We start from the raw sequence: 52,922 nt of genomic DNA, 5'->3' as shown, positions 1-52,922 counted from the left end.
GCACGTGCTTCGACTCTCTCTTCTGATTTCCCTCGCGCTTGTAGCGGTATTTCTCGAGTCTCATGTACTAACTCTGGTACCAAAACATTTCAGACATCTTCGGAATCTACTATATGTGGGAACTGTTCAGAAGAAGACCCCTGGACCAACATAATTGGATTATTGTTTATTCGCTGAACTGCGCCAACGACGAACTATTTTAAAGAGAACGATTGTTAGTCTGTTCTATCTGACCCCTTTATTTTTGTATACCCACCTATCGTAATTATTTTTATTTCTTTGCCACACACTCCTGGTACACTAACTTATTGGGTAACCGGACCACTACAAGGGAAGAAGGCCTTCGCTGCGAAGTTGTTTATTAGAAAATGCCAACTGAATATTTGCAGACTTTTGGACAGGAAAGCAAAACTCTCATATGCATCTTGTTTACAAAAACCCAATATCCATCCTCTTTTTGAACGCGTCCTCCAGAACTTTTCTGGATATTCATCGACCGTTGCTCAAATTCAAGCAAATGCTACAAAGCGGCTCCACCAACTTCTTTAATATCTTTCACTTTTTAAGAGATGCAAAGCGGATTTACGAGAAAACATACCACTCGCATGCCTTTCCCATCAGTGGTATCATCGTTACACATCTTCCCCCTTTAAAGGTCCTTAACACGCCACCGATTTTCAATTCCCTCCTTCAGGTTGGCTTCGGCAGCGGGTCTTTTTGTGTATCATCCCACTTACGAGGCTGCGTCCCATTTACTCTTTTTGATCGCCGACTATCTTCAATTGTGTAGACGCTTCCCCGGCGGTTACTAACAACAAACGGCCCCTGCCATGAACTGCCTAGCTTCCGCGACCCCAGTCAACTCCTTCCAGAAGTCTGATGATCCTTACCCTTGACGACTAAGGAAACGTCGTCCACACTGGCAAAACATTTATCCCTGGTGCTTCGTCGGTCGCTTGACGAAGGCCGCCTTCCATCTGCTTGGAAGGAATCAACTGTCACGCCAATCTACAAAACTGGTGACCGACTATCGCCTGGCAACTACGGGATTATAAGCGTGCCGGGTAAGTTAACGGAACTCATTCTGAAGCGAGCTAGCCTAGAGCGCCTTACTTCCGCAACCCGATTATCTCAGCTCCACATGGATTTCTCCCAAACCGTGACAAATATGCTCGTGTTGATGGACAGCCTAACAGAAGCAAAGGACGAAGGACTCATCTCATATCGGATGCCACATTTCTCGACTTACCAAGAGCATTCGATCGAGTCCCAACGCACAGAAGTTCCACTAACTCAAGCCTTACGCGATTCAAGGGAACATTCTACACCAAACCGAGGCGTCCCTATCCGACAGATCATTCTGAGTGAGAATAGGCTCGACCCACTCTTCTCCAGCCCCAGTCTCAATTGGAGTTCCTCAAGGCTCCGTCCTGGGACCACTGTTGTTTCTGATCTACGTTAACGACCTTTCAGATGTTCTAGCAAGTCCATGTCCACCTTTTGCGGATGACTTGAAATCCAGGGGTTCCGATGTCAGTGCCCTCCAAATGGTTGCCGGCCTCAAATCCGTAGACAACGAAACGCTTCTTGCGGTGCTTGACCTCTCTAGCCGGGAGTATCCTTGCCCCCGATGGGACCTTATTCTTACTTATGCCTTGTTCGAAAAAAATTCGACCAACACGTTTTTCACCGTTGACCCCAAAAAGCACACGGTGGGGACATGGCAGGAAGATTTTCAGGCTCAGAACGCACACAGGCAATTTCTTCTCATTTCTGGTAGTGGCTGTGTGTAATGAACCTCCTCCGACGGTTGTCCACGCTCCTTCTAGAACCCAGTTCAAAGCAATATTAGACATTTATTTATGCAAATTTTCGCGCTGTCAAGCATACTGCTCTGTTCTGAGAACATAAAGAGCAGTGGTACACACTTGTCCACCTGTCTTTCACCGGAACACAGCCGCTGAACGACAAGATCAAGGCCGACCCGAAAAACTTGAGTTAAAAGAGCTGCTGGAAGATGACCTCCGGCCTAAGACCCTCTGGCTATGTAACAAATCTAGAGATCCTCAATATTTTTCTACTAGACTATGGTCACCTGCGAAAGGGCCTGAGTTTCCCGTGCGCCCAGTTTGAGCAGGGTTTAGCCGATGAACTGACTGTCTATTTGCACACACCTAAATTATTTTCGCCGCAACTATAGGGTTTTTCGAAGTTAGTAAGTTAACGGGGAGTTAGTCCAATCAATTTGCACCTTTCGGTAACATTTCACTTATGGCATTTTGTTAAAGTGAGTAAAATTTCAAGGCCACGAACCACCAGCGTTTCGCATTTTTAACCGGTTTACACGAAATAAGACACGAGATTGCACTGTAACGCATTTTGGCGTTTTTCGGTGTCCATAAAGAAAAAAACATCTAACGAATATTTAATGCAAATTCCACCCTGGAATATGGGTCCTAAATCTTTGTTTGCTTTTGCACTCCCCAGATTTAACAAATGAGATTATTTTTTCGGCCAACCTGTTGACCACACATTTTCTCATCGATCTCAGCTTCCATGAAATACAAAGGTGTTAGATAACAGCATGAACTGCGTAGTGGTGATGCGAGGGCCATGTGTGGATGATCTCTTTCCCAGATATGAATAACTAGCCTGTGGATAATACAGCGTAACGTGATAGCTGAAGGTATCATTATGAATACGAGGCTCTATAGGTGGTGACCGCCTTAAAGCTGTCGCCATGATAACGGTAGTCGTTGTCAGCCACCTCGACTACTTATCGTACCTGCTGGGTCCGTGTCTTCGAACGACGCTGGGACCTCACCTATGCGCGGTAGACCAGTCCAATGACAAGCGATGGCCCCTCATACTCGTATGTCTACTCGTTTTCACCCATCGCGAATAATTGTTGTAACTGCTAGGCCGTCGTCTATGTGAAACGCTGATTGTGAGAGCGCACCTATACACAGTAACAATCCAATGGCTGATGACGGTCTTTCCTACCATTAACTGTACGCGATGCCGCTTACCTTTGCTACCCATGGTGAACACCAGGCCAGTTTGCATGCGGGCCGGTAAAAATAAGGCCTCAAACATACGTGAGAGCCTAATCTGACGGGCTTTTATACTCATGGCTGTACTCGATATCGCTTTACTTGGCTATTTATCGTACCTGCTAGGTACGTGCCCGCGGGTGGTGTTGAGTAACTGGTAACCTAATCCATCCTCATACTCCTGACTGTACGCGACTTCGCCAGTCTAGGTTACTTTTTGGAACTTCTAGGCCAGTGCTTGTATGCGACGCTGATTATTAAGCCTCAACTAGGGGCGGTGTCCTAATCTAACTGCCAAAGATGTCCTGTCATACCGATAACTGTGTGCGCTCCCGCTTCTCTGCTACCTACAGTAAACACAATGTCAGCATCTATGCGAGCCGATAAAAATGAAGCCCCAGATATGCGTGATATCCTAATCTCATGGCCAACGACAGCCCGTCATATTCGTAACTGTAATTTATATCGCCTACCCTGGCGACTCATCGTAATTGCTAGGCCTGTGTCTATATGCAACGCTGAGCCAGTAAGATGGCCAAACGTGATGCGAACCAACCGTCAGAAATAATGATGATGATCTAGCCGAGACCGCAAGGACACATTCTTCAGTAGCATTCCCCGTTGCACAACCGAAAAATCGCTGTCTAAATGTTACCCTACGGATTTTTACTGACACCGACGAACGCAAGCTCTGGTTCTGAGACAACCGTTGTGAAACACATGGAAACGGCTAGCTTCCGCTTCTCAAACAGGCCAGGTCTCACAGCCATACAACGGAACAGCCCGTGCTGCTGCCTAATACACACGTTACCTGATATTCACGGATATGTCGCCTTTACGCCATAGGTGTTTGAAATTAGCAAACGTGAGCCGAGTATTGCAGGTTCGCGCATTGACCTCACCTGTCACACCACAATCAAAACTAATACAACTTGGAATGCATATAAAACGCCGCACCATATCACCTCCACAATGGGATCGGAAAAACACCTGCCATCTTATATAGCCTTTGTTCTACCTCTGAGGGTTTCCTCGACCAGCCAAAATAACCCCCTCCACACAGAACTGTATATCTCAGCCCAGTCACCTCAAAAATGAATTCCGTTGCGCAGCTGTCCAGAAACCGGAATATTTCAGTGCAACGATAGCATGGCACTGCTATACCCAGTTTAACAGCGCACCCGCAACTATGCCCTTCCTTCTCTTGACTGCACCATACCGCCCACCTGTTCCATTACATGCAACTACGGACAACCTTAAGCTACATTGACTGTAATCTTACGACCATGCATGAGGGTACGCCACTCACCTGTTGGAATGAATATCGTTATGATACCACCACACTTTGTGGGTACAAAGTGCACACCAAAGGACAACATCGTTATGATCATCATTGACAAAAGAACAAAATATGCCAAGAGACTCACCAAACGCACGTGATATGACGCTGCAGACGCAATTAGTTTCAAAAAGCTCCGCACTGTTTTAGGCTGCAACAGCTCCATTCTGAGATCAACTCATTGTACAAGCAAGCAACAACACCAGATATCCCTGATCTAATATCTCTGCAAGCTCTGAGCTACCTTAGTTCCGGACGCTCTAGCTAATCCAGGTCCCTCATAATCACATATGCCAACTCCAGTCCGCATCGACCGCATAACTGAATACCGATTACCACTTTCGAACAAACGTGGTGTCGTATCAATAAAGCAGCCAGGAATTGTGACTTTTGATTGCTATTTCATGCGGCATTCTGGCTCACATCAAAGTGCTTTCTAGCAGACCTTTTGAACTTTTTCTTATCCTGAGTCCCCAATATAGACACGGCTGTCTTATTACCTCGCTTAAATGCCGGAAATTAATCAAGGTGAACTCTCGATGGACCCAAGAATATCCCAGATACAATGAAAACCTTAAATGGCCCATACAAGCTGTTCAGGTACGGGGTTGTCCACAGACCCAAGTACAGCGTAGCGATAACGGTACCGCGACTACCATACCCAGTTTGATGGCTTGTCTGTAGTTCACTATAGCCCTGAAACTTCCCAGACGAGCGTGTTACCTACAAGACCATTTAGTTTATACAAGGACTTAAAAGCGGTGGCCATCTTATTGTGCTGTCTGCTTGTCCCGCCCACAAACCCAACAGTTCACCCGATGACACGGTATATCGGGGGAGCTCAAAATTTCCCTTAGGCCAGATATCACGTATGCTGACCATTATAAAAAAACAAAAACCTACCACCTGTGACGAATTCCCTGGCTCCGGTGAGACGCTTGCAGCAGCCATAGAATTTTCCATACCCTGGTCGCGAATGCCCGCGACATAATAGGCGACTAAGTCGTTTTGAGATCATTTCCAAATCTGCTGTGTAAGAAAACATGCAAAGAACCGAGCATGTCTACGAAACCTCCCACCGTTTTTACACAGACAATGCTTCAAGCCACCGGAAGCCAATAAAATGTGAATTTCGTGCGCACGGTGGATTCCCAGTTTGTTTAAACAACTTGTAATAAACCTGCGCCCTCGTGGGGAGATCTTAAGGGCCAGAATAATTACCGTCAAACGCTAAAACATTTTGTTAGTTTGTCCTTTTTCGCGCCACCGTTTCAGAGAAATTTTGGGTGTGTGTCTAGGACGCGGCACTGACTGACGCAAGGAGGAAACAGCCTTTGGATCTTAGAGTAAACATCTTTGAACAACATTTTTTTCATCGCCGGTAAAATGAGCGCGGAGTAACTTTCCCTCTTTTGCTATCCACGCTATATCCCGGACCCAATGAAAACTTTTTTGGACGGATTCTAAGTCCTCACGCTGGCAACCGTGCTGCGACAATGAGAAGTTAAGCAGCAGTGCTACACTATATGTTTGTTTTTACCCCTGAGCGACAAGAACAAACTCGATCCGCGAAGCGCGGGCAACCCTAGAAACTGTGTACCAATAGGTGGGTTCGTTCGTTGCCTTCATCCCAGACATTGTACCTTGGGTGATGGAGCTCAACGGTTCTACCTTAACCTAGCTAAACGCATTTGAGCAGACCCGACACTACTACCATTACTGTAACGGTGATACTGCTGATGGGAAGGCATGCGTGTATTATGGTTCCTTCTTCACTTTGCGTCCCTTGGAAAAGGGATATCTATTGCGGAATTTGTGGAGCCGCTCCGTAGCATTGCTTGGATTTGAGCAACAGTCAATGAATAACCAGGAAAAATCAGGAAGAAGAGTTCAAGAGAAGACGGATGTGCATATATTGTAAAAAGGATTTAATGAACCAGGTGCTTCCCTGTCCAATAGTCTGTAACTGGTCACGGATTCACGGATTCACGGATTGATACGCAGGATCTAGGCTTTTGCCCATGTTTTTCGGGTCGGCTTTGTTCTTGTCGGTCAGTGGCTGTCGTTCACCTGAAGGGCATAAGTAAAATGAGGATGTAGCACTGCTCTTTATGTTCTCAGCGCGTGGCAGTATGCTTGCCAGCGCGAGGATTCACATAAACACATGTCTAATAGTGCTTTAAACTGGGTTCCAGAAGGAGCGTGGGCAACCGTCGGAGGAAGGTCATTCCACGCAGCTACTACCCGAAATGAGAATATGTGCGCTCTGAGCTTGAAAATTTTCTTACTATGTCCCCGCCATGTGTTTGTTGGGTCAACGGTAAAAAACCTGTTTGTCAAGCTTTGTTCAAACAGGGAATAAGTAAGAATTAGGTCCCCTCGGAGACAACGGTACTCTAGGGGAAAGAGATCAAGCATCGCGAGACGCGTTTCGTAGTCCACGGATTTGAGGCCGGCAACCAGGCTCGTTGCGGCTCGCTGGACACGCTGGTCAGCTGGCAGTTTTTTAAATAAATAGCTCCTCAGCGAAGGCCTTCTTCGTTCTATTTGGCGCCATGACCTGGATAAAGATGAATATCCCGTGGCCACAACCCTTCGGAGATGGAGATGTTCGGACCTTCCTGGAGGACTTTGAAGAGGTTGCGGAGGCTGCCGGACTGGAGACCGACCGGGGTAAGTTTGCGGCGCTGAGGCTGGAGGACTCCCAGGCGGAGTGAGGCTGACTATGGCACCAGCGATTGGGATTCCAGGATCCAAAAATACGCCACCCTCATCGTCGTCTTCCTCATCACCAGCGCTGCGGTAGCCACCGGTTTGGCTTCCTGCCAATGTCACAGCACAAGGTCCACACTGCGCCTACTGGTGGAGAGCCTTTGAAGATGCCATTGAGATGTAAGCGAACCGAGATCCTCCTCAGCAGATGCGGCACGGTCATCTACTAACTCTACTTGGTCGGTGCCACAACCACCAAACTTTGGTTTCTCTCTTCGTACCCACTGACGTAATTAACCAATCACTTTGCTCCATTCCTTATGTCGGTTCGCTTGGTCGGTGCCACAACCACCAAACTTTGGTTTCTCTCTTCGTACCCACTGAACGTAATTAACCAATCACTTTGCTCCATTCCTTATATATGTCGGTTCGGGATCCATTGGTGTCTCTGCGTCAGTACCATAACGTTGCTCGGATGGTGCGACCAGGTTTACCGATTTTGTTGGTGTTACTGTTGACAGTTGGGGTGCTCTCGGGAGACCCATCTTGCGGCCTTCACTGTACAGAATCTTGTTGTGAAATATCCAAAGGAGATTTCCAGTGCTGTCCTTTCGTTAATGTAAGTTATAGTTAGGTTTCGACGAAGGATGTACACAGGGTGTTTGTTGTACAGATGGAAGATCTTGCTGCCCTCAAGGGAGCACGTGTGATCCTGATGGCTTATCATGTTCCTTCCAAACTGGTGCACGTGTATCAAGGAAGAATTTAATGAGGAAGGTATGCTTTACTATTTTTGTTTACTCCTTGCCCGTTCGACTACGCAACATTTCTGTCGCATCTAGCAGGCTCCATTCTTAATTGTTGCACTAGTTTATCATGACTTCTACGATGTCTGATAAGATTGCCCAGTTCTTACACGCGATTCCGCAGCTTTGGAAATCAAAACCTGGACCCATGTAGACGAGGTTGTTTATTGGGTTTGAGTGGCGGGGCTAAAGCAGCGTACGATGATGATCTTTCAGCTGCAACACTTACGGTGCACCCACAGGGAGCACGAGGGCTTTTGTACTGCAAGGTTGCCCAAACCTAGACAGGGGAAGTCGAGAGGCGGAGGTCGGGTTCGAACAACGGACCTTCCGGTCAGTAAATTCGCGCTCTAACCACTGAGCCAAGTCAACTGAGTCGCATGTAAACGAAAGTAATACATAAAAACGAAGCACCTTATAAGGATGTTAAAATAACGATTGGATAAACGCACATAACGCAAGGATTTAGCAGTCAACTTTGATGAAAAGGACAATACACAAGGCTCCGTTCATCAAAGATTGAAGTAACTGCACCACCTTTGTCACATGGGCGGCAACAAAAATATCCACATTCTCTTACCTTTATATTTCCAAACATACTGTAGCTAGTTGCACTCATTCACTTCAGGAGAGGACGAAGAAAAAGTTCATCCTGCTAATAAAATGAGGTGTTAATCAAAACTGCCGCATTGAACAACCTCACAAAAGGTCTGAACTCGAACTGAGTTCAGGAGATTGAGTAGCTCCGAGCACACTTTAGAGTTGGTGGTTGCGTCTTAGCCAGCGAGGTTAGCCACTTGGTCGAAATATGTGCACCTGCGAAATGCAAAGCCGTTTCAGAACGTGCATCCTTTGAGCATACCCACTGAAACTCAAGGGAGCACTGGAGGTTGTGGAGAATCCTACGGCTCGCAGTAGTTGTGTTAGCTCTAACGGAAGTTCGTCTGATGTAGTCAGTGCACGAATCGCAGAGGACAATCATGTGCGCTGATTTGCCGTGTGGTACCCTTTGGACACGGTGGATTGTGAAGATGTGATCCACATAGGCCCTTCCAGGCGGGAATTTCACTTGCTGTTTCCGGCCTGTCTTTACACGCCCTCTTAAGAGGACGTAACTTAAGCAACGAAATAGTCGCTTATATCAAGCTAATTCCTTTGTGACTCATGCTCACTTCGCACACCCTTTTTGAAAATGGATACAACTGTCGATTCACTCCACTTGTCGGGACAGTCTCTTTGGTGGCAACTAAGTTAGGAAATCGTCAGTTGTGTAAATTGCTTTCATCTTTGCACAGAACAGTGAGAGTTCGTCCCGGAGCAGCAGCTCGGTGACGCTTGAGGGACAAAAGGTATTCGCTTATCTCCAAAGCCGTCAGGGGTACCAGGCTCACTGTCCAGGGCTGTATTGTGCTTGGGAATCCAGCCGGGTTAATTCATATGGCCAGTTGAATTGTTCCTGGGGATGCTCAACCCGACGACTCACGTGCTCTTCATTTTTGGGGATAAGCAATCCATTTTTATCGATCATTGTATTGCTCGCCAGAGCCCTCTGTGGGCCTGTGGCACGTTTCACCTGAAACAGTTTACGTGCAATTCCAGAGCTTTCTACCTCCTTTATCTCTCCAACTTTCTGGACCTGCCGAGCCTGTCGGTCCGCGCAGATGCTATTTCTCGCCCGAATTCTGACAGTTGTTTAGGTGGCCGAAGTGGTTAGAGCGCGAGTTTACCGATCGGGAAGTCCGTGGTTCGAACTCGACTTCCCTTGTCCAGGCTTGGGCAACCTGGCAGTATCCCAGCCCCCGTGCAACCTTCGGGTGGCATGGCAGTCAGGCACCGAAAGAGTGCTACAGCTGAACGATTGTACTCAATCAGGAGGAATACTTGTCTGAGCTTCGGGAAGTTTTAGTATTGCCGCCTAACTATCTCCATCGTGGAGATAGTTGTTCGAGCTATTCCCCATATCCTCATAGCTCTCCTGACATCCTCTGGACATAGAGCCGCACGGAGGGAAACAACCTCTACCTTAGTTAAACATGACAGACATAAAGACCATTTTCATCCATGGAGTTTCTGAGCCAAAAACCAAACGACTGTCAGTTGTGTACATAATTGTACTTAATGGAATAATAATAATGTTGAAATAATCTTTCAGCTGCAACACCATTTCGGTGCCCAGCTGCCATGTCACTCGAATGAAGTATGAAGGCGGAGATACTATTAGGTTGCTCAAGCCTAGACAGGGCCAGGTAAGGTGCTAAGGTTAGGTTCCAACCACGGACCTTGCCGTCAATAAGCTCGTGTCTTAACCAGTGACCTATTTCAACCTCATTCCGAGCTCGAAAACCTACGGTTACACCTTTGCGTGATGCGTGGACCCACGGAAACCAGTGACATCTTTCACAGCATTCAGAAAGGAGCTCGAGATGGTTCAATGGTTATAGCGCGACCTTACCGGAAGATTCGCGTTTCGAACTCAACCTCTGCATCTCGACTGCTTCTGTCTAGATTGGGCAACCTGGCAGTAGCAGCATTTGTGCTTCTTTTTAGAAGTATGGTAGCTAGGCGCTAGAAGGGTGTTGCAGCTGACCAATTATTTTATTGTTTTTATTCAGGAAAGCCCCTGCTAGGTATCTGCTGTGCATTTCGTCACTTGGGTGTTCGAGCCAACACCTTCCGGTCCACATCCTCGAGGTCAGCTAATCCTAAATGGTAATTCCAGTGCAGTGGATTCACGGGATGGGGCTGACGCAGGAAGCTCGCCTTTGCCCTCACCAACCTCGACGCGTTCGTGAATATAATCTGCGCCCTCTGTTCCCTTACTTCTGGCCTTGTAAGAGTTTACAAGGAACTGTTCAGAAGTCTTCGTAGTAGTGGGCTTCTGCAGGGCTGCGCTCTCCATTTCTGTTCATTTTTTCGTCGATATCATCATGGAATGTGCAATTCAAGGAACCAAGGGCACTGATAATGCATCGTCATCATCATCATCGTCATCATCATCGTCATCATCGACAGCATGACATCAGTGTTCAACACCGATGCTTTACTGATAATGAACTTCCATCTAAGGAAAGACCAGCAGGTTTGCCTCACGTGGACGGTATTGTTTTGTCACCTGGTGACCATCAGCCTGCACATTCTCTTCTAAATGAAATTTCGGATATGATCTCTTACATTGTGCAAGAATTTTGAGCCCCCTGTGTCCTTAAACTATCATCATCATCATCATCATCATCATCATCATCATCGTCATCATCATCGTCATCATCGACAGCATGACATCAGTGTTCAACACCGATGCTTTACTGATAATGAACTTCCATCTAAGGAAAGACCAGCAGGTTTGCCTCATGTGGACGGTATTGTTTTGTCACCTGGTGACCATCAGCCTGCACATTCTCTTCTAAATGAAATTTCGGATATGATCTCTTACATTGTGCAAGAATTTTGAGCCCCCTGTGTCCTTAAACTTCAGAAAAAGAAAACTGTTTTATGACTGGTTCGCTTATCTGCACGGCTGCATAAGCTAGAGTTTCGTGACAGGAATCGGTGCACGCATTACTAAGACATTTTTGAGCTTGACTCGGTTTTGACGTCAGTCAAGCTTAAGGGTTGTGCGTACATGGCAACCGTAATAAAGGCCTTAATTGATAGTTGTGAAACTTGGCCCTTCTGATCCAAAAACCTAAAACACTCTACTGTTGCAGCTGGAGTCAGCTAGCCCCAACTTCTCGATGAAATGGTATGTAAGTGAGTTCGGGGTCATGAATCAGAATCACCAGAGCAGTAAGTTAAAGTAGTCGTGACGCGTGCCACATGTTCTACTGCCGTCTAATAAAAAGGATCAGCCACCAAAACAGTTCCTTATTATGTACTTCGAACTTCTGTTGGTGAAAGGCTCGCGGGAAAGATGTCATAACTTGGCAACGCGAAACGAGGGCGGTTACTTCGAAACCGAGTAGGATCTTCGGGCCTTCCTGCTTAGGGCGACGATCCCCACTTCCTATTAGGACCACCTAGCAAACTTTTATTTATCCTCGCAGGATGGGCTTATGTTGAGTGAGGTTCGCAAAGTACGTTGGTTGAATCTCACTTATGGTGCGATGTTCAAATGCGTGTATCTCCTTTCTGATCCCAGATGTAGGTGCTTTGTTCGCAATCGTTTGCCATAGGACCATACGTTTTCTTTCCCTCCCTTTCCGTTCATCATTAGAACATTCTTTTTATCAATTATTTGGCAGTTCAACACTGATTCACTAACTGTATCCGGCTGTGTATGTTGACGATGAACCTGGACGTCGAAAATGACCGGAAAGTCCGTGGTTCGAACCCGACCTCTGACTCTCGACTTCCGCTGTCTAGGCTTAGGCAACCTGGCAGTATCCCAGCCCTCGTGCAACCTTCTGGTGGCACGGCAGCTAGGCACCGAAAGGGTGCTACAGCTGAACAATTCGCGTAGATTCCTCTCGGCCGTTGTGACACGCGACAGTTTCTCTGAACAGAGCACATCAAGTTGACGCGTTATGATCCTAATGGCAGTTTTTTTTACTTGAAATGTGAAAAGTATTTGCTGTACAATCCTGTTTGCTTTTGAGATCTTACTGGTTCTTTTCGTTTGCTACTTAGGATGACGGTTTTGGTCAGTTAGACCTCAACAAGCCTGATGTAGGCACACCGACTTTGTGTCCCGATAAAAAGTATACTTGCCCAAATAATTCCACGTGTTGCTCTTTGGACAATGGATCTTGGGGATGCTGTGACCTTCCAAATGTAAGTTTCTGTCAGAGGTTTGCTTCATTCTTTGCCTGTATGTCTCGGATGTTGTTTTTTGGGATAAATGCAAACTTGAGCCCCATTTTCCAAGTTTTCAAGTCTTCCAAATCTTCATGTGTTTTACTATAGGACTGTGAAGTTAGAGCCCAGGACATGATTCTATGTAACAAACACTCAGAAAAAGTTCATCTCAAGGTACGGTTGGTACATCTTCATCAGACTGATTCAAACCCATCGTATTCGTCTGGCTTCCTGAGCAAAATCCCTTCCAGGGGACAAGTATTCAACCAACAGTCGCTGAAGTGATGCAATTTCCTGAAATATATATATATATATATGTATATACTCCAAAGGTGGCTTAAAACTATGCAGATTACTCACGGGCTGTCCTCAAGTCAACCGGAAGACCGAACCCAAAGGGTCACTTCGTTTGGAATTTTTTAGAAAGGAGGGTTTGCTTCTGTATATATTCATCCATTGAAGACTTACAATATATCAGCAAAGCAAGAGAGTTGTTTAATACGCGACAATATTTCTGTTTAGTAAGGCACCGCTTAGTACAAATGCTAAATGCGATCAAACGTAATAACAGTGACTCACGGCAAGACAAACGTGGGGGTAGGAAATTCTGTATGTTATTCGAGACAAAGGTAGTCTAACACTGATAGTTGTGGGAGTTATGGCTATTTTCAGACGAGAGACTAGCAGTGAATCAGTTCAGCTGGGTGACTTGGACAAATCTCTTCTGTCCAAAAAGTTCGGACATGTGGAGTCGAATGGCAGTTACCTGATTGCGCGATATGATTTTTTTAGCATCTGGCACACGATTCGATATCCGGTGTCCCGATCAAAGATTAGCCTCGTGTTGATTAAATGGACCGGAGCAGAGTCCGTATTTTGCATGTACCCATTTATTTCCAGCGTTTTCTAGTTCACAGAGACCCACATCACTGGCACCCCATGCACACGTGGATACATTAACAACCATCGATGATGTCAGCACTGACAGTTTGTTTCCATTTTGTGGACATAGAAGAGGTGAACTTGAGATGAAGCACCGAAATTTAGCCGGGTTGAACGTGGATCTTACCGCTTCGGAGTGACGTCCTTTATAGAGTTTCTAGTAGCATCCATTCGCGTTCCGTTGCGCCATCTGAACATATTTTTGGTACACTTGAAGCCAAACAGCGGACGAGGTTTCTTCTGAGCTCGAGATAGCTCAATGGTTGAGGCGCGAACCTACTGACAATACAAAAGATGTCTACCTATCTATGCTACGAATTTCATCCATCGTTCTCATGTTTATCCGTGCAGACGTCAGCCAGTAATGGTCCTGTTCTTTTGGGGATAATTCGTCATTTAAACTTATCTGTTGGTACGTCTAACGCTACGTTTGCAGCTACAATACGTGTGCATAGGTAGGTAGCAGTTTCCAGCGGAGCTACCTTTGTGAATAAGGAGACTGTTGTGAGCGAAAGGATGATTCTGTGGTTGAAATCACTCTGCCTTATAAGGTCCACAAATTCAAATGTGTCATACAGGTAGTAGTGAACTGTTTTTTTCTCGGATAGGCCGGTAAACTGCAGCGCTTTTGGGAGACATAGCAAATTCAACCGCAACTATGGAAATCCACCGGGAAAGAATATAACCAGACAATTGTCCACTTCTCTGCATCAATCATGGGTGTATTAGGTTGATACCATTTTTCACCGTGTTGTTTGCAGTTCGTCCTGCTGGTTTTTAACCACAAATGAATTCATCTTCATCCGTATCAGGGATCAATGTATTTTCCAGTGAATTGGTTGTCATCGCAAGCTGATGGATAATTGTACTCTCCAACTGTAGGCGCCACAAATGTCACACCAGCAGAGCAGCGGTGTGTCTTCAAACTATAATTTCTCCCCCAAATTAGAGGCCTCTGAAAGAGTATGAGAAAGGGGGAGTGCTATTGGATTGCTACAGAACACCCCCCTTCTGTTTCAGCTGATTAGCGCAACTGGCCAAAAAGGACGATTAACAGCGAAACAGTTTGCGGGAAAGATGAAATACCAATGCATCCCCGTGACCGAATATATCAAAGAAAGATTCCACCAAGTTTCCTCTACACAAGCCCTGCAGTTTGTGTATGTGCAGTTCACGGTTGTACGTGGGCTGCGATACTGCCAGGGCGCCCACACCTAGACAGGAGGACGATTAGGGTCATCAACCAAAGCCCTTGGCTCAAAAGCCTAACCGCAAGGCAGCGGTGTTCGCCTGGAAATGCAAGTACATTACCATTTTTTTACGGAACACGTCGCCATACATGTTCGGCAGTGAAGCATCAGTGGCAACACTGATGTTGTTGTCTTTGGTGATGATGACACAAGCTCTGAAAGAACCAGTGGACATGTATGGACCTCTAATTATGGATTCAGTATGCGGAATATCACACTTAGCTGACCTCAATCAAAGCGTTTATTCGTTGCACGAAGCACTGCACAAACTTGGTCGTTCGGAAGATTGTTTACGATTTCTATCACGTACGGAGTCACGTGCTGTTGGCACATGTTTGACTTTCCAGCTTCCGTTCTTCCACCGATCGAATCAGATCAGACTTAGATTCCGAGATTAAAATATCCCCGATTCCATTCTAATTTTTGAATTCAGCGAGTATTGTGGTTCACCCGGCTCTTCTACGGATGTAGTCGACTAGTTGTTTGGGGGGTTGGCACAGGTTCCACGTGGAAAGAAAGAAACAAGGGACTTGCCACTTGTAGCACTTTCCTGTATCCCATGATTTGTCTCGTAAGTGTTTATGTCATCTTTCACCCTCTGGTGCTCTTCACTCTTCCAGGCTGTGTGCTGCGGTGACGGACTCCATTGTTGTCCACACGGAACCGAGTGTAACGCACAAAAAGGAGAATGTGATCCGGTCGAACAAGTTCCTCTCACAAATGAAGTTGATCCGTCCTTGCCCCTTGTATTCATGAGCAGACTGGGAATTTCTCGTACTGAGTCTGATCGCGTGGACCAGCACACATCTGTGAATGACACGGCACAGCGCTCGTGGGACGCTGTGACTAGTTCGTGGGTTCAGTGTGCAGATGAATTGCATCAGTGTCCTGATGGAACGACTTGTTGTCTCGACCTATTCGACCAGTATGCCTGCTGTCCATTTCCGAGGGTAGGATGATCAGGCTCATCTACCATCACCATATATTCGTGTAATATTAATTCCACTTATTTTTTCAGGTCAGAGTGGCACTAATTTTTCTTAGCGGTATGGATTATCTACCTCACACATTTAGATCACTCAATGTGGTTTTTAAATCAACGGAGTCAGATCCAAAGAAAGCTGTTTCCTCTGTTTAGTTGGTGTCTGTCAACGGATGCCCTCTAAGGAAACAAGGAAGCTTCCTGTGGACACCAATTATGGAATCAAAGTTAATGTAGAATAGAAGACCCCCTTGCCTGAAATCAGTGGGTTTGGGAAACCCAGGCGAGAGGTTGCCGTAGATCCTCACGGATCCACGGGAGTCAGTGTACAGCGCCTTTGGAAAACCGTTTTTCACGGAGAGCCCCCTTGCTTGATAGACGTTGTTATTGTGTTTGACAACTAGCAGAGTCGAGGCGCACGTATGTGATGTCAGGTTGGTTCTCAGATTTTCGGAAACCAGGCTGATCAACCAGAACAACTGAAGTACCGAAGGAAAGGACTCACCAAGAATGCCTTTGCAATGATACCCGAAGCTCCAAACAGGTTGAAAATCTCCGCTGGAAGCGAGCAGATTTTCAAACGCCCAAAGTCTTTGCCACACAAGCCCGGTGATATCTTAACCTGATAGCAAATTATTACGGATAATATCTTTTTTTTTACCTACGACTGTCCGAACGGACGCTTCAACCATAAAACAAAGCTTGCTGAGTTGCTTCCCAAGTTATGTCACAGGTGAAGTTAACCTATTTGATCGCTATGTGTTGCCAAAACTATAGAAACTACTGGGAATGATATTATTAAGCCGGAAGCTGCATGCTGCCGGCATACTTTGTATACAATGAAGATAGGGTAGTTTTGATTGAAGCACCAATGGCTGTACAGTTGTTCGATTTACCGATAACACGTGATGGTCCCACATCAACGATTGGGTTTTCGCTACAATTTATGGTGTGCCAGCTGTGACTAACGAGTGACAAGTTCGAACGATTTTCAGATTGGAGTGCACTAATAAATCGTAAATCTGGTGCATTCTACCAATGTTTTTCATATGTGCAGCATCTTCGTCCATTTCCGCTTGATGGGTATATGGTGAACCCAGCTCAGATCGAAGGTTTCGTCACTGCCCAATGCAGTTGATCTAGATAAGACAAATTTCGTGTGTTTTGTTATACTACCTACTGGGAAGACCAATCGTCAGAGTCCTTTTTTACTGACTCTGCTTGGTTTGTATATTCGAGACTCTTCTCCATGTTTGTATGACCCACCAACGCCCATGACTGGTGAATGTGACCATGCGCACAACTCCAGGTCTAAGTCATCGTGAGACGTTTTCAGTCATGTACCTTACATAACTTTATTGATGTTGATTGTTGTTGCTATTGAACAAACCACGTCACACACTGCAGCGACAAGTGCCCGATGAGTTGTGCCACATTGAAGACTGTTCTGTGCAGCACACTCAAATGGCTGGCTCCTATGTTTTCCCTTTCCAATTCCTACTATTTCGACCATTGTCATCTCAATACATTTTCCCCTGTGCAGGCAGTCTGCTGTGCTGACAAAGAACACTGCTGTCCGGAAAGCTACACTTGCGAAACGGAAACAGGACTATGCCGGTCCAGTTCAGCGTCTCAGCGGCTGCAGCCGGTAACCGAACAGGCTAAACCCAATGATCTGACTCTGAATGATGAACAACTTTGTCCAGACGGACATTCCAGATGTCCTTACACTCACACATGCTGCCAACTGGCTGACAAAACCTGGGGATGTTGCCCGCTCTCTGAGGTAAATGGAGAAAATATGCTTTTAGTCCACCGTGTTTGACTTCTGAAACTCTTTTTGCTTTCTCGCTGTTTAGGGTGAAGCATAGCGCTATCCCTCTAGCGAAATGTATCACGTGCTGACCGATCTGTCCAACTGTTTCTGGGAGGGGGCGAGATGGCTCAGTGGTTAGAGCGCGGATTTATTGACCAGAAGGTGCGTGGTTCGAACCGGACCTCTGTCTCTCGAATTCCCCTGTCTAGGCTTAGACATCCTGGCAGTAGCGCAGCCCTCGTGCCTCTTTCGGGTGGCATGGCAGTTAGGCACCGGAAGGGTGCTACAGCTGATCTTTCACTGGATGATGTGTTGTGATAGCGCGTAATGACCTGAATGTTTGGAGCCGTACTCAAAGAATCAAGTGATCCACAGTTCCAACCTAATTGTGCAGCACTGATTAACCCAGCTGGGTAAAACTTCGTGAAAAATTCACTTCAAGGTACGGGGTACCTATTGTGTATGATGTTTGAATAGACGATGGTCTGAAAAACGTCCCCCGATGGACGATTTTACGCTATTTACTTTGAGCTGGCGTCTATTTTCGGGTTATCTAATTACAGTACGGTGCCATAATAATAATTGATAATCGTTCAGTTGTAGCACCCTTTCAGCGCCACCAGAAAGAATCACGAGAGGTGGGGCATTGCCAGGTTGCCCAAGCCCTTAGATAGAGGAAGCCGAGGGGCAGAGCGGGTCGGGTTCGAACCACGGACCTTCCGATCAGTTGATTCGCACTCTAACTCAGTAGATTCGCCACTCAGCCATTTCCCCCCTCTATCATATCTAATACAGTATCATGCAGTGTACTTATTGTGAAACCCAGTACTGGAAGCAGAGACAATTAGGCAAATCAGAGAGCACTCAACATTCCTATGGGTCTTTCTTGGTGGTTTTCCTCCCATCTGAATGCGAGTTGACCACATTGCTTATCAGCTGTTCGTGGTCGAACGCTCGAACTACTAGCCCGAAGGTCGCGAGTTCGAGACTCCCCGGAGTTTAGTGAGATTCGCACTGCTGACGCTTCTAAACAACTGTACAGTGCTTCTCGGCTTTTCAACATAAAATTGGCTTTTCTTACAGGACGAAGTCACTTAGACATTTCCAAATCTCATTCTGTCAACACTCTTATGAGGTTTGGTGGTCATCGTCACCTTTTTGCGTGGCTGTATTTCCCTGGAAGACGGCGAGCGCTGTCTCTTACCAACCACTGACATCCGTAAATAGGTAGGCTCGTATAGACACGTTCGTTTTATTTCAAAACTACTCGTCTGCATGTGAATTTTCACCTGGGTTTCAAACAATGCATGCATACAGAGCAATAGTATGAAGCATGAGAAACATGAGAGAACTACCTTGTTGTGCAGGATTGATGGTGGATATGTGACTGATTGTTAGTTGCCTTGATTTTACAAGAGTCCAGACCGACATCAACGGTGGGGGCGAGATGGTTCAGTGGTTAGAGTGCGAATTTACTGATCGAAAGGTCCGTGGTTGGGACCTGACCTCTGCCTCTCAACTTCCCCTGTCTAGGCGTGGGCAACCTGGCAGTGTCCCAGCCCTCGCGCTTCCTTGAGGTGGCTTGGCAGTTAGGCATCGAAAGCATGTTACAGCTGAACGGTTATCTTTTTCATTTTCTATCCAAACCTAAATCAGAATAGAGTACATGGTAACTTAAAGGACAAAATTGAGTGAATCGAATTCAGGTTTGTGAGGAGGAGACAGTATACACTGTTTAAAAAAACGGAATACAACGCTGATGCAAACGGAACTCTATTATTGTATGATTTCTTAATGCTTTTCAAACGTGGTAACAGTGTTAAAAGGGATCCTATATCGATTATATGCATTGCTTCTGGCATGACTGAGCGTAGGTCGAAAAAGTTTAGCATCAGATGAGGAATGCGGTAGTGGAATTCGGTCATGACCGGTGGAGTTTCGAGAGTGGTTACCCCAAAAGTCATACAACTATTTAGGTGTGTAGAGCTTTTGACTACCTCCAACGTGTTACACACTGTATTCTGCGGGTGGGGGGAAACGTGTCATGTCGATCTGTCCCCGTTGTCACGCTATCCAAAACGCACTTTATTGGGTGGTGGTGTTAGCAGACGAAAGGCTATCATGAATAAACTTGAAGTCGACAATCGTTCTGATAAACCGAACTTGGAGATTGTCATAAGCCTAACCTTCTCGTGCATTGCTGAGTGTCGTTGGTTACGGAATCAAGGAAAAAGGGATTGAGTAATAGTACTGCACGCCACTGGACGCGGTGAGGGAGCGACAAAGCTGACCACAGACCCTGACTTTTCCTATATGGCTATGGGGCTTGGCCTGTTTGAGCAGCGGGACTGAGACGTCTTCAGGTGTTCGACAATCGTTGTCTCAAACCCGTAGCTCGCGTGGGTTGGTGTCGGCGTGTCCGTAATGAGGCGATTAGAAAGCGCATTTTCGGTTGTGTAACGGGTACTTCCATTGAAGAATGTGTCCAGCACCAGAAGCTGCGTTGGTTGGGACATGTGTTACGTATGCCGAAGCATCGTTTGCCGAAGAGAGTGCTGTTTTCCATGCCCAACTCAGAGTTGCGTAAACAGAGAGATGGCCAACCCCTTACTTGGCAGAGGAGTATGAAGGAGATCACGAAACGGTTGGGTGCTGTCTGTGCTACTCGCCTTCCAGGATGGGGACCGCATGATCTACACTGCACCTTGTTGGAGACACTACAGGATAAGGCTACCAACCGATGTCAGTGGCGTTCTTGTTGCCAGTTTCTATCCAGATTGCCTGAGGGAGTGTCTGGAGGTATAGGCACCTCGGAATGATTGAGTCCCTTCCCTGTCCAGCTTTACTCTTTTCTTTACAATAAGGCTTTCAAATAAATCATGGTTGTACGGCAGTGAAGCATCGGTGTTGAACACTGATGTCATGCTGTCGATGGTGATTATGACTTTCTCTGAGGTTTGGTAGTAAATTTAGCTCAGTGTTCTCACCTCTTAGGAGGCAATTCAATTAAATGATGCGATTCGCGGAGTCGAATGCTGCACCAACATCTACAAACACTGTGATGATCAATCTATGATCTATGTTCTCGTTCAGCAAAAGGTTAGAATTTGGCTCTCACAGCTACGGCCTGGCGAAAGCTGTCTTGGAGCAAGTTCCATACGAGCTTGGCTAGAGCCAACCTTGTTACCTATCGTACATGAACTCTTTCCAAAGACGGGAGCATGCATTGGAACGCTGATCAGAGCCGGACTTTCGCAAAAGGCTATTTATTATCAGACTCCTCAGACACAATATCCCGGAAGTTCGATAACGGATTTCCTTACCCTTCGCGTTTGTTCGAAACCGCGGTGCGTGTGTCAGAGACTGCTAGTTATGCAAGGGTAGAGTAGGTCTTCTCAGGGTTTATGTAATAAATAGCTGGTTAGCACTTTGAACTGACTGACTCTGTGAGAAGTCTTAGCTTACACCACTGGTTGTGAGTGATCCTGGCTCAGCTAAGTCTCCTGAATGCTCTTCAAAGGTGACACGTCTGGCTAATAGGCGTGGATTCGACCCAGCGGAGGCTCCGGATAGTAAGTCGCTTGGATCCTCTCTTGGTTTAGGTGGGGTTACTTCTCCGCACTCAGATATTCCGAATAAACATCGACAGCAAGACTGTCACTGGCGACTTTTAAGGACCATATTTTGGGGGCGTTCCTAAACAAATGGGAAAAGGGTCATGCGGAAGAGGGCGTGCTGAAGAATGCACAAAAAGCAAACCACAAGTGTGCAGGCGAAAAAAAACGATGGCATTTGGAACCGGAGTGTTGATTATACGGCCTCTGAGGAGAATCCGGTAAGACGCATATCGATGGATTCCACTCCAACTGAAGTGTACCACATACATCGATAGTACATCGATAAAACTAGGTCGTATTCTTCAACGATGAACCGCTTTAGGTCCACCGATAACCCTTCAAACTTTTCGAAATCAGGTGATAGGACTACAGTGTGAAGGAACGTGTCCGACACAAAATACGAAAAGTTTATAACGTTCCGTAGTAGGTCACGCGTAAACTGATGCAGTACAGATTGGTTCAGGCAGAAATCATGGTCCAGTTCAAATGTCTCACTCCAGACAGGGTTTTTCTGTTTGGGCATAATCTACTCAATACCGAATTCATCACTGTCCTAACTACAGAGGAAATCATTTGTGATCCTTTGTCTGACTCATGGCATGTGGTTTAAGAGCTACCCAAACGGTTCACTTCCAACCATAGTCATTGGCCCCCAATGTACTTCCGTGTATCCCGTATCTTACAGGTCAGGTTGCTAGACCAACAGGTCCTGTTGGGGCCTAGCTCAAACGGGTTTTGTCGTTAAGACAAATCTAAGCTTACCCTAGTTTTGTAGTCAGATTAAAAATGGTCAATCTTGAAGACATATAATCAGTTAGGTGCACACAGCTGAAAATCCTTGAAGACGTAGCTTGCAGAGGTTTTGCCCCACAGAATAAGGTTTTAGAAGGCTTTGTATGTTTACTTCATCTTTTATTTTCCTGATCAGACTGGTGTTGTAGTAGTCCTAGAAGAGGGATGTGTTGTCTGGTGTAACATTCGTGTTCCAGCAAAAACAATCGTTCAGCTGTAGCACCCTTTCGGTGCCTAGCTGTCTTGCCACACGAAGGAGGCACGAGGGCTGGGATACTGCCAGGTTGTCCAAGCCTAAACAGGCCTAAACAGCCTAAACAGGCAGAGATCGGGTTCGAACCACGGACCTTCCGGTCAGTAAATTCAGGCTCTAACCACTTGGTCCATCTCGCCCCTTTTGTGTTCCAGTGGATTATAATGCGACTTCACACATTTCGTCGCTTGCCAGTCATTTTCCCATCATTCTTTCACATGCCACCTATTTTATCTAAGTGCCTCATCTTCGTTGCCCGAGAGTTCGTCGATTGGTGTGTTTGTTGTTTGTTTCTTCCCCAGGCTGTTTGCTGTCCGGACGGTCTCCATTGCTGTCCTTCAGGCTACAAATGCAATATGGAGAAAGAGACTTGCGTGAAAAACGTTGTAGATACTCCGTTACTTCAGCCATCATCTCTTCCCTCTCCTTCTGCCACGAGGATCGCGTGTGGCAACCCTGAATTCCAGTGCGACGATGGAACTACCTGTTGCCCCCTACCGAATGACGAGTGGGCCTGCTGTCCGTTTGCTAATGTAATGAGGTTCATTGTAACTTTGCCATTGTTCGATGTTCGTCCCTATCGTCTAGGGTTCTCATCCTCAAGTAGGGTTGATAACATTTTTCATGGAGCTGCTATTTAGTGATCCTCCCCCTCTGAAGTGACCGGCTTTCTTCGGTTTCGCCCAAGTTATTTAATGACCGTAAGAGTATTGGCTCCCATGTTTTTGATAGCCGCTATGTGTCCATAGGTTTTTTGATGTCTTTATATTGGGACGATAATTGTAGGTGCTATATGGATAAACGTAAAACTTTCTCTATAGCGACGAATCCAACCGAAGGTGGTTGTCTGGCAGAGGTTGGGAGAGGTGTTCTCCTCACTTTGCCGCCAAATGGATGAAAGCTGACTATCTAACTTAACTGGACGCTGCGGTTCAGTGAGAGAGCTTGTTTGACAGTTAATCTGACGCGTCGTAATAGTTATCGGGGTGTGATTACATGCTGTGTGGTAAGGTCATCCGCTAAGCGAAAAACAAACTCATTTACGGGTGGGATAACTCTGCTACTGCCTTTGACCATGAATTCAGTCACCTGTAGGTGATTCAGTTGTGTTCCTCGGGCGTCCGTGATGAAGTGGCGACACGCTCGCTCTGCATGCCTGCGGCTTAAATTTTCGTACTATTGATGGGCCTCAGTAGGGACGAAAAAAATGGACTCAAGTGTTTCTCTTCTTCTGAAACATCCCGATTAACTACGCCCGTATGGGAAGAGAGCTGTTCACAAAAGAAAGATACAAATGGTAACCCGGTTAGGCCAATAGGACTAGACGGGCTCAGAACGGTACTGGTCAACCTATCCGACGGTTTTAGTCATGACATTCAGTGATCAGTAGGCCTCACACTATCTTTTTCAATGGGTTTATTGATTAGCGGTAGGTCTGTCGCTCCCTTCGGGTGGCATGGCAGCTAGGCACCGGAAGGGTGCTACAGCTGAACGCTTTCTTTCTTTCTGTCGCGAACAGATGACATGGCCTGTCGAATTGATTTTCGTACCATTCCCGTCCGCGACTAACCGGACGGACAGTTATTGGTTCGACCCGATACACAGTGATTGGTCCCTGCATGGACGTTTATCTCTACGCCTAAATTGCAGGAAAAACTTCAGGTTATGAAATTTTCCGTGAAACCAACTCTTCCGAAGGAATCTGCCCCTTGACAGCTCCAATAGTTATATGTTTTTAAAGGGACCTATTTATTGTCTTTTCGTTTCCCGAGGATGTGGATCATGTTCTTCATTCTGGATCCGAAGTTCTTATCCTTTTAATTGCGTTCGAGGCCATTCAACCCATCCTCGAGATCGTGCCGTTGACACTGACTACCCTTTCGCCTTTTGGTAGCAATTCACCTGGTTTATAGGTGTAACTACTGTTCCGCTTGTTAGCACCAATAGCTCTATATTAGTACTATCTATATCTATGTATCTAATATCTATCCACCTAGCTATCCACCGTCTGTTCACACGTTTTCTCTGTTTCTCTTTCTGTCTCTGTGTCTATTCGGACAGGCTGTCTGTTGCTCGGATCAAGCACACTGCTGCCCTGAGAACACCACTTGTGATCTGGAGCACAGTCGTTGTGTTCCTAAACCAACCGAAAACCGCCCATCAGCTGCTGATAACTTGATGATCAGCATATCTCAGCCGATGGACCCTAAGGCTGATGAAACTTGTCAGATGGCCTGCCCGACTGGGACCTGTTGCAAGGACTCCTCTGGACTTACTGCCTGTTGTCCCTTCCCGAACGTGAGTTGCGATGACGAGTTCTCAGTGTGACTGCATGAATGACTTCCTGTGACGTGAATGTCATAGCATACCTGAATTCTGGTGGGCCCTCAGTGTAGACGCTAACTCCACGGATAAATGGCACGTGCGAATTCATAGCCTCAATTACAACTTCGGTTTGGCTGTTCTCGAGATAGTGCAGTCTTGGTTCGGGGGACGAGATGACTCAGTGGTTAGAGCGCGAATTTACTGTTCGGAAGGTCCGTGGTTCGAACCCGACCTCTGCCTCTCGACTTTCCCTGTCTAGGTTTGGGCGACCTGACAGTATCCCAACCCTTGTGCTTCCTTCGAGTGGTGCGGCAGATAAGCACCGAAAGGGTGTTACAACTGAACGGTTATCAGCAATCTTGGTTCTGACGCATTAAGGCACTGGTGAATGAACAATTACGTATTAAGTCCAAACATCCCCTAGACTTGATGTTGTCAAGGGTAGTCTTATCGGTGAATTGAGAAGCCGTCTAATGTGGTTTAGTCCGATTTTACGCTGTCGTTTCCCTGAAATTGGCACAGAACACGGGATTTGATGAAGATAGATTTTTGATCTCTCCGCCCCACGCATGATATTTTGTCCGTACCCTGGTATTATCATTGTCATTATTGTTGCTATTAGTTGAACAGGATGTGTTTACTTTGCAATTTCGCAATGAAAGGTTCGCCGCAGTGAACGGTCTTCCGGATATAGTTCAACATGCTACTTTTGCGAACAGCTGGTTGCCTTACATTGGATTTCATCCTCGAATGTAAATGAATCCCCAGCTCTTCAAAGGAAGAGGCATTATAATGACTGATTTATTCAATCACTGTGTTAAGCATGTTTGTAGAAAGTGGCCGCTTGACAGAGGGGATCCCATAGCCCTCTGCTGCTTCATGATGCGTTTCAAGATGAGCCGCATTTTAGACTCCCGTCGTTAGTTTGGGGTCCCAATTTTCCGGCCGCTTCAGTGGTCCCACTAGTGTCCAGCGGGCTCTACACAACATCCATAAAGACTCCTTGCTAATCAGGCATGTACAAATTCAGCACTCAGTATTCGAATATGGGTACACAACAGAGTTGGCTGTGTGAAAGGAGGCATTTATAGTCAATCCGTTTGAAGCACGTATCGATCGGTCAATGTGCAGATTTCACGTTTGGGGTGTGTGTCGATCAGAATGCTCGATGCAGGTGGATATGCACTAAGTAATCGGCATCTGAGAAGCTCAGCATGACAAGAATTTTTGTCTTCATTGGGCCTCGCCAGGTAGTTGTCGGCACTTGATCCTTCCGGTAACTCTTTCTTATGGATGACTTTTTGGCCACGGTTGATGAACTTAACTTGTCAGACCTGATTGAATTCAGCTCCTTGCATGCCAACTCGTTCGCATTTGGATTCTGCGTACGGATTTCACGTTACTGACATTTTCTAATGCCTGTCATCCCCGACACGCCACGGTTCGAACGTCGACAAACATAGTGATTTTGGCCCTTTATATCACCATCTGATACTATGCCGGTCATCTCTCAGCATGTCCAACGTGGGTGATGCAGAGGCTTGGTAATGTACGAAGTCTGACACGTTTTTCGTCAGTGCACCCGGACAACCGAACCAGTAAAAAAATAACCGCAGAATTCGATTATCCTCTACTCGAAAGGGAAGTGAATCAATAGGGGGCGAGATGGCTCAGTGGTTTGAGCGCGAATTCACTAACTGGAACGTCCGTGGTTTGAACCCGATATACCATACCTTCGTCAAAATGCCCCTTACCTTGTTGAGGAAATTCGCACCCGTTAGTGGAAGGGAGCCGCTTATATGAAGCATTCAAAGAAAACAAGGCCACTCACCACGAACTGTCACGTGACTGACGGTTGATACAGACGCATTTGTCCTCGTAGAAAGTTACTAGTCACCAGTACACAACCGTCGTAAAATTCCTCATCCGTTCGTCAAAATAATCATAATGTCGAGGTGCTATCTGGAGTTCATGTCTCACCTCAGAACACTTGTAACATTCTCTCACCATCCCGTTGTCCAATAACATCGTTCTCCTCCTAATCTAGTCTAGGCCGTAAGCGATAGTGGTATCATTCCTGGCACTATGACGGAAGGACTGAGTACTACGATTGGAAAGCCTTTTCGGTCCTTTTTCAACTACACTACCTGTTGTTGAAGTGTACTAGTGCTTTGTGACCGACGCTCTCAGTCATCGGTCACCGAAGTCTACGCAGAACCAATGACACATGTGTTCGAAGCACTTTGAGGTTCCTGATGTCCAGCAGGCAATAGAACAGCTTTTAGCACAACACTGCCAGTTGCCCGTGATCTGCTCCCATGCTATTCGTTCTTCTGCTCTCAGGGTGTTTGCTGCTCAGATGGTTTGCACTGTTGTCCATATGGTACACGATGTGATGGACACACCATGATGTGTTTGCCAGCAGGAACTACCAACAGGCTACCTGAATCCATCCCTTGGTTAGTGAAAACTCCAGCTCGCCAACAGGCATCTACCGTGGATAAGCCAACTGTGTCGAAGGCCAATGTAAGTTTTGCAAAAAAGAGTAAAGCAGCCCATCTAGTCCCTGTCAGTATGTTTCGTGGTCCGGTTGTCGTACATCTCTTCCACATTTGATTGGTCCCTGTCACCACAATAAAATTTACCCGTTTTTTTCGCTTGAGCACCCTCTTTTATATGATGTGTGTCTATTTTTGCCGGTTACTAGCCTTTAGGTGTTCGATTGCCGTGGTCAGACCTAGTTTGGAACTGGATGAAGCTTCTGCGGCAATGATAATCGCGTCAGGTTTGTTGGCGTTTTTGCTTATCTATTTCTTTGTTGTGAATTTCCTCGGATCCAGTGTGCCCGAAAACGATGGACGGTGCGTTTTTTTCATGCACCGATTGTTTTGTATGCAGAGAAGAACTATGGTAGCGCAGATTGATGGTGTCGGTCACATAGCATAGCTTGAAAAGGTCAATTATCGTTCGCGTTGATGATGATTTACACGTGGGGAAGAGGAGCAACCAATTGACTGTTAGAATTCTTAGAGGGACACTGAATACAAGCGACGTTTGTGTAGAGAGCGTTCTAGGGATTTTGTTTCCTTCCCTTCGTTTCTCACTTTATTGAACTCCAGTTGTTCAGGCGCTACTGACCGGAAGGCCTGTGGTTCGGACGCGACTCCTGAATCTCGCCTGCTCCTGTCTAGGCTGGATCAGCCTGGCCGTATGTCGGGTTTCCTGATTCTCGAGGTGGCATGGCAGCAAGACACTGAAAGGGTTCCACAGTTGACCCACTATTTATTATCATGGTTACATTATTTCCCACACCTGAAAGTGTATCCCACTCTGACTGGATCGCGTATTTTCGGTCCATGGAATTGTGACTTGCTGCAATAGTCAGTACTGTGAAGAGTTCATTCACGTCCTCGTGGACATCCCTTTTAGCGTTTTCGTCTACTTTCGGGAGTTCAGCGAAATTTAATCGATGGTCTTGCGAGACGCGTATTGTTATCGGTAATACTAACCTCCGCGTACAGTTTAGCATGGATATGGAGTCCCTTTCAGGTATACTGAGTAGTGGGGAACTAAAGTTTGCCATCAGTCAAGAACTAGCTTCTGCAGGTGCCGTATTAGACCACTTGTGAGTCCAACCTAAAACGGTATGTACCGCTGTTGTCATCAGAACTTGGTTGAATCAAAGCGTGGTGTACGGAAGAGATCGAAGGGACAGTAGCCCATTGTGATGTCAAAACCATATTTCAAGAGGTTGGACAGATGGTGATCCGATCAGGCGATAAGTACTAGTGGTATTGGTTTCAGTAGCAAGAGCGGGTTGAAAATGGGTGTACACGACAAGCATTCCACAAAAAACAGAGGTTGTTCGAACAGCTTTGAATACGTGTAACAGTGAATACGTGTGACAGATGCGTACAGTATTGGCGAAATTGAATGGTCATCTCGCGGTTGAAAAGGCCAAGAACTTCGTGTGTTAAACTAAATGCAGTGACTTGACTAGGGTCTACATAGGGCAGCTGATCAGTGAACTGTACACCAGGACTGTGAACAGAGAAGCACAAACGAACCACCGAGAAGTGTAGGTGTATATCAGGCGGTGGTCAAAACTCGGCAACCTGCGTTAAACACGGTGACGAATGGATGCGATCTTTTTAAGCAGGGGACAACCATTCGCACCTGATGGCAGAGGTGGCAGAAATCCTCAAGCGTCTCAGTGTGTCTAGAATCGAGGGCGTAGAATGGACGATCGCGTGAAGATCGCTTGACACGTGGTGGTGTGCAATCATCTGTCAAGCGAAATTCCTTAGTAGACTGATGAAGATTTAAGGTAGAAAGTCAAACACGAAAACTTCACATCACCTTTTTCCGTCAAGCTATTTAAGAAAAATCGTTCAGGTGCAACACCCTTTCGGTGCCTAGCTGCCATGCCACCCCATGGAATCACGAGGGCTGGGATATTGCCAGGTTGCCCAAGCCTAGACCACGGACCTTCCGGTCAGTAAATTCGCGCTCTAACCACTTAAGCCATGTCGCCCCAAGCTATTTACTCTAGCGCCAATTCACCCATACGTGCCACCGAAAATTTTAAGAGAAAGCCTGTACGTAACTGAAATGAATCGAAGAGTCATACTCCCAAACTTGACCCAAATTCGTGTGAGATATTCCTCCTAGCCTATTACTGCAGCCCCTATTCATCCACACCAAACCGACAAAACGGAAAACTTCTAGCCAAAATCTAACGTCCATTGACTCTGTCGTCATTAAGGTATTTTTCTTGTTGGTTCACCAGTCAACCAACCTTTTGGCCTAATCGTTTGACCTGAGGAGGCTTTTATGTAAGGTTGCTCAGTGTAAGTTTCCGGATTGTCCTCCAGATTTTTCTAAAAAGACTTTTTGAGATTTCATATGTTCACAGTTCATAATCTTTTCATGGCGATGACCTTTGTAGATGACTTTCGGGATTTGAGAGATGTGTGACGTTTTTTTGGAAAACGGCTCGGATACCAAGTTTTTGTACTATTGATGCCATCAGTGAACTCATAAGGGTGCACCAAATTTCGGTCTTGACAATGTAATCGTCGGATTTGTCGCTTATTGGCTGTCTTAGTTCCGTAACACAGTGTTTTCCATAGCTACCAAGCAATCGTATGCAAGTGGATTAAAATAGACTACTTTGATTTACCATTTTTGTGTAACCCTTTTGTGTTCTAGGTGGCATTACTCCCGCCCAACATCACTTGTCCGGATAGGAGGCACATCTGTAAATATAACCAAACTTGTTGCCTTCACAAAACAGGTGTCTATGCGTGCTGTCCCTTTGCCAACGTGAGTTTGTGGCCAACGCCTTTGGTGATGGTTATTTTTATGCTTTTCTGGCTATCTTGGTTCTCTGTAAACATTAACCCGTGACCCTTCCATGAACACCGCGTACATGTGTGTTGTACAGCTGCCACAGTTTCGTTGGTCAATGATCTGGGGGAGCTAGATGTAAATAGCCACGCAGTGAACGATGTGATCAACTCAAAGGCTAGTGGATGGCTCATTGAAGGGGATATGAGGAGGGGAGCTATGCGTTGAAGACAACAGCCCGGATGTGTGCGCGCCAATGAGGGTGCTAAGCAACAGCCCGGATGTGTGCGCGCCAATGAGAGCGCGAACTGGGCCATGTCTGTCAACATTTCTAACTATTGATGTGTGCCATCTTGGGGTCTCCATCCAGTGCGAAGCCCACCTGGGTTTGCTTGCAATCGCTTTAATACTTCGTCACCAAGTTACTACTTGATCTCCCCGGGCTTGTTTCCATCCTCCCTGGGGTTGTGGGGAAAGGAATGTCGGAAAATGTCGATCGACTGGCATACCGAACACATAGCCAAGCGAATCCAACCTATGGAATGCGGTTAGTTCATTTTATGTGAGTGAGTTATTTCTTCCAAAAACCATTCGACCTACTTTGGCGTTACTGAGCCAATGTTCCCACCAGACTCGGGCGATGCTCCGAATACTGAAAGATTTTTACGTCCTCAGCGCTCAGCGGTTAGGTTTCCGACCCATACAACACCATATAAGACCTGTACACGAGCTGTAGCCTTTTCGCCCTGGAACATACAGACGACATTGTCCTCATTTTGTAGACGAAGAAAAGCAAACTTCATTAGGGAGACTGACAAGGGACGTCCAATCCTTCAGCGTGTTCATCGAACCCTCAATGTGTTGATCCATGTCGTGGGATGCTCAGATTTTGAATATGCTTCTAGTCACGCAAGAAGCGACAGGAGTTGTGTGTGTGTGTGTGGGGGGGGGGGAAAGCCATTTCCGAAGCGAAATCAGCTCTGGTCTCAGTAAGACGAATGAGGCCAACTCGTAACTTTGGGATGCCGGATTTTTTCTACCAATTTGGCACACTAGTGAGTATTATCATTGGCTTCAAACGGTGCTTAGGTCGGATCGCGGTGTGTGCTGCCTTGCTGTGCGGCTGTGCAGCTCGGTCACTGTGTTCGGGAGATCCGAGACATTTTCAGGTATTTCGTCACTAGCGTTGTCTCAGAACAATAAAACTGTGGTCGGCTGGAATCAACGGATTCACGATTACGTACCAAAGAGGGACTGCACCCGCAAGTTCCACTTATTTCAGTTTGACGGAATGTTCGGTTTTTTGGGTCACCGCAGCTGACTGATGACTACTGATAGTGAAGAACCGTAAAAAAGCGACGGGTTAATAATCAAGCGCAACAGACCACATACAGCATCACCCGATCGGTGAGTACCTCCAAGCCATTCGTACCTGACCCTGGTACGTGATATACACCAGAGCAGCCTTTCTCCGTTGTAGCTGAAAGTGCCAAGGCTGACGGAACGTAGAACCGGATTTAGCATGCACTTCATCGACAATCCTACCGTCCGATGTGATGCAACTACCCAAATAGACAAATCCATGCATTATTTCTAGTGGTTCTGATGCCGTGATCAGCTTTGGTGTTTGTTTTGCGGTTTGAAGTACTACCAAACCATTTGGATTGCTTAGTGTATTTTGCATCTAGATGGAATGTGAATGTACTGGTGTTTGCATGCTCCACGGGATGAAGCTCCAGGTGACTCCAGACATGACAAATGTTTCTTTGATAGTTTATTCAAAGTTGAAGAAGAAAAGTGACAGCCCTGATAGATGCCACTTTTGGGGACAAACTGAGGACAGTCATCTCCGTCGAATTTCACGCGCGAACGGGCGTTTTCGTAGAAGCATTGAAGAATAGTGACGAAATTCTTCGGCGCACCTTTGGTAGAGACACGTTATCACAAGGCAGGGTGATCGATTGAGTGTAACACCACTTCTAGATGTAATAAGACAACAATTGTTGACCTTCTATGTGTGTGCAGTGTGCATTTTCGCAGTCACTTCTGGCGTTTCTGTTTCATTCCCGTTTGCTGGTAGTGAATAGAGAGAAGCTTCGGAAAGGTTATGTGAACAATCTAAACCGGTTCAAACAGTTCGTTCATCAGGTCCATTCGAAATGTGCAGACACCTGTGCTTATCTTATTTTCAACTCTTCCGAGGCTTGTTTCTTCCAGTTTCTACTTTTCATCCAAACTTTAGCCTCGCGCTTCTGGTTGGTTGACCTTTTTTTTTTGATAAAATCTCAAGTGCTCTGGTAAAATAGCAGCGAAAAATGAAATACACAGGTGAAATGCAAAACATGGAGACACGGACGATTGGTGGTCTGTGCCCCCGAAGCTTCGGAAAGGTTATGTGAACAATCTAAACCGGTTCAAACAGTTCGTTCATCAGGTCCATTCGAAATGTGCAGACACATTTTCTGTGCTTATTTTCAACTCTTCCGAGGCTTGTTTCTTCCAGTTTCTACTTTTCATCCAAACTTTAGCCTCGCGCTTCTGGTTGGTTGACCTTTTTTTTTGATAAAATCTCAAGTGCTCTGGTAAAATAGCAGCGAAAAATGAAATACACAGGTGAAATGCAAAACATGGAGACACGGACGATTGGTGGTCTGTGCCCCCACGTCGCATCTAGTTGGATGCTGTGAAACACTCTGGAGGGCCTTTAAGTGATTTGGCCGGTTGACTCGTGTCACATGACCAAGGCAGACTCAGCGTCCGTAGGGAACGTTCTGGACAGCACAACCGGGTTTCGCAGACGTATAGCGACTGCCTCGGCTGTAGTCAAGCAACGGCGTTGGAGAGATACTGGCAGTTTATTGGGAACACTATAAATGACATGAAATGGCTCATTCGGAATCGATTGTATCCAAAAATGATCCTACTTCTGACTTACTTTGATGATGGTTTAATGTTGGATTATCTGTAGTAGGTTGAATCGACTTCGTCGTGCTGGCCACGATTCCACTCGCGTTACATTCATCTCGGACCATGCATTTCCCTGAGCAGCTGTATCGAACTTAAGCATAGCGCAGCTACACCTCTACGTCTTTGATTCTACCGATAATCTCTATCAATATAGGTGCAATGAATTCCACACAATATTCCGTGTTGTCTGCCAATCCACAAGTCCAGGTGTATGCAAAAAAAACACGGAAGAAATACACCAACCGGCTGAAATTGGAATTTTATTATCCTGTTTTCTTCTTACCGTTGCATTTATCAGGTTGGTATTTTACTCAATAATTCTGCAACCCTTGCATCCCACTATTATTGATCTCTCCCTCAGGCGACTTGCTGTAGAGATCGACTGCATTGTTGTCCTGCCAACACAACATGCGACTGGTTTGGTAATTGTGTTCGTAAGCTGAACCTCCAGTCGAAAAAGGACATTTCAGATGCGCATCGAATGCAGCCGACCACCGGACAATCTTCACTTCCACCAGCCCTAACCAACTTGAACTTCCAACTTGGCAAGCCTGCGAATGCCGAGTGGTGTGGCGATTTGTGTCCAAGCAGCGGGTTCTGTTGTGCTGACAGATCTGGACAGCCTCGTCGCAGATGTTGTCCCGCGACTGCAGTGAGTCCTTCGATTTGAATGTCCTTTGGAGCTTGCGCACAACGTTTGGTAGGGGACTTCCTCTGTCTAGCTTTAGGCCTTATTCCAGCCCTCGTGTTTCCTTCCGGTAAAATGGCCGATAAGCACCGGAATGGTGCTATAGCTGAACGACTGGACACCCAAGTTACTTGGTTGATAAGTAAAAGTGCCACTTTCTGCTGGTCATTTGGATACTTTCAACTGCTGTCGTGTGTTGCTGCCACGCATTGCAGTTCCGATATTCTACTGGGGTAAATGATTCTGCTTTAGCTATCTAGCAGCCTTCAGAATTGGATCTCCTGCAGTTGGTCAGTATTGCATTGCATTGTCGAAAAGCTCCACCAATTGTTTTGATGCATTCGCTGGGGCTTTGCTGATCGCGGATTCCCTCCTAAAGGAGATATATCGGTAATTGAAGAGATTAGACAAGTGAACCTTTATTCGGATCATAAGATTGGTGTGTCTATGAATTGGGAGTTAGCATACTTGTTCCGATGGGGCTAGATGTGACCTGGTGGGAATAGGTCGGAATCCGTGAGACGCTGATACAAGCACCGTCCGGGTCGGCGGCCTTTGTCGATGTAACATCGGTTCATGTGTAATATTTTGATTCGTTGTTGATGGGTGAAGGAGTTAATTCACCTCCTCAAAACTGAAGACCACATCAACGAAGCTTGATTGTTCAACCAATCACCTCGAAAGTGTTTTTCGAATTCATGTGCTTTGGTCGCAACACCTAACCTTTGTGACTATCCTGATTCAAGGATTGAGAAGATATCATGCCGGCCGTCTCAGTTTCCTTTCCCTCTACAAACACTTGAATAATCCTTTTGTTTGTCGGCTTTTTTCGTGTTCTTCGTGACCGTATGTATGAAAGCGGCCCCTAGTTAGTAGCCTGGATGATTAATACCCTGGGAGAAGGATCGACAAATCATGGTCAGTCAGTTCATAGTTTATTTAGGCTCGTTAGGCCGTATACTTTACCTGTCAAAGGGCCATCTTCCTGCCTTGGGGATCCACTTTTTCCAAGACAAGTGCAGAATGGAAACTGAGTACGATCAATCTGTGACATGACAACTCAAAATGAGGGCTGCCCTAAGCAAATTCACGCACTCTGTTTGATAAACATCGTGCTTTTGGATTCGGCAGTTTGTGTACTGCCGAGCGTAGAACAATCACACACGCATTTGCATCAAAGCTATCGTTTTCAATGCACAGCTGACTGCGTTCGAGCTTGCACAACTCAATTTCACCCCGAATTCAACGCTGTCTCTCGTTCTCCACATTTTTGGTGAAATGGTAGCTGCTACCGGCGTGTCCTTAACGTCCCTTGTGGCGCATCTAGATCATTGGTTCGTGTTTCCTTGGTGGAAAACTAACGGTCTTATTCGGTCGCCTGTACTCCGGTAACACGAACTCTTCTGTTGCATCAGGTCTGTCTATGGCCATTACGTTCGATTAACTCAGAACTTTTGGTACCATGATTTTTTTCTCGTCTGTTGGTTTTTTAAAAAAATAATTCTACGTCTGCCACTTTCAACAGGGTGTATGCTGCTCGGATGGAGAGCATTGCTGTCCTCGTGGAAGTCGTTGTACGGGGAATGGTAAATGTCTATCAGAAAGTCAAAATGTCCAAACCTCTTTCGCACCGTATCTGATACCGGCAATGAGTGTCAATGGTGTGTCTGCAGGTTTTCCGCAAGGGTTCGAATCACAACCTCCATACGCTCGTTCGATCGCATTGAAGACTACGGCCGCTAGAATCAATCCGATGTTCCTGTGAGTCACCATTTGTCTTTTCCTTTGCCATCGAACACCTCTTCAGTATATATGTTCAAAGCTTTATCATAATGGACTTGAGGCTAGAGTTATACAATTTTCCCCAACATCTAATGGAATAGCTCGAGATAGCTCTGTGGTTAAGGCGATATATATATATATATATATATATCGTTCAGCTGTAGCACCCCTCTGGTGCCTAGCTGCCATGCCACACTAAGGAGGCACGAGGGCTGCTTCACTGCCAGGTTGCCCATTCTTAGACAGCGAAGTCGAGAGGCAGAGGTCGAGTTCGAACCACGGACCTTCCGGTCACGGAATTCGTGCTCTAACCATCTCGCGCGAACTCACTGACCAGAAGGTTCGAACCCAACCGCAGCATTTGCACTGCTCCTGACTAGGTGTGGACATCCTGACAGTACCTCAGCGCTCGTGCTTCTCACCGGAAGGTTGTTATGGCTGATCGATTATTATTTCATCCGTGACTGTTTACGCTGTACCTAGAATTGTGCCTCCTTTTCGCTATAATTCTGTTGCGGAGCGATTCTGTCAGACTTAACCACACTGCTTTTGCACGCGTTTCTACTTCAGCTTGGACTTTTACTATCGGAGAAACGTTCGGAAATTCACCGTATGTCCAGACCTTGAACGCATCTGCGGTCTAAATCAACAGTGTTGTCCGTCCTTGGAACATCACTACACCTGTGCTCCGAAGGGGGTAAGTTGCGCTATTGATTTTCCTCTTAACACTGGCATGCTTTTGTAAACTTCTTAGTTGTCCGAAACACCAAGCAAAGAATGCAACGTTCCGAACCGGAGTCTGGTCGCTATTGTGTGACGCACATTCCTTACGGGCGGAAAGGTGCTCACACTTGCCTGGTTCTCTTTCGGTGAAAATAATACTCAGTATCTCTTTGTAACGTACTGCTCATAAGGTTGCTGAAAATCCGTCGACAGCCCACAACCGGTTTCAAGTCGAAACTCCCAAGAAATTGACTGACACGAAATCACTCTTTCGACTGACGGGTACGCTATTCTGTGTGATTGTAGTTCACTCTGACGGCTTTTCAGCTAACGGTTGCTCAAAAGGGTCTGTTTAGAATCGCACTTGGATTTTGTAAGATATAGGTAATGCTTACTTATCGGTTTTTCCAAAAGACCGGTCAGGCTTTGGATATCCGGCACCGCTTATAGAACGTACCATATAGTACGCTGTTTGCCATGGTCGGAGTGTGCGTTTTTAAGGGCCGCCCTTTGCTAACTCGTTCTCCTCAGGGAAAGATAGCATCACTGATCCCCTGAATATGGAAATGACTACCCTGGGGGGAACATCCTGCTGTTCTAACACTTCCTTCGCAGTAGACAGTGCGACCTCTCGGGAGCTCTTTGCAATCGGATTTCTTGCAGTTTGGAGACTCGCTGTTCTTCGTCCGACTGATCCCCATTAATTTTTTGATGTCGTTGATCCCTGAGGAGCTGAGGTATGGCCACTGCAGGGTCATTGAAACTTCGAAACTCAGCCACCACAAAAACATAACGGCTTTAGTACGCGTTAAAAAAATGATCGCCACGTTTAGACCTCTGGACGCTTGTGATATCTGTAGTTCCACGTTTCTTGGTTTCGTTGGAATCATTCACGTGGTAGTTTTCGAGAAAAAATGGCTCACCTACGGACACCAGTCGATCCTCAGGTTATAGAGATCATGTTTTGTACTTTATACAACTAGTTGATCGACTTTTCGTTCGATCCTTTGTTCAGAACTGACCAAACCAAAATTTGTCACTTACTGACTTGGCAATGAGTCGTGTGATTTATTTTAGGTGTATTCAATCAGTTTGGCGACTCCTTCTGAACTGTACTCACCAACAGACTAATGTCTTCCATGTTTCCCGATTTTTTCTCCTTATCTTATCACCCATATTTTAAGTGGATGAAATCGTGGCGCCAAGTCAGAAGTTAAAGTCGATAATTTGAAAACTAGACCAGATGCGGTTGAGCAATTGGCCAGCAGATTAACGGAGCCGACCAGACATCCAATGGCTGACCACAGAATATGAAAAGACCGTTTCGTAATCAAATTCTGCATGCTCGGCTTTCAGCACGCGTTTGTTGGCTTTTCTGCTAGAATAATCGAGCTCTTTAGAGAAGCGTCCACGAGACTTCCTGGAGTTTATCGTACTTTTCCAAGTGGATAGAACTTCAAGCTGTCGAACTTTTGACAGCGGTGATCCTGCTATTCAGAGAATACGGGAATTTTTTTTCGCCTACGGAATAATGTATGAACGGGTGAATGCTTTGAGCCATGTCTTGCTGCAACAGAATAGGCTACTTTCGAGAAATACACTCATTTGCAAATCAGTTTGGTTTTCACGAGAGACTCAACTGAATCTCTCGTTTATGATGTTCTAAAACTGATTATGCTGCACACAGGCCGCCTCATGATTCAGTTGCCACGATATTCGAGATATCGCAGTATATTTTTATGAGGAAAACTACTCACAAAGTTGTTGAAGGTTCAAGTAGAACATAAGGTTGACGGAAACTCGGGGACTGCGCCTACCTGATAAGCCCCAAGAAGTGCGAAACCGGTTGTGGGCTGTCGAAGAGTTTTCAACAACCTTATGAATAGTTTTCTTTAGGAATAGGATAAACCTATGACCTCAAAGCAATGAACTGGCTATTTAGCCTAAACGCACGATCTAGGTGTCCCATCTGACGGGTAACGTACAGTCTAATTCAACGACGGACGGTCAGTAAGAATTGCGGCGAAACCGAATTCTACGAAGTTCACCTGCATTTGTTCAGTAGTCGCAATTGGACAGTGAACAATATATTGAATCGGACGTGGGCGAACAGTTTTAGATAGGTAGACTGTGGTTCTATGATGAATTAACAGTAAATCGTGAGGAGACTTAACGAAAGCTTACGGCTGGATTGAACCTTGGGCAGTCACCAACACAGGATGGCACACGAAGGGCAGTGTGCTATCGGACAAATAAAACGGGAGCAATGTTATTCAGTTCAACAACAAGCCCAGAAATAAATGTGAACAAATCGACAATAGAAAAGCAGTTAACACAGAGTCGACTATGTGTAAAATAGAATAGTTCAATCTTGAGCAGCCACCGGATGGGTAATAAATTAGTCGGAGGAATAGGGAAACAAATAATTACGTCACGTAATGAACACCTATCTTTGATAGATGCGTTTCAGACAAGTGTACTCTACTATCGCGAGACGGAGTACGGAGCATGCCATCCAATCCAACCGACGTGAAGAAACTTCGTGTGTCCATTTTCTAGCTTGCTTACCGTCGTTTCGTTCTCTGTGTCTTTTACGTTACGGGCGAAAGTATTTCTCCGCGTTCCCCTACTTTCCAAGTTCCAAACGCTTATTCCGTAAACACATTCAAATATTTGTCAATAGTCAAGTAACGGTAGGGTTATCTCAACAGTGGTATGTAGGCCTGAGGCGAAGTGCCTTACTGATATATTTAGTAGTTTCAGTTCAACAACGCGGTCAGTACTGTCGTCATTCACGACCGTAACACCGTGTTTAACCTACTGCACTGCGTGATGCTGAAATCGACCGGAAATTGCTATCCATCGACTGCCTGACTTGTTTATGTACGATCGTTTCATATGGCACACAAAGTGCTGTTGGAACCACCTAGTTTTTTGTGCTTTCGCAGTCACCTAAACAGACCCAGTGTGTCGCGATAGTGCTGAACGAGATGCGTATCCGATATTGCACTCGGATTTTGCTAAATGGCTTCATCTCGAAATACGTATCGGAAAGTTGCGAATTGTCAATGGAATCACCAGTCTAAGAAGTTGATCTAAACGACGAAATGTAACAGATTGTGTTGTTTGGAAACAAGCATTTCAATTTCCAAATTCCTGGCTTCGTTCAGACGTATCAATTTACGCGCACTGTTAAGTGCGTGATCACATAGCGATATTGATTTCGTATTACTGAAACTATGTGCCGCTGTTCTCTATTTTTCCTTGCTTGGTTTGTTCATTTCATCTTGTCTTGGTTGTTAAAGTCCTGTCATCTATAATCACACGCTCAAAGAAAGCCACAGTGCTCTCTTTATACATGGCGACCGTAGGTGCGACCCGACCGAGGATAGTCGCTTCTGGGCGAGAGGATGCTACGTTTACCAGCAGTGTTTTTGTTTCAGATGGGTGTTCCCAGTATTGCTCGCAATATGACATTAACGACCACCAGCGGCGTCATGTCGGCTTCTGCATTGTAAGCAGCGAGATGGCTCAGTGGTTAGAGCACGAATTGGCTGATTGGAAGGGCTGTGGTTCGAGCCTTCCCGACTTCCCCTGTCTAGGCTTAGGTTAACCTGGCAGTATCCCAGCCATCGCGCTTCCTAGCATGGCTTCTAGGCACTGAAAGGGTGTTACAGCTAAACGATTCATCGCATTCCTTTTACTTTCAGATCATATGAGAAAATCCATTTTCATCCTAGTTGAATAGGTCCGTTCGCGTCTTTCTAATTAAGTTTTGCGTGTGTTCTCTTTGGCAGCTTGCCGTTCCCGTCACCATGCACTCGAAAGATCCAGAATTTTTGCTTTTGTTTTTACTATGTTGTGCACGTTCCCCCACCTGACGTGTTAGGAGCGCTAAAGAGTAACGGTTGGAACCAGCACATTCAAGTGCCTGTTGCGACATTTTTGTTGACCTTGACTGACATCACCTCAGCAAAGTTGGGTTGATCGACACGCGTGAATCTTACGGAATCAGCATATTTGATCATCCAGTAAAACCAGCCCGAAAGCAGACACGTCAAATACTTAGACAAAGTCCACAACCACACACACACGCAGTCCCTCTCTCTCTCTCTCTGTGCACAGAGCCAGCGTGACAGTTGTTTGACCGCATAATACTGCCTCCGGAATGCCGCAAGTTGATGGCAGTTGTCTTCGGATAAGGGTTGGCCAAAAAACTATCCATACGAATAGCGGAAGAACAGTTGAACCGTCGGGGGAATGCTGTAGCAACACGTTTCATCCCATCGGTCTGAATGTATCCATCTGGTCATGATGTGATGACTGGTGTAACGCTTCCAATGTTCTGTTCCACTACAATTAGCCGATCATGAATGCTGCCGCCTAGTACTTGGTGCTATGACTCCACTTGTGCATGTTACTTCCTAGTTCGGTGCTAATGGTGGTGTGATGAGATTCCTGGACTAAATGAGGGCTTCTGGTTAAGAAGCAAACTTACCAGCCTCTGCATCTCAGCTACTCCTGTCCAGGGTTGGGCAGACTAGCAGTATCACGGCCCGCGTTACTTCCTTCGGGTGGTACAGCAGTGAGGCATCGAAATGGCGTTACAGCTAGCTAGATCTGATCATCATTTGTTCCTCGCCACTGCAGCTTGTGTTGGGTGTCAAGTAACGCGGCTGACGTAACCACTGGTCGTCTTAATTATCGTCCTCAGTCCTTTTCTGGAATTCAAGGGAATAGAGATTAATAGACACCGCTCAAACGTGAACAGGTTCATCTGTTTAGGTGTGGTAATTCTAGGGTGGCCCAGCCTGCAATGGTTTTTTACCGGTCACACGCTCGAACGTCCGGATTCAACCCTTGGTTCAAAGCTTGGTGCATGCGCTGTTGGTAACCTCTAACAAGAGATAAACTCGAGTCCATTGCTTCCTGCCTTTGGTGTGGATTCGACAGAATAATTACCCTGGGACTGAAGGATTACTGCTGAATTCAGATTGGTCTGAATTCACTGTTTGGTTGATTAATCAATATATCGATCGCTCATTAACAATCTGCTGTTGGCTGCCATCAACCTTTACAAATGATAGTCGGACCATTCCCAAACACACATCTGTAAAGTACGTATGTCGTGCCCTTTCACTGTTCGGATCTAAGAATTCCATTCATTCATCATCATCATTGTCAGCTGTAATAACCGCGTACTCGTCGTACAGTGGTTATAGCTGCCGCAGTTTCGTTCACCGATGATTTGGGGTGGGTAGCTGCGCAGTGAACTCATTAAGTGCAACCTGTCGCATGCATTCGTATGCATTGACTATATTTCGTTTGCCCTACTAACCTACTACTAAGGGTTGGAAGTCTCAAGTGGTCAAGGTCGCTTGTTGTGATTTTTCGGAAGTTGTTTGGAACTCTGTCACCAGATCTTCGTTTAACAATATTTTAGCAACAGCACAAATAAACCATCTTGTTTCTTTTGCACGATTGCTACTTGATTTCCCCAAGCTTCCGAAACTATCACAGCGTCACCATCCATTGAGCGATCCAATCCATTAGTGTCATCCACATGCAGTCTACTTTCTTTTCAAAGTTTAGGTTTTACAATCCAAAGCCTTGAGGAGTTTTTCGGGCCGTTTAATCTTTTGCCACCTCCCGCAGGACACAGTCTGTAGCGGTAGCTTTGATGCGATTCCAGATTCTATTGGAAACCTTACTTTCATGTTTCGTCTGTCTAAATCTGGTTCGGCTTGTGGTTATTCATTTCGTCATCGGTAAGCGGCGGTACGAGTGTAGACAGCGGTGGTACACCTGTCATGGCTAGATTGTGAAACACGAACGGCCCCGACGGGGAAAGGTGTGCTTCAGCTTTTTTCTTATCATGATAGTTGCTTCATTTATCAACCTAACCGCGTGTCGCTCCCTTGGGATAAACTAGCCACCGTAAGTTCATTTAACCATGTAACAGCTCAAAACGGAGTGGGTGTATGGCGAACCACCACCTTGAATTTCATCGTCTTAAGTGCTTAAACGCCCGCCCAGTTGAAAGGAAGCCACGGTCGATTTGTTAGCCATCTGTTAGCACCACACAAGCGCTGCTGTTAATCTGGTGTCAGGCATTGAGACCCCGTTCATCTGAGTGACCGACCGCGGTGCTAGCGCACCGACGAAACACACGGTCTGTGTTTAGACGTTCGAATGGCTTTTGTGTGTCAACCTTCTCTCAAATGGTCTCCGCATTTTTCGGGAATTGTTTCGTGCAAAACTGTTTCATATATCTCTGCACATTTGCGGGTACTGTTTGCTAGGATTTTGAAAACAGTTTTATGCTTATGTAAATATGGCCCATGGAGTCAGTCGAGCTATTCTGTTTTGCTCCTTTCTCCGAGCTAGTTCAAGGAAGGAGTCATTTGTAATGCACATTCTACTCAGTGATATCGGTCGGTCCGTTCGCCCCTACACTCATCTTGGGCAGTGGTATTTAACTTGTTACTTATTTAGTTGATTGTATTAATTGACTCGCGTCCTCTCCATCCTACACAGGTCACCTGCTGTCCATACACCTCTGACACATACTGTCCCCCGGGTGGGGTATGCTCGCAAGATGGCTTATTGTGTGGCCCGCCTCCAGAATGAGGAAACGGCCAGTCAACTGATTCGTTGTTTGGGTATTTGCGTTCTATATTTTGCGCTTTGGCTAGACTTTCGATCGCTACCTTCGCTCTGGTGATTCGTTTCCACGAGAAACCGTTAGTCATTCGTACCGTTTTCTACTCCAATTTGTGTCTCTTGCTCTCTCTCTCTCTCTCACCATGTGTTTCATTGTCTACGGCTATCGAATAAAGAGAATTCTATCCACGCATGGCCTTTCTGCAATTTTGTGGGTTAGCTCTGAGTTTCTTGGGTACACATGCTGTTCGAACGGGTTGGTACTTTTTCTGTGTGGTAGATCACGGGTCCAGCACAGTTGTCCGTTCTGGAACAGTGGGTTTATCATGCGTCACAAGGTGAGACTCTCGAGTCACATGGAGCCAGGGGCTGTTCCACGCTAGCCACAACCAATTCGATAGTCTGCCGAGACGGGGTCGTCTGTAAGATGGTGACATCATTTTATCAATGGATTCCCTTAACTATATATCAGATCTAAGAAACTTTTCAATCTTTTCTCGAAGTTTGGAACATGCACACAACATCTCTTCAAGCCTATGCGCACTAGTGGTACTGGACTACAGAATATCACCGGAAAATTGAGATTTTCAATTGGTGAAATCAAGTAGCACACGCTTTTCAATGGAACTACGCCTCATCACAGGTCGCCTGTGTTCCGTGTGCTTTGATTTTGGGTTGGGGGCATTACCAGTCCACTGGGTATTTGGAATCGGGTATTTCTTTTCCAGTAGGGACCCGGAGGTAGCGTTCAGCTTTCTGTTCAGTTTCCGCGGTGGCTAAGGGATAACCCTGTAATTCTAACCCGTTTGATGAATAGTCACCACGTGGTATGCGGTCTACAGGTCACTGATCCTCTGTCTGACCGCTTGTTCTTAACTGGGTCCCCTTAGTGATACACACCATTTGCAAATTGTGTGAAAATGTCATGCTCGCGTGGTGATTATGCGTTTGGATTGCGCGATGAACCCTGCCCTTCAAGGGTGAATCTGCCATACCGAGTGATCCACAGTCTGTCCAGTCAAAGGAAGTCAAACAAACATATGTTCTATGAAAAAAGACTTGAATTCCCCCATCTTTTCAGCGAAATGATATAGCTGGCTTGAAATGCATCACAATGCTAAATCAGCATATTGTTCGAACTTATCACAAGCTAATGTGTCATAAACCCTGTCCGGTTTAACCTTGCCATGCGTCCGCAAGTAGGCCCGGTCAGATATGCGCTTTAATCAGATTCGTATTGTTGATGACAGTTTGGAGAAATAACAAGTAGGAGACCTTTAAAAGTTCCGTATTGAACTTGGCCCATTGGTGCGACATGTGGCAGATTCCATTCTACCTCGGTCATCATATGTTCTGTTGACTTTTCCGTTGGGCATTTGGTGAGTCCACGACACTAGACCTCATCATTGGTTCTTCAGAATCCGTCTTTGACTACCCGTCTGAATGGTCCATCTCTGCTGAATGATTGAGCAACCGAATGGCTTTTTTCTGAATGCTGAACAGATGGCCCAAGTGGTTAGAGCGCGAATTTACTGACCGGAAGGTCCATGGTTCGAATCCGACCTCTGCCTCTCGACTTCCCTTGTCTAGGCTTGGGCTACCTAACAGTATCCCAGCCCTCGTGCCTCCTATGAGTGGCATGGCAGTTAGGCGCTGAAAGGGTGCTACAGCTGAACAGAGGCCCGTAGCAACGCGTCGCACTTCTCTATGCCTGATGCGGTTTCACGCTCAGGTAGCGTGGACTAATAACCCAATGTTTTGACCACGAACAAAATAGGAGCGATCAGCGTGGTTTATGGTAGACTAAACAATAAGCAAGTCATGAAAATGAACTTCATGAAATTAGTCATGCGTTAAGTTGACACGTGATCCTGTTCACAAAGTAGTTGAAGTATGGGTTCGCTCCGAAAAGTATCTTGCTGGATTCCTAGGAAAAAATGGACAGTGAAGGATGAGCGACAAACACATGTACAATCTAGTTAATGTTCTGTATAATTACATGTGAGGTCAGGGTATTTTGAGGGACAGTGGGTTCCCAAATTTGGAAGGTGATATCATTGTTGATTGTTCATAATAGTCCTCTGGAAGGGAAAAGAAAGCAGCTGTTAGTATAAGTGAACTGTACGCATCACGGTAGACACAATAATACTGGGAACATTTTTTCAGAGTAACCTGCTGGATGGTATTCATATTGCTCTATTATCGATTTCGTAGGGTGGAAAATTAGAGCTTGTTTGAAAAATCAATGCAAACCAATCAAAGTAGAGCATGAGGTTGACGGAAACTCGGGGACTGCGCCTAAGTGATGAGCCCCAAGAAGGGCGAAACCGGTTGTGGGCTTTCGATGAATTTTCAGCAAAATTATGTGTAGTGCACTACGAATATCGATGCAGTATAGTTTTGCTGCTCTTCTTGACCGCTAATATTTGTTTACCTGTATCCTCCCCTTCGCCAAGAACTGAGTTAGCTAGCTATCGAACACGGAATGCAGATCGAACAAAACTAATCTCTCTGTCATCAGTCTAACATCTTTGATCATGGTTTTGCATCTGCGAAACCGATTGACACCCACGGAAGCAAGTACAGAATAGTGGAGTTGCTTGCAAACAGAGAATCACACGCCAGTGGTAGCAAGCCTTCGGTAATACGAAGTGTTATTTCTCCGCAGGTATTGGGATCTGACCAGGATAGTTCTGGAGACTCAGAACTCAGGCTACTCCGCCAGTCGGTTTGTAGTGTGAGTAGATTTGACGCCATTCACTGAAGCCAGTCGAGAGCTAAGAGCGAAGAAGCAATTGACGGCTGTTCCATCTTCATTGGAGAGCCATCAGCAGTGCATATCCCACGATCCTCTCAGGTAGCAGCTTGAACAGTTAGCTGTTCAGCCAAGACCGATCGATCGCCAGTCTGACTGGAGTTTAGAAGGCAGGATATAGTTTCATGCGTCCTCCCTTTCAGTGAATCCGTATAATGTGATCACGTGTTGACTGACTCCACGAGTGATGACTTCTCAAAAGGAAGTCAGACACATCCTCCTCTGAGCCACATTCAGACTGATGGCAGTGTAGGGGACTTTGGCATTTTCAATGTCAAACCAACCTGGATCAGGGGAACCGTTTTTTTTAAACGCAAGTCAATGACACTGCTGATCAGCGGCTTGGGACTGAACATTTAAGTGTTAAAACCACTAGTAATGATACCCAGCAAGGAGGTGGCACCTGTACAGTGCTTCTCAGCTTTTCACGTAGAGGTCTAAATACCCATTGAAAACATCACACACCAGGATTACAAAACAATGTTCTCATCATGGATGTTCAATTTCATCAACACGAATTATAACGCATACTATGTGACAAAGAATTCTTTGTTGAACGCTTAGAAAACCTGCCGTTTGTAGGTCAAACAGAAACGTGTGAAACAAAAAAGTACCAAAGTTTAGCACACTGTGATATTTCACCATAATCGACGCTTCCAAATCCGACTGATTTTATTTTCTGACCAACAGAGAGTCCGTGTGCAGCTGCATACTCTGTTTTGCACCTTCCGATAAGTTTATGGACCGTCACGTAATTGACCTATTGAGGCATTCGCCTACATTCAGCAGTGACTTTCGTTTTGATTGGTCACATTGATCAAGTCAGTCTCTTTGCACATTTTGACGGGGCGGTATGTCAATTTTAGTAAATCAGCCGAGGATCAACTGGGGCTCGAAACATCGTGCACAAGCATGAACTGACTCGGGGACTGCACCTACCTGGTGAGCCCCAAGAAGGGCGAAACTAGTCGTGGGCTGTCGATGAATTTTCAGCAATCTTATGACTAGTGCATTACAAATATATACATGTATCGTGATATCTCAGATGTCGTAGCGACTGAAACATGAGGTGGCCTGGTGCAAAACATTCAGTTGCTTGGAAACATCATAAACGAGAGATTCAGCTGGGTTCCAGGTGAGTCCCTCGGAAGACCGAAATTTGTTGGCAAATGAGTGTATTTCGCTAATTTCGTGAAATTCGTTTTCAAGTAGAACATAAGGTTGACGGAAACTAGGGGACTACGCCTACCCGATCAGCCCCAAGAAGGACGAAACCGGTCGTGGGCCGTCAACGAATTTCCAGCAGCCTTATGAGTAGTGCATTACAAATGTGGACTGACGTTCTTCCGACCGAGTTAGCTCAATTGAACACCTCCCAGTTTTCCCACAATTTCGTTTTTAATTTATCATCTAGCTCGTTGATCTTTTTGCTTTCTTCTGTATATTTCGTACTGTCTGGGATCTCCACGTGTTTGAATAGGCGTTTTCGGTAGTTAGCGGGAAGTAAGTGCACCAAACTGCTGTTAAATATTGGTTAGCTAAACAAGATATATTATTTAATGGCTGAAGGAAGTACATCAAAGTTGATCTCAGATTATCACTCCCAATCATGATACAACGTTCGAAGTCTTATTCGAAGTCCTTTCAGAACATGGGCTTTGTATGCAATCCAGACTTGTCTATTATCAAAGTGGCCGTTTTGGAATGCCATAGTGAAGTCTGTTCAAATGCTACTTTTGAGGAGGCCATCCTTCTGCACAAGACGGAAAAGATCGATCTGCTTGGATGGTCTTTGCTCTGTTCAGCATGCTCTCTGCATGTGACTACGTTTCATTTTTGACGTGAAGCCCAAGCAGGTGATACAAACGAGGCGAATGAACTCCAGCAAATTAGAAAATACAGGGCTTTTTGTAGGACAGAAACTTCTGGAAACTTTGAAGCAAATGATGTTTTCAATTTAAAAACACATTATTTCTGGGAGTGCTTTTGTCATGGCGTGTATCCCATTTGGTGGCAGTAAAGTTTCATTTCCATATGGGGTCAATCACTCGTTCCCCTTTCGATTTCCTTTTCGAACTGATACGGGTTTGAATTCTCACAAATTTGTGCCAACAAGAACCCCGATCTACGAGGTGGTTGAAAAAGTATTGATTATAGAGAAGGAGACGAGTTTTAATGCCAAGCTTGCTTATCAAATATCAAATACAACAATGCTTCAACAAGCAGCTTGGCAAACTTCTGGCTGTTTTTCTGGGCATAACTTGTTTGTTCACCTAGAGACAGAAACCTCAGTTTGTCTGTCAGAATTTGACCAGGTACTGAACTGAAGCGGAGGTTGAATGAGTTAGGGAAAACTCGACTGTGATCAACGCTGAGTTCGAATGCTGACCCAGTGTTAGATAAAAAAACGGAGAGGGCGTTGAGGATCCCACTGGAACCTCACGGACTGGTTAGAGCACCTGGGAATGTGCTTTTGGTCAAACAGTTGATGAGTACATTCTTGACACTTCACTACATCTTGAATCATGTTTCGTGGGCAACACGCTAACTCATTGGCCTTCTTTAGTACGTCCAACCAACACGACACGTGAGCAGCAAGTAAAGTCCAAGAAGGAAGAACTTTCAGAGTAATGTTGTAAGGTTTCACGTCATTCCACAATTGATTTAGATAATGTCATGCTTATGATTTGAGACTCCCAGTGAACATAGAAGTCAGCGTAAGTGCGATGGAGAAAGCCGCTAAAGTTTGCAAACAGCTTTGTTACTGGAGATCAGGAACACTCGATTTTCCATCCCTGATCTTGAGAAATTGCTTCATGCTCATATCATACTGATACATTTATGCTATTCAAGTCATAAAATGTGGTCAATCGATTGGTCGGTAGTTCCGGAGTATTCTCGACCGTTTCTTTCTAGTTAAGAACACAGTCGATTTGATAAGACGAGCTTGCTTTTGGGACCTTGATTTGTTAGGTTTCCCATCTAGAGTATATAAGTAAGCATTTGCACTCACACACTGGTTATTTATGACGTTTCATCCCAGTGGGCGGCTGATATAAGTAAGCACTTTCAAAATATGTACGGACAAACAGTTTTGTCTAGTTCCTCATGCCATCCGAAATTTCCGGCTGATTGTCGGGAATTTTGCTTCGGTAACGTGTCTATCGCCCCATGGCCATATTGAAAACGTAGCAATGTGTTTTGATATCGCTGCCATAATGAATTCAGTGCTCACTCGTTTTTATTTAAGACAAGTTTAGGATTAATGCCATGCCAGGAATCTTAGTGGTGCTCATAGGTTTGTGTGTTATCGTACTGCAGGCTCAGCGTTCATCAGTAAGCCTGACAGGTTCCGATCCTCATGAAAGTTGCCTACAATATACCTAATGTGTGAGCGAGAATCACTTGAGCTCTGTGATACAGTGAACCTAACACCGAATGATTTAATTTAAACTACTTGTGATGGTAAAGTAGCTAAACGGATAACGGGACATTTCGATTCCACGCTGATTTCTGAGTGACACTGTTCATCTGTTCTAATCAGCTACTCTCTATCGTGAGGTCTCGATCTTCGGACCTGGTTCGTTCGTTTGTTTCTTGTTCGGCGTGTGTCCAAATTTCACTGCTAACTGCTTTCTTAGTGCAGTACGAAGTCTTTGTTTTCTGCGGTCCCGACATATATTCGTATAAGTATTTGTTCTATCACCTCATCACTTAGTTTCAGCTCCAAGGTGACGCCGTGATCGCGCAATCACTCTGTGTGCACTGAAATCTGACGATCGACTTGGAGCCGGCGAGTGACAAATACAACAGGTTTGATTGTGTGACTTCACTTTCAGAACAAATATGAAATGACAAAAGAACTGAAGAGCACGAATTTCCCCCTGTTTATCACGCAGTTTTAATGTATTGTTCTATAAACGTGACAATTTTGCCTGACCGTGTGTACAACCCAGCATCAAAAAGCGTTCCAGTAGGAACAATCAACCATGGGAGGGTCTCTGTGGCCCAGGAGATAGTTCTGTAAGTTCTCTATAAGTTTTCTATAAGCATCTACTTTCGAAATTTTACGCCTGCTGGTTTATTACAGACAGCGAAAGTTCGGAACCATTCCTCCCCATGGGAAGAAATTATTTCATCACATTGATTTCTGGTATGTCCGCCTTGACCCAGTTTGAATCACATGACATCAACGGACTTTTCAAATTGAGGTATTTGGTGACCTTGTAGGTCCAGTTGGGTAAACAATTATCACCAAGAAACCACTAAAATACGAACTGAGACTTGACGTTTCGGTTATGACTCCAATAAAACTATCATACCTTCGGCATAAGTACGTTCCTCTCTAGAAGTGGGCAACCGGGCAGCATATCACCCCTCGTGCTCCCTTCGGGTGACGTAGCAACTAGGCTTCGAAACAGACGTTAGGCATGAAAACCGTTTTTGGGGAATGTTCTCATCCAGAAGTACTGGGTACAAGCGGTGAAGTGGCAATCATATCAGTGCGGCAATAACGCCTCGCTTTTGAGCTTTCATCGATGCAAAGGCTACATAATTTTAAGAAACAGACTTTCTGAGGTGGACAACAGCACTAAGGACAGAATTATTCCGGACAAATTACGGACATGCCAAGATGTGTTCAGCGGTGCGCCTGTCATCTCTCAAGATTTGCGAACATGGTCACTGACCTGGTTCAGCCGTCTCCGCGTCGTTACGGATTCTGTCTTCAAAAACTTCTCGACTACTGATCATGTAATTTAAGCTGCGAATCGTGCCATCAATGATTTCCAAATATCTCTTTATGTAGTCAGTGATTTTGCGTGCCTTTGTTTGAGCAGCCTACCAAGGTGGTCGGATCATGTCGAAATGCGAAAACATATTGTGCGATGGTTTCGTTTCGCTCAAGAAGCTGCGATAGCCTACACCAGGATTTCGCCAGTTGTTAGTCACAATATTCACTCTTCGTTATTTTTCAGATTCTGTCGTTACCATGGCAACACTACCCTTCGGAGTGTGGGTTTAACACTAGAATAAGGCGATTTTCATTTCACGTGTCTGGTATTTTGTAAACCCGGCGATGCCACAGACACCTTGTACTCGATACAGCCTATTACAGCAGTTTTTTACTGCGTTTATCCTACCGCGTTGGAACGGCCAAAATTCTCGTTGCGATGCCGGTGCGGTCAATCAAGCATGGGTACGAATGTACCCGATGAAAACTGCAACCAAATGAAACCCGAGGTGTCCTTTCCGCGTTGATTCAAGTTGTTTTATTCCTAATGCTTCCTTTGAAGCAACTTTCAAGGTTTTCGTCGGTTTCAACTGAGCAGCTGGCATCTGGAACATAGTACGCACAACTTGTTTCTGTTGACAGCAAATGTGCAGCCCTATTGGGAATGAGATCGAAACCTTACTACAGGACATCTCTGAAAGAAACGATATCGTACGGTATAAGCGTACGACGTTTTCAGCAAAAGTCACGGACAGTGGGTTTTTAGGTCCAAAACTTGGTAAGCTTGGCAGAAATCTTCAATTCTTGTCAAACTACCAAAGACCTTTGATCAGTTTTGTGGACCACAGTCTCCTTAATGCCTTCTTATTGCCGTGAACCCCAGTCTGGATAGCCTATCGGTAGCCTGGTGCGCTCGGTCAAACCAGAAAATCAACGAACGCGCGAACCGGCTGATCTGTTGATCCCTGTCGAGTACAAGCGGGTCAAAAAAGTGATACTATGAGTACAACTCATCTGTCAAGGGCGAGTGAAGAACAACCAATGAAATCTGTCTCAACGAAAACGGTTATTCCATTGGCTGTTATGTAGTCCCGTTACTTTCGGAGCTGGTTCTTCTAATAATCAGTTTAACCCAAAGTCTTGAGCTAAGAAGCCTTTCTTTTGAAGAGCTAGTCAGCACGCGACTAGGTGATGGGAAGAAGATGACGAACGAAGAAACTGGACCTTGCCTTTGGTGTGACGGTCTGTGTGCCTCCGCGACCCACTGAGACATACCAGGGGTGTCCGGACGATACTCGCCGAGTCTCTCATACCAGGTTGATCAGTGGTTAAATGTCTGACCAACACCTTATCCTGGCCCCCAGGTTGGAGGTTAGAACTTGTCCTGTAAAGATGCAAACACACCTGAATTTCCCGCTAAGCACCGCTGCCTTGCGGTCAAGTCTTTAAAGCAGATGCTTTTGTTGAAAGCCCTAGTGGTCCTCCTGTCTAGGTTTGGACGTCCTGGCAGTACCCCAGCCCACGTACAATCATGAACTGCACACATACGATGACGACGACAAAGGGTGAGTGTCGTTCACTTGTGGTAGACTACGGAAAATGCTATTTGAGCACCATAAATATTTCATCTTCTGTAATTATACCAAAGACCCTTCGCCAATTATTGAAGCACACGTTATTTTGCAGAACACTAAGACATCACACTACACATTCTGTACTTCTAAACGTAACCAGGCCTGAACGTCCTACAGGTCATGTAGGGCGCGTCAAATGTTACGTAAGTTGTTACGATTCCATATGCACATGATAGGGGGAATTGAAAGCTTCTTTGAAAGACAAAGTTATGCATGCAGCATCTTCCAAGACATTTCATAATGGAAAAGTGGCGTCCATGAAAAGAAAAGTGTTTGACTTTGCTGGTTTGGGGAATTGTGATGTCAGTATGACTTGGGGTGAACGAGACGGCTTGCGTTTCGACTGACCGTCCGTGACAGCTGAAGATTTCTTTTCTATAGGACCGGCACTTGAAAAGCCATGCAAGGCATAACAACTCGTGTTTCATTCTTTAGGGATCAGATAGGTGTAATCGTATTTGAGCAGGGTAATGCCGTAGTTCCCTAAGTCGCTAAAATCACAGACATCGTTATAAAGTAGTGTAATAATAATAATTGTTCAGCTGTAACACCCTTTCGGTGCCTAGCTGCCGTGCCACCCGAGGGTTGCACGAGGGCTGGGATACTGTCAGGTTGCCCAAGCCTTGACAGGGGAATTCGAGAGACCACGAACCTTCCGATCGGTAAATTCGCGCTCTAACTAGTTGGGCCATCTCGCCCCGCTGTTACAAAGTATTTGGGAACTCGACTAACCTATTTGTGGTCCACAACTATTCGATGTCTAATGCTTGTGGAAAAATTTAACTTGTCCTGTGTACACAGTGACCGCCATAAAGTGACTGCGGGCATCAGCCATGTTGAAAATTCGTTAGGATAAAGGTGTCATGTTTTAGCAAGGGTGTGTTGGACAAC

The 52,922-nt window shown here is 45.7% G+C and overlaps 1 protein-coding gene across 1 annotated transcript; it reads left to right on the top strand.

Annotated features, from left to right (window-relative positions):
* Positions 1 to 7,525: 7,525 nt before the first annotated feature.
* T265_10096 (hypothetical protein) lies at positions 7,526 to 43,044 on the top strand (the record flags this gene model as incomplete). Its single annotated transcript, XM_009176368.1, is given in 13 exon segments — positions 7,526 to 7,723; positions 7,739 to 7,852; positions 12,534 to 12,677; positions 15,514 to 15,843; positions 17,419 to 17,661; positions 22,656 to 22,886; positions 24,415 to 24,651; positions 27,022 to 27,204; positions 29,890 to 30,003; positions 33,356 to 33,646; positions 35,208 to 35,443; positions 36,035 to 36,161; positions 42,725 to 43,044. 13 exon segments carry the CDS (start codon positions 7,526 to 7,528, stop codon positions 42,815 to 42,817), a joined length of 2,541 nt encoding a protein of 846 aa, XP_009174632.1.
* Positions 43,045 to 52,922: the final 9,878 nt, after the last annotated feature.

Source organism: Opisthorchis viverrini, assembly GCF_000715545.1.
Source record: "Opisthorchis viverrini unplaced genomic scaffold opera_v5_330, whole genome shotgun sequence".
Classification (NCBI taxonomy): Eukaryota; Metazoa; Platyhelminthes; class Trematoda; order Opisthorchiida; family Opisthorchiidae; genus Opisthorchis; species Opisthorchis viverrini.
The sequence above is the reverse complement of the archived record's forward strand: the minus strand, read 5'-3'. Positions and strand labels throughout refer to the sequence as shown.